The sequence below is a fragment of the Pituophis catenifer genome, unplaced genomic scaffold (genome assembly GCF_029215685.1).
Source record: "Pituophis catenifer annectens isolate HBS135680 unplaced genomic scaffold, rPitCat1.0.hap2 SCAF_1, whole genome shotgun sequence".
Taxonomy (NCBI): Eukaryota; Metazoa; Chordata; class Lepidosauria; order Squamata; family Colubridae; genus Pituophis; species Pituophis catenifer.
The window spans coordinates 105,890,209-105,962,297 of NW_027256881.1; the positions used below are offsets into that span (position 1 = coordinate 105,890,209).

The window sequence follows — 72,089 nt, forward strand, 5'->3', positions numbered from 1 at the left end:
AAAAAAGAAACTAAACCGATTGTGATTTGGAGCATGGTTTGTTAAACATAATATATACTGTAGTTTACTTGGTATGATAGCTACCAAATCTGGGTTGCAACAGTTCAGGTGACCAAGAAATGGAAACAAAGACATGGAATACACAAGCTCTCTGCCAAAAACTGATAAACTACTTTAACCTGAAAATGAATATGACTTGGAAAACAATCCAATACAGGAACTAAAGGCTGACTTCACAAGAGGCCATAATGTGGCTTTTTTGGATTTGTGTGATTCCAGACGTCTTGCAATGCAACCCCCCCACCCCAGGAATTAGTAAAGATCCTTTGTTTTTTGCTAAGTATATTTAAGAAAGCATTCCATGTAATTCGACATACAGTTTTATGGAGAATACTAGCTGATCTAAATAAAGCTCCAAAAATATCAATAGTATTATCTTTAGTATTAGTATTACACTATTATCTAGAGTTTTCTTTTATAAACTGATATGTGATCATAAGCTTTTATGGAAAGGTTTGGATACTACAGAATGACTATTCCTGCTATACCTAGGGAAAATATCACCACATGCATACAATCTGTATTCATAACACTAACAAACCTTAACTAGTCAAATATTTCAAATTTCATGAAGCTTTATAAATATATTAGTAGGTTAAGATTCTGTTAGTACCTCTTGACTGGTTTAAAGAATATTTCAATATTATGGTGCCATATATATACTACTACCAGTGAGATTCCAGGCTGACATTTGGTGCAATAGCATTAATAAGGTTTCTTCTACAAAAATATTTCAAACTGCATTGATCTAGCACAGGGATGTCAAACTTGCAGCCCGTGGGCCAGACGTGTCATGCACTGGCCACTCCCACCCTATTTAGCAAAGGGGGAAAAAGTCACAATATGTCACATGACATGACGACACAAATTTGATACCCCTGCGAAAGATCAATTTTCATAATAAAGTGGGAATTAATTCACATTGCTGTACAGTTTCTTTATCAAGTGATCTTGACCATTTTTAAACAGCACTGTTGCACCCACCTTCCCTCCCTCCCTCCCTGTGTGGATGGATGGACTGATAGATATTCATAATACTATGAAAGTATTTTTACAGCTATCTGGATGCCGTATGTTAACTTTAGATTTCTGTATGCAAAACGTATATTACTGTTTAAACTAGTCATGTCATGTAATAGCTATTTAGTAACAATAAAGCATTTCATAACTCTGCATTTCATAACAGTGCATTTTGTAACAGCACTAGTGAATGAAACAGAACACATCATATTTAAAGCAAACGTAGATAATTAATAATTTTATGCTGTAATTTGCCATTGTTCTTATTCCAAAAGAATATGTTTTCACTGGGAACCAGATATAGTACCAAAATATGACGATGATGTCATTCACCCATTTTGCAAGTGAACATATTGTTATTCTGGGACATTTTGCCTGACTTTCTTATTAAGAAATTGTTTTTGTGGCCAAGTCATCACAATTAGCTTTTGAATGGAATAAGGGAAATAGCTACTACAATGCACCCACTAGGTGTCCACTGAAATCAAAAAGGATTGTTTAAAAGACTGATAACCTGATCCATCAAGTGACTTCTTGCATCTGCCAGATTCTAGTGTCCATATTGCTTTCATATGTGCATGATTTTTCTATGGACATTAAAATTATATGTCTTAGGCAATTATTTCTTTGCCGTCAGGAAAATCCATTTGGTGCTACGATTCCATGAGATTTTACACGCTTTTTATTTATTCATTAATTTGATGTTTAAGCCACTGCAATACTATGACTTTCTTTGATTTACAGAAATATTGTTACAATGAAACATTTGCAACCTGATTTTAACAAAATTGTTTACAGAAATAAAATATCTACAATAGAATCTAAATTGGTGAACCTGTACAAACAAGAAATGCATTTAAAAGAAACATAACACTGATTTTATTTTTTACCTTTGCTTTAAATAAAGCAAAGTCAACCATATTTCTAAACGGAAAGCATGATAAATCTAAGCTGGCATACAAACTGGTTCTCTAGTTGCTGGCTGTCAGCTTGGCCATATGGTATTCTTTTTCTATAGCAGTTTCAAAATGGAAATCTGTTCATTTAAGATATGATTATCAATGGCACCTAGTCATGATGAGGGTTCTTCCAGGGTCAGAGGCAGGACCTGAATGCCAATCACGAATGATGAACTTTGGACTTTTAGGAGCATCTATCTGGCCACTGTATTAAATGACACGATAAATTAAGATAAATTAATTCCTACACTCTCGTTTTGTTAACACTTGAAGAGGGATCCTGGCAGATATCAAAGGGTTCTTTCCCTCTTTATCAGCGGGATGGAGAGGAAAAAGGGGAGACAAAAAGAGAAGAAAAGTTGGTCTCCCCTATTTTCACCTGTCACACTCTCTGCTCTATAAGGGGGGGTGAGGGGACAAGGGGGGAGCTTGCCCTCCCTGAGCCAGAGAGGCAGCATGACCTGCAGATCAGCTTCCTACATTTCTCTTGGGAACTGCCGAGGAGGGGGAGGGAGGGTGAGAAGGCCTGTGGAAAGTTATGAAACAAAATCAAACTTCTGCATTAAAAAAAGCAGTCCGGGGGTGTTTTTTTTTTCCCCCATCTGCAAAACGTGGAGGTGGCTGCGATGCCAAACACAGATCAAAGTCGCCTTTTCTCTTCTCCTTTGGAAGCCCACTTGGCCATGAAAGTTGGGGCGACGCATTGCGCCCGGAGATCGGATTTCTGCTAGAGCCAGCAGCGGAGACCTCGCTCGGAGCCCCCGACCCTTGGGAATTGCACGGCAAATAGCCCCCTGCCCTGACCCTTACGCGCCTGGTAGATGTTTTAAGCACCTTCTCAATCAAGCAGCGAGCTCCAGCCGGACCGCAAGCTCTGAGTGTGCGAAACGGGGACGGGACGGGACAGAACAAAACGGGACATCACCCTGCCGGGCGGCAAGGGAAGGTATCCTGCTGGCAGGAGGTCCGCTTCCTGCTCCTCCTCTTTCGGCTGTCGTTTTAGCCGGCTGCCTCTCTGGGCGAAGCAGAAGCTCAGCGCGGTGAGTTAGGAAAGGAGAATAAGAGGTTGGGGGGGGGGGGAGAAATCCCTTGGAATCTCGCCCGCGGGTAAGGGTCCGTCGCTGCGGGCAGGGGCCTCGGAAGGCTCGCTCGACTTTTCCGGAAGGGGGAAGATTGGCTTCTGGCGGGCCTTCCTACTAGCCGCCTTTTCTGACCTCAAGTAGTAGCAGCAGCACGTCGCCCGGGTCTTCCGCTCCTCCGCCTTCAAAGCTGGGGGCGGAGATGGGCTGCAGAATGACGGAGTCGCCCCCGAGACGAGGTGTCCTTCTTCCTTTGGTTTATGGTTGGGAGGTCCGTGGCTTCCCCCCGTGACGCTGGCTTGAGCTCTCTACTGTCCTTGGTTCTATCGAGGTGCTGCTGCCTTGGAAAAGCCCCGGAGCTGGGAGCTTGCTCAGCCCTTGAGGCCGGCCGTAGCCCCTCCCCCTTTTGCTCGAGGTTTTGTTAAGTGCTTGTGAGGTTTGTGTTGAAAGGCCTGGGTTGTAAGGGTTTGGGGGAGGAAGGAAGCAAGCAAGCAAGCCTCGGTGGGCGAAACGGTGTTTTCTGGGGTTTTGTTTTTTTATATATAAGTGTGCCTCACGGCGTCGTGGGATTGACCTCTCAAGCAGCTCCTATTGTGGTGTGGCCCAGGGGTGAAATCCAGCAGGTCCTGACAGGTTCTGGAGAACCAGTAGCGGGAATTTTGAGCAGTTCTGAGACCCGGCAAATACCGCCTCTGGCTGGCCCCAGAGTGGGGTGGGAATGGAGATTTTGTAATATCCTTCCCCCAAGGAGTGGAGTAGGAATGGAGATTTTGCAATATCCTTCCCTGGAGTGGGGTGGGAATGGGGATTTTGCGGTATCCTTCCCCTGCCACACACACCAAGCCCACCAAGCCATGCCCTCAGAACTGGTAGTAAAAAAATTTGGATTTCACCACTGGTGTGGCCTCTAAAGAATGTGGAAACCAGGAGATGCCTCTGCCTCCCCACACTGTTTATTTAGGCAATATAAGGCCTTGGCAATCTAATGTTCCCCCTTGACAACTTAACTGCATGCTGGCTCTGTATCTTATTCCAGCCACTAATGTGCCACTATTCCAGCCACTATTCCTAAGGTTTTCTTAGGAAATTTGAGACGGAGCCAAAGTGCGCAAACTTTTATTCTGTTCGTCCCTTTCTTTAGGTAATATATGAATTATATGAACAATCTACTGGGAGAGATCTGTACCATAGTCTTTGGGAAGGAAATGCATGCTGTACCATTTATCTGCTAAGCAGTGTCTTCAAAATATTCTCTCACTCTTACTCTCCTAAACCCGCCAGACGCCCACAATATGTTTTGATACACCCACCGATGGCTGCTGCAAGTAGCGGAAAAACAGCCTTCCAGAAAAACACCAATCGGAGGATCTTTGATTTATACTAGAGCTATTACAGATTTAGTAAACTGACTTGCCTGATGATGTGGCCTACTGCTGCTATGTGGTAGGTAAAGTTGTCCCAAAGGTGCTTTTTCAGGAGGCAACTGGACTTTCTGGTTTTTCTTTGAAAATGTTTAGCTTCTCATCCAAGAAGCTTCTTCAGCTCTGGCTGGATGGTGGGAAATGGAAAATACAAGGCAGGCCCTCCTAGGAGTATAAATCCTTCCATTTCCCACCATCCAGCCAGAGCTGAAGAAGCTTCTTGGATGAGAATGAAATGTCTTCAAAGAAAAACTGGAAAGTTCAGTTGCCTCCTGAAAAAGCACCTTTAGGACTAACATAACCCGGATGACTGAGAATCTCCATAGACATGTAGGTAAAGTTAGATGTTGAAAATTATAATACTCTTCTAGGTAGTTCTCAACTTACAATCATTTGTTTAGTGGCCGTTTGAAGTTATAGTGGCATTGAACAAAGTGACTTACAACTGTTCCTCACATGTCTGTCTCAACATCCCCATCATCATGTCCCCAAAATTCTGACAAGCTTCTGACAAGCAAAGTCAATGGAGAAAGCCAGATTGGCTTAATGGCCACATAGTTCACTTAACAATTGCACGGATTCACTTAACCATTGAAAAAAACAAAACAAAACATTGTAAAATTGGGTGTGATTCACTTAATAACTGCCTTGGTCTCAGTTATGGTCATAAGTCAAGAATTACCTGTATTTATTGGATAAGCTGCCAACTGATAAAAAGTTAAAAGAGGATGCATATAAAAACTCAAAACATATCAGGACAAGTAGCTCCAGAATGTGCTTGTTAGCATTTTCCATTTTTTTGAGTCATTGGTTTTAAGAGTATCTGTTTATCCAGCATTTCAGCTCTAATTCTTGTAGTTAATTATTAAATGAGAAGTTTGTTCCTGTGATTCATGGATTCACAATAAAAAGTGTAGTGTATATAGCTAAACATTAGTTTGGGGAACATTTCTGTGTGATAAGACTGTCCTGTCATTTCATATTAAACATGCTTTACCCTCAACTACCCCCCCCCCCGAAATCCAAGCACATTACCATAAAACCAGTTTCCATTTGGAAGAAAATGTAGCAAAAATATTTACAGAACATTCCATACCAAACTAGGTTAGATACTGTTACATAGGACTAAGAAGCAAAGAAACACTCAGTTCATAGGCAAAATACATGCTTCATTCCCTCATATTTCTTATGCTACAGGATGATGGATCACTCTATAGCATGTATTTTTTAATTCTTCCACAGTTAAAAGAATAAGATGGGGGAGGAATGAGAAAGCCTGATAAACTGCAAAAGAGCTCTCTATTTTCGGTGGGAACATATTGAATATTCTAGAGATAAACTGATATGCTACAATGTGGCACCCACTTCCCTTGAAGTAAAATGACACTTCATTACAAGTTAATTATGTGCAGATCTGCAGTGATTCAATGAAATACTTCAAAATCTGGGTGCCAGATACTGAAATCTTTTAAAGATCTCTCTGGTAGCAAAATAGAGGCAAGATTGCAACACAATGGCTTGTGTTTTATAGACTTGAGACATTTCTTTATAATGTGATTGACTTGTAAACATTTTGTCATATTTCTTTAGGAACTAATTCAAAGCTGGTATTCTGTAGTTATGTTTCCCCTTAAGTTCTGTAGCAGCATACCCTCTGCCTCTTGGGGTTAGCTGGTAATGTCCAAAGTAGAGCAATATATCATCATTGAGCATTGAGAGTGATATGTGTCACAAAGAACAAAGTAGGACAGCTTGTTGTATAGAGAAAAATCCCCCGAACTCTAATAACAATATTATACTCTTGGCAATCACAAACTCCCTAGGAAGCAGAATGTTCATTATGTTGACATTCTACTTTCTTGTCAAACACTGCATTCCCTGTCAAGCTGTAGCAACACATATCTGAACTGATTATTTCTAGACACTGTGGCTCTTCTGACATTGATAGCCAGCATGCAAGGTTTTGCCTTTATTAATTCTGTACTTGAATATATAGTAGTGATTATATTAAGTGGTAGTGAATCTGTTAATATTTATTCTAATTCTGAATTAAATGGTTTCACTATAATTGTCAACTTCGAATCGTTTAGTTTACTTTATTGTCATTGCACCTTGTACAACAAAATTAAATGCCATCTTCAGTGTACATTATAAAATAAAACACACACACACATCCTTCACATTCTATACAACTGAATTGAAAACCTGATATTACATTAGCATTGCACTATACAGTAGAATTCAATATAGTTACTGCCCTGGGATAGAAGCTGTTTTTCAGCCTATTGTCCTTGTTTTTATTATCCTATACCGTCTGCCAGATGGTAATAGTTCAAAAAAAGGATGCCCAGGATGGGATGGATCTTTAAGAATGCTTTGAACTTTTTTAAGGCAGCGGGAGCTATAAACCTCTTCCAAAGAGTGGAGAGGGCAACCAAAGATCCTCGGGCAATGACATTAACCCTCTGGAGTGCTGTCCTATCTGCCACTGTGTAATTGGCAAACCATACACAGATGCAGTAAGTTAAGACTCTATAGTGTAGTGGTAGAAGCTCACTAGCAATTTTCAGTTGTTGTTTCCTGAGAAGTCTCAGGTAGTATAATCTCTGCTGGGCCCTTTTGACCAGTGCTGCAATATGAGTGCCCCAGGGGTGGGTTCTACTTACCTTTACTACCGGTTCACAGTGGGGCTGCGCACGCACACTTGCTTCGCTCGCTCGCACTCTTCTGCACATGTGCAGAAGCGTTTTTATGACATCAGGGTCGGTGAGGGGGGCCTCCCACTGGTTTTACTACTGGTTCTATAGAACCGGTGCAAACCAGGGACAACCCACCACTGGAGTGCCCCAGGTCAGGTCCTCTTTTATTATAACACCCAGAAACTTAAAACTGGCCACTTGCTCCACTCAGTCTCCATACATAAGCAAGGGCTGGATGTCTGATCTACTCCTTCTATAGTTCACTATAAGCTCCTTTGACTTATTGGTGTTAAGGACCAAGTTATTGTCTCCACACCACGAAAGCATCCAGTCTACCTCATCTCGATAGGCAGACTCATCCCACCCGGAGATGAGTCCAATCACCGTTGTATCATCTGCAAATTTAGTAATAGTATTACTAGCGTGAGTGGGAATGCAGTCACGCACATAAAGAATATAGAGTAAGGGACTCAACACGCAACCCTGTGGTATACCAGTGTTAAGAATAAAGGCTGAAGAGATATGATTACCTAATCTGACCCTCTGAGAGAAGCCAGACAGGAAATCCATAATCCAATGGCATATTGAATAAGAAAGTCTTAAGATCTATAAGTTTAGACACTAGTCTATGTGGAAGTATTGTGTTAAATGCAGAGCTAAAATCTACAAAAAGCATCCTTACATAGCCGCCCCCCCCCCGTTCCAAATGAGTCAGAGCAGTGTGAAGAGCAGGGGTGATATTCACTTACCTTCGCTACCAATTCGCAAAAGGGAGCGCACGTGCCACCTCCGCACATACGCAGAGCCTTCCGTGCATGAGCAGAGCATCAAAAATGGGATGTGATGACATCTGGGCAGGTGGGTAGAGCCTCCCACAGCTGCCGCTACCAGTTCTCCTGAACTGGATAGAACTGGCTGAATACCACCACTGGTAAAGACTCCAGCCAACTGATCAGCACAGTCTTGAAGCACTTGACTAGAGATACCGTCAGGACTGGCAGCCTTTCTAGGGTCCACAGCCCTCTGAATGCTCCTCACCTCCTGTTCCTCCACAATGAGGCGGGGGCTACAATGGGCTGGTGGCTGTATTTTAGCTGTCTCTTATGTCTCCACTTTAAAGCGAGCAAGGAAGTGATTCAGCTCCTCTGCCAATGAAGCATCCCCCTCTGCAGGGATGACATTAGTTGGTTGATGGTTGGTAATTTGTTGAATCCCTCACCACACCTGCCTCATGTTATTACTATAAAAATTATCCTCAATCTTCCTCAGTCTTGGCCTTCTGAATATCTTTCTTCAGACTAGTTCTGGCAACAGTGTATCTTGCCCCATCACCGGATCTAAAAGCCTTGGTCCTGTCATGCAAGAGGTGCTGGACTTCCTTGGTCATCCAGGGCTTCTGATTGGGATAGATTCTAATACGTTTATCACAATGATAGTATCTGTGCAGTGCTTGATATAGCATCAAACCTGGCAGAAGCCATTTTTCTATTCCTCAGTTGCCACACAGAGAGCGGAAGGGGAAGGAGGATGAAATGCATTGCTAGTCAAAACACAGAATTTTCTCGTGGGAACCAAGGTCTTCTCTACAGATGGTGGATAGAGATGGGGAGGAGTGCCTTCTAATTAACTTAATTGGCCAACGTGACTTGTGACTTTTGGGGAGGGAGTTATTTCCTATTTTAATTATATTGAGACCGCGGGAAACATTTAGAGTTTGTTTTCCATTTGATTGTGCCGATATGATGTACTCAAGAAGTTCTTAGAGGAAGACATTAGCCTCAGAGTTCTGATTTGCTTGGGTTCGTTAGTCAGGATCATGACAATATTGACGGCATCTAGTTAACATGATCCAATTGAGATTTTTTAATTTTATTTATTTATTTGTCAAACATACAAGATAGCAGGTATAGGTATAAACATAAACATAAACAAAGGAAGTAAGTCCAGGTAAATGGGGACAGTAGGACAGGGACAGTAGGCACACTGGTGCGCTTATGCACGCCCCCTTTATGGACCTCTTAGGAATGGGATGAGGTCTACACTAAACAGTTTGAGGTTGAAGCTGTGAGGGTTTGAGGCTGTAACAACGGAGTCGGGTAGAGCATTCCAGGTATTGACCACTCTGTTGCTGAAATCGTATTTTCTGCAATAGAGTTTGGAGCGGTTTACCTTGAGTTTGTATCGATTGTTTGCCCCTGTATTATTGTGATTGAAGCTGAAAAAGTCATGATATATTAAGACTAAAAAAAACATTCTTTGTTAATATTTTTGTTTCTTGAAAGGGATTGAATATTTTGCCTTCATTTCTCAGCGGTTTGTCATGAGTTTAGCAGTGAAGTTTTGGAGGCTGTAGAAGAGAGTTTGGGGATCGGTTCCTGTTTGTCCTGAATCTCATTTCTCTGACTTTTGCATCTTCTGGGTATTCGAATGGATTAGGCATGTGCAACCTGCCAGCACCTCTGCCTTGTGGCAACTTTGAAGCCTCAAAGATGGTCTCAGCCTAGTTTGCTTCAGGGTTGACACCTTGCTGATCTCTCTAGGAATTCTTCACTGATGCTGTTTTTACTGTTTCTATCTTTTAACATACACATAAACTTTAAAAAGTTAGTTGCGTATCTAGCATCTGAGTGATGAGTGAAATCTCTGTAGAACTTGACAAGATAGTTTCAGCGGTGGAAGAGACTATCTTTTTAAAACTTCCCCCAAGATGCCATTTATAAGTGGAGCATGCCTCTAATTTAGACTATCAAGGTTATGGGTTATGAAGAATTTTGCATGACAGTTACAAATGAGAGGACTGCTGCTATCATTACTGGTCTGTAGTTCTGGTTCTTTTATTGCTCCAGGAAGCATTTAGTGCTTGCATGCTTGAAAGGATTTCAGAGCTGTCATTGTGATGAAATTTCTGATCTGCTGATTGATGACATTGTCTACTTGCTAGTTATGATAGCAGCAGTCCTCTCTGTAATTGGATCAGCATCGATCTAGCTCTGGACATATCTAATGCCATAAATATGGAACATTTCTGCATGTAGTTCCATAAACACAGTACTTTATAAACATTTCATTCCTAGCCAAGGGAGGAAGCAACTTTGCTTGCCAGGCTTTTTATCACCTGCAATCTAACCTTGTGCTATAATTACTGTAAATTGCATTTGTCACTACAGATGACAGTTTTAATATAAATATTTTTAATATAATGATTAGAGTCAACATAGCAATGAAGATGGATAGGGATAGGGTGGGTTCTAAATTTTTTTACTACCGGTTCTGTGGGTGTGGCTTATTTTGTGGGCGTGGCTTGATGGTCATGTGACAATTATTTAAGATTTAGCAGAGGTACTTGTCTACCAGGCTTTTAACTGCTTGCAGAGCTGTACCGATCTACCCATTTATTTTTGCAGGCACTGATCTACTCATGTATTTTTGCAGGCACCGGTCTACTTATTTGTTTTCTTTTAACACTGATCAGCTGTAGGGCGGCCCTTTGAAGCCCCGTGGCAAGAGTTTAAACAGTTTTTTTCCCTCTAGCCATCAGCTGGGACTCAGGAGGCAGCAATAGATTGGGGGTGGGGCCAAATAAAAGGTAAGAATAACGCAGGGGGAGGGGGTGGGGCGCAGGGGGAGGGGCCGGGGGGGCAGAACCGGTTTGGTGATGTCATATCGTCACTGCTACCGGCTCGGGAGAACCGGGCCGAACCGGGAGGAACCTATCACTGTAGGGATCCTAGGATAATATTTTTACTCCATTATGATGCATGCTGAATAATTTTGATATTGGCTTTGTTACCATCTTTTTGTGTACTAAAGATTTATATAGGAAGCACATTGGGTACCACACTGAGTTTAAGTCACTATTAAGTAAGATTTCTATATACTAGTTAGCAGGGAAAAAAAGTCAAAGAGTATGTGTGCTAAAATATTAAAGTCTCTTTCAAGACAAGGCTGTTTTCCAGTGACTTTGTAGACACAACCTGTGCAATTTTTTTTGGCAATACTACAAAGGTGGTTTTTGGCTGCTGCCTTCTTAGAGATTATTTCTTTGACTTTGCAAACAAGCTGACAGCTCCAATATTTCTTAGTGATTTCACATCCAAGTTCTAATCAGATCCACTCCTGCTTAGCATTCTGAAATCAGTTGAAGTTAGATGTTTTGCTATTACTGGCCATGATATTAGCAATTGCATATTCTTTTCCTCTCATATACCTATCTTTCAATTCATCCTCCTCCTCCCACCCCTCTGCTGCTTAGTTACAGGGTCCACTTATTTGCACAACATTATGAAGCCTATAATGCATGCTCCTGAGATTAGGACTGAGATCAAGATCACCTAACTGGCTTCAGTGCCCTGCTCCCAGTCCAACTCTTTAATCATTACACTATGATGCTCATTTTCTTTTTTCTTCTCGTATACAACCTATAAGAAATAAATCTTTTTGTTAAATTGGAATCTGTAAAAGCATACTAGAGTTGAAACTGGAGAAGTGTGGGCTAGTAGCCAGATAGTTGTTATAATGATAGGAGCCTCTTTCTTTTCCTTCAGAAGGAAAAGGCATTTTATAGACTTCATACTTGCTTTCCTATGGGAATTTCAGGAAGGAGCATCCTTTTTAGGCATATAATGTTCATTTTGTGTGCATGCAGTCTTCTGATTTTTTAAATTTATATAATTCTTGAAATCAAATTTGTTCAGGAACCCAGTATTTTTTTCCTGACTTCTCTTTGAAACTAGATATTCACACTGCTTATTGATGTTGTTCTTTGTATATAGGAGAAACTCCTTTTCCATAGAATTTCCTTCTATGGAAATTCAAATTTATTTTCTCAGTCTTATGCAAAAGTTAACATCTATAATTACTGGTATTTTAAGACCTGTCTACTTTGGGGGGTTGTTGCTAAAATAAAATAAAGGACAAAAACAATATATCACCTTGAACTCTTTGTAAGAAATATGAAATAAAATGAGTTGAGTTGAATTTCAGGAGTTTTCATTCTGCTGTAAATTCTGCCTGCATGTATTTGCCCTTCAATGCAGGGTATTAAAAGAGCCAGTTTGATGTAATAGTTAAGGCATTGGGCTATATGCTGGAAAACCATGATTTCTAGTCCTGCCTTAGGCACAAAGCCAATTGGATGATCTTGGGCCAGTAACTCTCTCTCAGCCCTAGGCAATGGCAAATCACTGTAGAAAAATCTTGCCAAGAAAACTGCAGGTACTTACCCAGACAGTCACCAGGAATTAACACTGACTTCAAGGCACATACACAAAATAATAGATATTAAATAAGAGTCACTGAATTATGTTTCAAATGTACTTGAGCCTAGGTTAGAATGATTCTATTTTGATTTCATTCCAACTATTTCTGGTTGGAATCACTGTTATTATATTTTACTGTCTGTTCTTGGTGTAGCTTATAAGAAATATTTGAAATTGCTATGGCAAGTCAAAGAGAAGATTTTGCTAAATAATCCGGGTTGATATTTGTGCTGAAATTGGGCTCTTTATGTTACTTTGCATGTTTATAGTTTATGTTGCTTTGTATGCTTATGGTAACCAAAGCGTTTCTCTTTTACCAATGCATATCTCACTTATTTTTGCTCTATTCTTTCCCCCTCTCTTTTTTTCTAGCAAATAACTGATGAGGGTAAAAGATCCATCAAAGGTTACCCATGATAAAAATAAGAGACAAAAAAAGGCAAATCAGCATCAGGATGAAGATTCCTCAGATGATATTACAGGTGAAAAAGCTTTTATTTGGGGAAAGCTAGAAAGAGAAAGAAGTGACAGAATAAAAATGAGTCCACTAAGAAATTTAAAACAACAACAACCAGAAGTAGAATTACACTTTGAGAGAAAGGCAGCAGAAAATTTATTAGCCAATCGAAGAGTTACCCTTCAAACTATATTATTATTGATGACGCTTTATGTGGGACAGATATTGAATTCTGTGAGGAATCTTAAATCTTATGTTCTTACATCTTAAACCATAATAATATAGTTTCTTATGTTGCAATTATAAAAATATATTCTTAATAAATATTTCCTCCAGCAATCAATCATGTCTTAATCATTTGAATCTTTTTTTTTAATCTTCAATGTAGGATTAACATGCCAACATGTGGGCCAGGCAGTTGATGTCCATCATGTGAAGCGAGCAGTGGCTCAAAATGTTTGGTCGATATGCTCAGAGTGCTTAAAGGAAAGGAGAATATATAATGGTGAACCAGTAATGCCTTCTGATATATGGCTCTGTCTCCGATGTGGCATTCAGGTAATTAACTTTATAAAGTAATAGTTTATACATCATTCCTATGGAACAGATACAGCATTTGGGAATTGTAAGCTTTGCAAAAGCATGTTAAGGAGAGACAGAACAGAGGTTTTAAAACACTCATGCCAGGGGTGGTATTTTATTTTTATTTATTTATTTGTCGAGTACATATTAGATAATATATATAAGTATAAGCATGAATTGAATACATAAAATGAATACAATTAAAGAAACATTAGGATAGGGATGGTAGGCACGCTGGTACTCTTATGCACGCCCCTTACAGACCTCTTAGGAATAGGGTGAGGTCAACAGTAGCCAGTCTTATGTTAAAATTTTGGGGGTTTTGGGATGAAACCACAGAGCCAGGTAGTGCATTCCAGGCATTGACCACTCTGTTGCTGAAGTCATATTTTCTACAATCGAGTTTGGAGTGGTTCACTTTATGTTTGTATCTATTGTGTGCTTGTGTATTGTTGTGGTTGAAACTGAAGTAGTCATTGACAGGTAGGACATTGTAGCAGATGATTTTATGAGCTATGCTTAGGTCATACGGAAGGCGGCATGGTTCTAAATTTTCTAAGCCCAGAATTTCAACTCTGTTGGCATAAGGTACTACCGGTTTGCAAATATGAGTGTGCGCGCGAGCGTAACAAGCACATGCGTCCTCCATGCATGCACAGAGGGTCAAAAATGGGACATGATGATGTCCGGGCAGGTGGGTGGAGCCTCCCGCTGCTGGCGCTACCGGATCGTGTGATCCAGATAGAACTGGCTGAATTTCACCACTGACTCATGCCTAGTGTGAAAAAATATATAGAAAGTGTTCATTCTTTCACATTATTAGAACCCAGGGTCACCTATGGAATGGGTGCCTAATGCCTAATTACAAGGAGTTTCTGAACTACTAAAAACACACACATTTTTTTTTAAATACCCAAAGCATTGTTAAACAATGGAATTCACTTCCACCAGATATGGCACGTGCTCCCTGTTGAAGTGAGAGAACAGAGGTCTTTGTGGGAATTTTAACAGGCTTTAAAGGCACATTTTTGATCAGGATTTTATTGTTGATAATTTCATGAAGTATTTATTATTTTAATTTTTAGTATCAATTCTGATTTTTTGTTGACTTTATTTTATGATAGTTGTCTGTAAAATAAATATCTTAGTGTGATTCACTCATGTGGGTCTTAAAGGGGACTAGAAAGAAAATTCTGATAGTCATGTATTTCCTCCAGAAATAAAGGCAAAATACTTAAATATCAGTAGTAAGGGAGGGATATTATTCTTCAGTTCATGCTTCTGAGCTTCACAAAATTATCTGGTTGTCTTTAGCATGATACAGAATGCTGGATTAGATAGGCTTTTGGCCTGCAGTCCTTATCCTATATGAATTGCTCTGTGAGAGATGTGCGGTCTCTTAAATTTGATAAATACCTTAAATAAATTATTATTTATTTATTATTTTATTAAATTTGTATACCGCCCTTCTCCTGCTGGACTCAGGGCGGTGCACAGCCAAAATAAAAAACATCCCAATACAAAATTTAAAATTTGTTAAAAGAATTACACACTTTGGCCCAAAATTTAAAACATCCCAACTAAAACTCATAGACAATTAAAATCCAACATCTCAAAAAGGGGATGGGTGGGTTATGTCAGCCCTGCTTGGTGGAAAAGAAAAGTTTTTAGGGCACGGCGAAAAGCCCGGAGATCTGGTATCATGCATATCTCCGGGGGCAAGTCGTTCCAGAGGGCAGGTGCTGCCACAGAGAAGGCCCTCCCCCTGGGGGTCGCCAGCCGACACTGCCTGGCTGACGGCACCCTGAGGAGTCCCTCTCTGTGGGAGCGTACTGGACGGGGGGGGCTATCGGTGGCAGAAGGCGGTCCCGCAAATACCCAGGCCCTATGCCATGGAGCGCTTTAAAGGTGGTAACCAACACCTTGAAGTGCACCCGGAAGACCACCGGAAGCCAATGCAGCTCACGCAGGAGAGGCGTCACATGGGAGTGCCCCCTTGCTCCCATAATCCCCCGTGCGGCCACATTCTGCACCAGTTGGAGCCTCCGGGTGCTCCTCAAGGGGAGCCCCATGTAGAGAGCATTGCAGTAGTCCAGGCGGGAAGTGACGAGTGCCTGAGTGACTGTGCGTAAGGAGTCCCGATCCAGAAAGGGACGCAACTGGTGAATCAGGCAAACCTGATGAAAAGCCCCCCTGGCCACGGCCATCACATGCTCTTCTAAAGACAGCCGTGCATCCAGGAGGACGCCCAAGTTGCGAGCCCTCTCCCTGGGGGCCAATAACTCTCCCCCAATAGCCAGCGATGGCACCAGCTGGCTATATCGGGACGCCGGAAGCCACAGCCACTCGGTCTTGGAAGGGTTGAGTCGAAGCCTGTTACTCCCCATCCAGATCCGCACGGCCTCCAGGTACTGGGACATTACTTCAAGGGCATCGTTGGGATAGCCTGGAGTGGAGATGTACAACTGAGTATCGTCAGCGTACTGATGGAACTCCACCCCAAAGCCACGGATGATCTCACCCAGCGGCTTCACATAAATGTTGAAAAGAAGGGGTGAGAGGACCGACCCCTGCAGCACCCCACAAACAAGGTGCCTCGGGGTCGGGGTTGGGAGTGGGGGGCACCGTTCTGCGGAGAGATAGGAGGAGAACCACCGCAGAACGGTGCCCCCCACTCCCAACCCCTTCAACCGGCGCAGCATGATACTATGGTCGATGGTATCAAAAGCCGCTGAGAGATCTAACAGGACCAGGATAGAGGAACAACCCCTATCCCGAGCCCTCCAGAGATCATCCACCAGCGCGACCAATGCCGTTTCCGTACTGTGCCCAGGCCTGAAGCCGGACTGGAGCGGGTCCAGATAGACATCTTCATCCAGGTACCCAGGAAGCTGTCACGCCACCACACTCTCAACAACCTTCGCCACGAAGGGAAGGTTGGAGACCGGACGGTAGTTAGCCAAAACAGCCGGATCCAGGGCGGGCTTCTTGAGGAGGGGCCTCACCACCGCCTCTTTCAAGGCAGGTGGCAAGACACCCTCACTCAAGGAAGCGTTGATAATCCCCTGGAGCCAGCCTCGCGTAACCTCCCGGGAGACCAGCACCAACCAGGAGGGACACCGGTCCAATAAACATGTGGTTGCGTTCAGCCGCCCCAGTATCCTGTCCATGTCCTCGGGAGCAACAGGGTTGAACTTCTCCCAAATGACATTCTCAAAACCGGCCTCCATCATCCCGTCTGTACCTACCCAGTCAGAGACCAAGCCTTCCCAAATCTGAGTGATTTTATCGTGCAGATACTGAACAAAATCCTCAGCGCGACCCTGCAAGGGATCCTCCCGCACTCCCAGATGGAGGATGTTTGTTATCTGGGTCATAGAGCATTTCATTGGTTTTGTAGAGTTCTGCTGAAGTATCAAAAGGCAGGAATTGGGACTAAACCTGTGGAATTTTATCTATTATGGGAGCTGAATGTAACACTTTAGTTTTTACTTTGGAATATGCAGCAGCTTCTTCTTTCATAGACCTTTAGGATCTCACTGTTTTGAGAAAATGCTATTATACTTAAAACTTTGCATCATAACCAGGAGGAAATGTAGCTGCTATTATATTTCTTGGGTGGGTCAGAAGAGTCATTTTATCCTGAACAATTACTTCTTTATGATGCTGGTCATTTGTTATGGAAATGGTTGAGTATGAAGAAGACAATATAATGGTTTCCACAATTTCCATATTCCGACAAGCTATGTTTGTTGAAGTATGTTGATGTCCTTTTTTTAAAAAGAAAAAGAAAAACTGATGAGTCCGTAGCTTGATGTAGAGTAAAACATACTTGCTGCTTTCATTGTAGAACATAACTATATCTTAAGATTTTATCAATGGTCTTCAGGGCTGTGGTCAAAATTCAGAAGGCCAGCATTCTCTAAAGCATTTCCAGACTGCACGGGCGGATTCTCATTGTATTGTAATCAATCTTAGCACATGGATCATATGGTAAGTTAATTCGCATTTTGAGAGAGAAAGTTTTGTACGTGTAAAAGTAAAGATAAGCAGTTGTACATTTAGGTGTATATAGGTGAATGTATGCATAAAATGAAATAACTTTATTTTAGTTGTTAAATAGCCTTAAGTGTGTGTGTGTGTGTGTGTGTGTGTGTGTGTGTGTGTGTATTTGACAGTTTGTGCAAGTTACTCTGTTTCCCCCAAAATAAAACATCCCCTGATAATAAGCCCAAACGGGCTTTTGAGTGCATGGCAATAAGGCCAAGTGCTTATTTCAGGGTTCAAAAAAAATATAAGACAGGGTCTTATTTTCGGGGAAACACGGTATTATTACAAGAATTTTAGTTATGAATGATTAAAGATACAAAGTAGCATCATTTGGGTAATTCTATATGAGACTGTACTAGAATTTATATTACTTTATTTAGTCATTCTTCAAGTTGGTTTTGACCAAATGCTTGTTTCTTATTCATTTTTTTTTCAGTAAGTCAAACTAATTTATGTACTACTAAACCGCTCATATCTGTAACCTTTAACTCGGTGAAACAGTGCATCATAGGACAATAGTTTTTTTGAACGAAGATACATCAAATGGCTAGCTTATAGAATGCATCCAAAATCTGGGACCCTTGACTTCTATGGGATTGAACTTTGGCAAATTTGTGGTCACTTCAGTGCTAAAGTGCAACTGCACCACTGCCTAGAGATTTAGTAAATCAATCCTGCCATAGACTTCTGGAGACTGGGTAGCATTGGCTGCCAGAGATAGTCAGCCATGGTCAGACTGGCAGGAAATTGGAAGCTGTTCCTGTTCCCACTGCTTTTTTGACCTTGGCCACACTGTTTCTCTGTTTAGATAAAGAAATACTTTTCAAAACAAGGACATAACAGGTTATGGGTTGTCTAATATGGGTTGTTAAAATATATTATATATTTTATATATATAACTAAAAATATTTAGTTATTTCAATAGTAGTACTTTTTGAAATCTGTTATATTGCCTTTAATAGTAACAGCCAATCCATTTTTGATTATTATATTATTACATACTTTTTTGATGTACTCCCCCCTACCCCATCCATGTTCTCCTGATCTCCAGATTTGTACTATGAGATCTTTGCAGGATGCCAAAGCCAGTTACATATTGTAGCTATAGACAGTGAAGTGGGAAAGAAATGAATACCTTCCATTGTCTCTCTGGTCACTTACAGTTTCTTCTGAACTAGTCAACTGAACTAGTCACTGATATAGTCTTATCAGTGAATGGCATAAGCAATGTGTTTAAGATGAAACTGCTACCTTTTTTAGTCTTTAACGAACGTGAACAAAATGGGAACTACAGTATTTGTTTAGTTCTAAGTTTCAGACTCCTCTAGGGCAAAATCTGAATTATATTAGTGGAGTTGTGACCTATCCAGTGCTCATCATGAGCACTCTAGATTTGAGAATGTCTGCATATGGCTAGTGTCATAAGAATGTCCTTGAGAGATATTGTTACTGCATTTAAATGCTTTATTTCAGGTGTTATGAATGTAATGAGGAACTCTCAACACATTGTAACAAAAAGGCTTTGACACAGATCGTTGACTTCCTCCAAAGGCATGTTACTAGAAATGAATCAAGTAAGTTACCTTGAGATGTTTTATGTTAGTATGATGTTACGTATCTTGTTAGATACATCAGAAGGATGAAGTAGAACAACAACAACAAAAAACTTCTGCATAATGTTACAGCACAATAAGCAAAGTTTAAATACATGACTGAGTTATCCTTTGGCTACTAAGCAAAGATCTTCTTTCAAAAATAGTTTGACCACTCATCCCTTGCTAATGATGCAGTGGTTAATTTCTAAAACAAAGTTTCTAGTCTTCAATGTTTGCCAGATATATGAGTTTTGAGGAACAGTTTATAATGTTTTATAATGATAGAATTTAGCAGTAGAGAACAATATTATAAGGATACATGTTGGATTGGACCAGATTTAATTCTACTTTTAGTAGGAACTTGAATTTATGGGATTTAAAGAAGACATGATCAGATCCCATATTAATATTCTCTGTCTGATTCAACCCTTAGTTCATGTTTTCTCCTATTTATGCTGTAAACAAGAATATGTATTCTCACTCTGTTTTATTTGTTTGTTGAACTTGATATTCTGTCTGATTAGCAAAAATTCTCACTGGTTTAAAATATACTAAAATAATTTTAGAAAGAGAGATTAAATACAGTTAAAATAGGATTAAAATAAATAAAACAAGTGGAATTAATACTTAAAATTAATACTTGAAATCAGCAATTAAATGTTCTAAAATATGGTTTAAAGGACTTGCCTAATAAAATGTTTATTCAAAAGAGCTAGAGAGGCAACAGAAAAGGTTTGATCCTGAGTTGCTGCCAAAGAAACTTGGGACAACTGTAGACATATTCCTTGGATGTATTCATAAGCATGGATGTTCATATAGAAGAAGGCATTCTTTCAAATAGTCTGAAATTACAACAAATAACACTTAATATTTGTTTGCACTGAAATTAATTTGCAGTTTTTATCCAAGATGAGATTAGTATTTATGTATTGAATTTGGATAGGATTTATACTTTCCCTCCTTCTTACTTTTGAGGTGGAAAACTTGAGAGTTAACTGGACAGGGTATTTGGCATTCTAAAGCATTAGAATAAGGCAAAGGGTGGGACTGTGGCCAGGACATCTGTTCACTAAGCCAGAGTGACAATTTTTTAAAGTTCAGTTTCAACTCCCTTCCTCAATCAACTGGAGGACTGTACTAGAAGAGTGGCAACATCACAACAAATGAATAAACAAGCAAACAAACGAATGAACCAATGAATGAATGAATATGATGGTAGTCCAAATCAGAGGAGTATTTTTGCTAAACTACTTTTTGTAAAAGAGAGGAGGAAGGAGTTCAGAAAGGGATATCTTGATGGAAGATGAAAGAGGCAGAGGGGAAAAAAGTTGATTTTTCCACATTTATATTATACTTGGAATATCTGCTAGCACTGCAGTAGCCCATTGCTTAGAAATCCCAGGTTATGATTTCCTGAACATGAAATTATTCCATGGCAGAAAATGAATTAAAATGTGTTTTGTAGAATGCAACTGTTGTGCTAAATAAAAAGTGATAATGTATTTTGCAGAGGTTTAGATATATCAATACTGATTCTGCCATGTAGTGTTATGCAGGAATGAGAAGTATAATTAGTTCCAAACCATCTGGAAAATAATATTTATCTTAATATTTTATTTTTGTATGTAAGGTTTCATGTACTCTATACTTGAGGAATGAAGGATTGTAGTTCTGATAAAATGCTCTAGGGTTGGATAAGTGACAGTATGAATATAATAGAAAATCCATTTGGCAATTGATTGGAATTTTTTTCATAAAATATTTAATTCAGTAAAAAAAATACCTAAGGCCAGATGAATGGATGCTGGTTTCATATTTGGGTTGACTAGATGGAACCTGATTTGTGGGGGGTCGCGATGGGTTGGACACGACCCATTGTTGTTCGCGACTAACAACAATAACAACAAAAATGTTTAAACCCAGATACTAATAAGAAATCCTGGTAGACTAGAAAATCTAATGCACAATCTTATGCTTGTCTCATCAGAAAGAAATTCCAACCACTTTAGTAATAAATATTCATAAGATTGTAGCTTTTCCATGGAATGTTCTACATGTCTGTTTGAAGTAAGTCACATTGAATCTAATAGAATTGACTTTAATAGGCGTCATGTTTGTTGATCAGTTATATGCATATTACACAATAACACAGAAATAAATTAATGCATGACTCATCTCTTTCTAATAGGAATACCTCTTTTCTTCGGCTAAAGCCTCTTTAAATACATAATGTAAAAAGACAGGATATAAATATATTTCATAACATACATAACTTACTCTTTTTTCTATTTTATGTATTATGCTTTTAAAAAATTTGATAGTTTTAAAAGTACCCAGCTGATCTTTTTAAAAATAATATTAAAATACAATTGACTGTCTCTCTATTTGCCTTTTTTTCTGTTTTTGTTAAATATGCATTTAAATTGAACCTTTCTTTTTTCTGTTGAAATTATTGGTCATGTTGATTTTTTTAAAGAGAAGTTTTTTTATTGTATATACTAAAAAAATTAAATATATCATTATTCGAGCATAATCCAAAGAGAGAACAAATAGAGCACTGAGCATGACCAGCAATTCACACACTGCTTTTATGGCAATTTTTAATTGCATATGATTTGTTATTTTATTTTATATCCAGTGGAACATGCAATCTGCCAGTAGCTGTTTTCCTTTAGATGAAAAAGATATTTTAGTGTACCATGTACAGGCGGTTCCTTAAAATAAGTGAAGAAACAAACAATGCTTGTTTTATAACAACATGCATTTGCTAGAAAAGGGTTATGATTATGATTTTTTTTCAAGTACCATAGGCCTGTCAATAATGAGACACACTAAATAAACAGAGCCTAGCTTGCTTGTTCAGCTTCAGACTAATCAATTTGAAGAAAAGGCAGACAGATTATGGAAAAAGCAGCACAGATTTTCTAAGAAATATATTTTGAGAAATAAACCAGAAGCAAAATATTTGTGGTTGCCAAGAGCAAGCACGACACCCTGATCTCTGCTTCCCGCCACCCCACTCAACTTGCTTGCAAAATTGGGCAAATGACATTATTGCTCCATGACTGACCAGAAAATTAAATTAAGTAATTGAGATAAACCCAAGTGTGGAGTTCTCCCCTCAAAAATGCTGGCAGTATGTGGACTTCCCATCGGATCTTATGATTTACCCTGCCCAGAAAGTCTGCATTGTCTCTCTTTTTTCTCTTCTCCCTTTTTTTTTCCTTCCCTTTTTTCTCATAATCATCTGTTTGGTTAACGTCAGGTTTGCCACAGTGTGGAAGAATAAAGCAAGTGTTTTGTAAAGAATAACCAGCCAGCAGAGGCTAGGGTTTTTTGGTGGTTTTTTTTTTTTTTTGCAAAAAAGGAATTGGCCCATTATACAGCTTTTGCCAAGAAAGCAGGTGCAATATTGTCATGACGGCACACTTGTGAGTTTCACATGAACCTAGTGCACATGTAGTACACAGGAACCATGCTGTGCTGTTACAGTTTTGACTGTCTGTTGCCTGGGAAAGAAGATTAGAAATGCAGGTTTGTTTGATCCCTGGAAACAAACAGTCCTCTCCCCACTTAGTTATGCCCCCAGTGCATCTTTCTGTTAATGAGAATAGGGGAAAAAAAGTTAATTACCATTCAAAAATAATTTCTATTTGTTCTGAGATTTATAGAATCCTTTTATTCTAATTTTCAGTACCAATGGATTACTACAAAGGCTGTATTTTATTTTATTTTATTATTTTATTTCTAATTCAATAATTGCCTTTTTGCCAGGCTCTATGTTTGTTTTCTTTAAAAAAAAACACCAAGGAAAAAAGATGTTGCACTATATCTCTGATACCCATAATTACTAAAGTCTTTGTATGAATACCAATTAATCTGTGAATTAAAAGAAATGCTGGTTTGTTTTAACAATATTTTGAAACGCTGGAATATTTTGCAATGTATTTTATCAGGCCCTGAAGAATTATATAATTGGTTTGCCTAATTTTTATATATTTTAAATTAAAATATTTTACAGAATAAAAAAGCAGAATAAAAAGTAAACCATTACATCCCAGCAGTTACTGTCATTTGTTAGGAATTATGAAAAAAAAATTGGCAGGGATGTGTTGTTTTGTGGTAATTAAATGTTCAAAGGAAGACAGTGTCAGCTCATCTGTTAATTTTTTCTAATGATGAAATTAAAATTAAAAATTAATAGTTCCAGTAAAGGTTCTTAAACTTGAAGTACCAGAATAGGCCCTCAGAAGATTTTACAGACAGTAGTTTTAGAATGGATTAAAATATACCGGGTTAAAACATACTGTTAACTTTTAGGACTAATTGCTCCATGATATTTTATCCAAATTTCTGCCAGCCAAATTGTTGCACACTTTCTTTCACACTTTCTGCTCACCCCACAGATCTACCCCACAGTGTTGAGGAATTATCTGAAGCAGTTTTCTGGATACATTAGTGGTTATAGGAAAAGAAGCTCAGGAAAACTCCGCATTGTATAAACTAGTTTTATAATCCATAATAAACCTATGTGCCTTGTGAAGTTCCATGTAGTGCCCAGGAAATTGAAGGGTAAACCCGATTTATTATTTTTCTTTATAAGAGGCAATATGTGAGGAACTCTGTAAGGATTCTGTTCTTTAAGAGTCTCTAAAAACAGAGCATCAGGTTAACATTTGTGTGGTTTTGTTAAACTAGCCCAGGTGTCAGCAACCTGCAGCTCCGGAGCCGCATGCGGCTCTTTGGGCCCTGTGCTGTGGCTCCCTGTCGGGTGATTCCACCACTGGCTGGCCCCACCCCTTGCCCTCCCATCCTCGCCTGGCCTGGGAAGGTAAGGGCAATGGCAGGTGATGGAGAAGTGGCTGGGGCAGATACAGAGAGAGGGGAAAAGAAAGAGACATAGAGAGATACAGAGAGAGAGGTGGGGAGGGAGGGGGGGAGGGAGGGAGAGATGTCAAAAGGATTTTGTGGTTCCTGGTGTTTTATAACAACTGGTTCTCTGCCCTAATGACTGGCTGGGTAGGCATGGCTGGGGGCGGGGGTCATGTGACTGGTGGAAGTGAGTGATGTCAAGTTGGCCACGCCCACCCAGGTTTTGTGGCTCCCGGTGTTTTCTTTTCTATGGGAAACGGGTCCAAATGGCTCTTTGAGTGTTTAAGGTTGCAGACCCCTGAACTAGCCTAACTATGACCACTGAAATCTTTCCCAGATCTCCAAGCCATTGAGAGCCATTTCAAGGGTGCCTATTTTGAATTTCCCAAGCAGCCATTGGTTCATTTATTTAAATGTAGGGGAAATTGTATTGGTAGACCTTGACTTTGCTTAATGACCATTTGAAGTTACAATGGCATTGAAAAAAAAAAAACTTATGGCCATTTTTCACACTTATGACCGTTGCAGTATCCCCATGCTCATGTGATTTACATTCGGATTCTTGGCAGCTGGTTCACATTTATGACGGTTGTGGTGTCCTAGGATCATGTGATCCCCTTCTGCGACCTTCTGACAAGCAGAGTCAATAGGGAAGCCAGATTCACTTAACAACCGTGTTACTAATTTAACAACTGCCATGATTCACTTCACAAATGCAGCAAGAAAAGCCGTAAAATGGGGCAAACTTACTTAACAAATTTCTTACTTAACAGCAGAAATTTTAGGCTCAATTGTGGTCATAAATTGAGGACTACCTTATATAAGGATATTTACAGTGATTTTCATTTTTGTCCTAGAAAAAGTTATGATCTTGCTTGGATTGGAATTATTTCATTCAGTGCCACCACTGGATTCAATCCTACAGCTCTTTTTTTTTTCTTTTCCTTTTTATTATTTTATGATGATTTGAAGTTAATACTGATTCATTAAAATGGTTCATTATTATCATTGGTTTTGCACATAGATTATTACTTTTAAAGATCTTAGCAATGCACTCTAATGCTGCAAGATGTCAATTTTATAACAGACAAGATTGATATAGTTTTGCAACTGAAATATTCAGTGGATAAAAATACTGACTTTTTAATGTTTAAAGATGGAAAATATACAATGATTAAATAAACATAGTGAACAATTGCTTTTTTTTTTACTTTTGGTGCCATCTGTGTGTCCATTTAAATATCTGTTTCAATAAGATGTAAAAAATAAGAGTATAGTCAGAGACATTGCTGTTAGTTAAAATGGATTAGTGTAGGCTTTAAGGATAAATGTTTGGTAAAATGCATGCTAAACTCACAATAACACAAAAATAGAAAAAAGATAGGTGAGAAGTTAAATGAATGTTGTAGATCTGCAATTACATTTTAGACTGAGGAAACTCCAGTTAATGCTTTGAGACTTGTTTTGAAGTAGCATACCATTATCCTTTCTTCAGTGCAAGCGACTGGAGCATGTGATTTTATGAACCTTTATTTGAAAGTATTTTTGGCTTTTGCATTGTTTCAAATCATACATATTTTTGGCTTTAGATCAACATACTGTGATTCTAACTGTTGCGGTTTGTAAACAGTGGTTTATGGCTCAGTAGATATGAAACCAGCCAACTGAGGTTTATTCAACAACCCATGACTATACAAACCACATATTTAGTACAAGTCATAGACTTCAGTAGGATTTACTACCAAATGCTTAGTTGATTTTCATGTACCTGAACTAATTTCATTAAGAAATAGGGCATACTATTTTCAATGCACCTTCTCCCTGGAAAGTATGTTTGGGATTGGGCTTGAGTTAACAGATTGAAAGTTTTGTTTTATTCATTAAATTTCTATGCTGCCCATCTCACTGATATAGCAACTGGGATTCAGATATTGAAAGACGGGATTTTATTAAGGTTGCCATTAAAATAATGTACTTTTAAGATTGCATAATTATGGTTTCTTACATTTATAATTATATGAGCGTTCAGGTCTCGTAATATGGTTTGTTTGCTCTTTGTAGTTTTGTGAGGGGGGGCAGTTTCAGGGGGTCGGTGTGTTTTATTTTTCTCCTGGATGATTCAGGATTGGAGATTCAGTAGACAGAGTCTCGCTACTTGTGTGAAGCTGTCATTTAACCGTGAAATGAAATGCTTTTATTAAGTTTGCCCTGCGGATATGGTCCGCTGTGGCAGGGTTGCCCATATTTGGTGGCTGTGCAAGGAGAGCCAGGTGGTGCTGCAAAGCATCGCACAGTGAAGCGTGGACAGATCCAGATCTGACATTTGTCATCCTGCAGTGCTGAAGGGGAGTTAAAATCTGTTTTTCCATATGCTTCTGTTTTAATTTTTGCCTGCAGTTTGGTCCAGATGGCATACTGAGCATTGTTTACTTTAAGATGTTTTCCCAGATGTTGTTGAATGCCGATGGATAAATGCAACAACTGTGGTGTACCAATATACAAATTAAGCATACAATTTAGGCTTCCGTCAAAAATCAAAATATATTATATGTACTTGAAATGAAAATATCCGTTTCTTGTGTTTTTTTTAAAGATGTGAGTCATGTCGACCTAATAGATCGCTGTCAGGCTTGGTGCAGCAAAACAAAAGTTTAAATTAGCCACAAAAGTCTTAAACTGATACTACCTTTCATATTATCCATATCATAAGGGATTGTTAAAAGACTATGAAATGAATGAGAAAAGGAAAGAAATCCAAAGTAAGGGTGCTTGCTTGAGTTTACATAAAGATGAAACAGAATTATAATTAATCACTAATTTTCAAAGCATCAGTTCTATCTTTCTTGCTTTGAGAATTCTAAAATATTAAATCCAAAATTATGCAATTGGATTTAAAGTTTTATGATAGGAATTACTTTTCAAATCTTCCTTTTTGCATGATTCCAAATATAGCAATAGCACTTACCATTTCACATTGCTTTACAGCCCTCTCTAAATGGTTTACAGAGTCAGCATATTGCCCCCAACAATCTGGGTCATTTTACCGACCTCGGAAGAATGGAAGGCTTGAGCCTGGTGAGATTCGAACTGCCAAACTGCTGGCAGCCGGCAGTCAGCAGAATTAGCCTGCAGTACTGCATTCTAATCACTGCGTCACCGTGGCCCTTGCTCTTTTTTGTCCATCATCACCCTGAATCAAATTTTCAGGAGGCACCTGGGAACTTTCAGGGGCATTATTTTAGTTTTTTTCTTTGTTCTGAGGCATGTTGCAGACCTACATTATGAACAGAGAAATACATATTTTAGGTTGTTGATATTGTTGCTGACTGTTTCTTTAGGGAGCGGTCTACAAGGAATGCACTGCTATTGTATAAAGATAATTTTGAAATAGGGGGAGAATGTAGCCACTGCCTTTGACAGCATTTACCTATGAGTCACAGGGACGGTGGCCTAGAGGTGAAGATGTATGCCTTGCACTTGGAAGGTTGAGAGTTCAATCCTAGGTAACGACAGATGTTTCTCTATCAGGGTGCAAAGAGAAAAATATCTGCTGCTTATTCCATGTAGGTGTCAGGAAGGCATCCATTAAGCCTGTTACTAGTTATCATCGGCATGAATTGTTGGAAAGTACTTGAAATATTATATATGACAGTAGTTTTCATATTTAGTTCAGGACCCATGAGACAATATGAAAGTTGCAAGTTGAAATCTAGGCTGAATAGCATATTTCAGGATTTCTCATTACCTCTGTATTACTCATTAAGAACTTTCTCATTTCACTTCTGGTGGCAAGTATCTAGATCAGGGATTGTCATTGAGGGCTGCATCAGGGTTGTATTTGACCTGGGGAGGGAGAAGTGGGTGTGGCCAGGGTAGGTGTGACCAGCTCAATGTCACTTGTGTTGGGGATGCCTGTGGTGGCCCGAGCACTCTGTCAGAGAAAATGGGCTCCCGAGCTCCATTTTTGGCTGTGACGGCCTCCTGCAACCCTCTGCCAGTGAAAACCGAGATTGGGAGGGCTGTGTGTGGCCCTCCCAAGCTCCGTTTTCTCTGGCAGAGGCACTGTGGGCCAGTCCTTTGCTGTTTCAAGGGTGGCCCCAAAGGCCAGATCTAAGCACCCTGCAGGCTGGATCCGGCCCCTGGCCTTGAGTTTGACACCCCTGATCTAGATTAAGGAGTCACAGAATTATGTCACGGGACAAATGATATCTAGCCAATTGCTTAAAATAATTAATTGTTGGTCACTTACTAGACAAAAATGTGAAGCTGCAGTATTATTTATTTACTTATTTTGGAGTAAGTTTGAGTAAGTTTACTTATCTTGGAGTAAGTTTGATTTCAACTAGGTTGCTTAAGTTTCTGCTTCATAATTCTCATTTCCAGTTAATGTTGACATGCTGTTTTATGTGCCTTAAAAACTGGAGTCTTATACAAAGAATATGATGTAATAGACTCAATTAAAAAGTACAGACTATTCTGTACCTCATCGTGTGGCAGATTTTTCATTTTTTCAAGAACTGCAGGCTCAAAACTTGAAATCTAGAATACCACGGGAAATTGGAAAATGTGTGATTCAAATTAACTTCGTCCACTCCAGCACTTTCTATATCTTAGACTTGAAACCAAAGGGCCAAAGACTATTCATGGTGCTAATATTAATGCAAAAGAGCTCTGGTAGCGCAGCAGACTAAAGCACTGTTATTAACATCAGCTGCCTGCAATTACTGCAAGTTCAAATCTCACCAGGCTCAAGGTTGACTCAGCCTTCCATCCTTTCTAAGGTAGGTAAAATGAGGATCCAGATTGTGGAGGCAATAAGCTGACTTTGTATAAAATATACAAAAGTATGAAGGCTATTGCTTAATGCATTGTAAGCCACCCTGAGTTTTCGGAGAAGGACGGCATATAAATCAAATTAAAAAAAAAGTCTTGTGTTCTTGTTGATCCATCCCATTTTACAACTATTTATGAAAATGGACCTTATCTTTGTTGTTAAAAAAAAACTATATGCCATTCTCTTGATTTTTGAGTCGATTTGATTATGCCTATCATTTCTATATTACAGGTGAGCATAAATATAATCTATACAGCATAAATAGCAACTGCAGTGTCTTCCCAACATAGGAAGAGTTGCCAATCAGAGCCTGAGAACTGATTGACTTAGTTAGTAGCTTGACTTAGTTAGTAGCTGTTTCCAAACTCTTTGAATGAATTTCTTATGAACATAGTATCGTTCCAAACTGGACGTTTATGTTGCTTTTGATATTTTGGGTTTTTTTAAAAGGTCAGTGTGCAGTACCTTGTGTACAATATTTGATTCTTATCTTTTCTCATTAAAGGTTCATCATCAAAAATTATATGGTTACATGAAGAAAACAATGAAGCAAATGACATATCAAGAGGAAGAGGCCTCATTTCCAGCTGGGCATCTGTTCCTGTTAAAGGCATTAATAACTTAGGGAACACATGTTTCTTTAATGCTGTTATGCAGGTAAAACTGCTCAGAAATCTTTAACAATCACACAACAAAGAAGTAAGAGTGACTATGGCAATAAGCAGATCAAGCTATGATATGTTATATGGGTAGTTCATTCCCTTTTCAACATAAGTTGTGCAAAACTGTATAACTGGATATCTAGTTTACATCTAATATTGCTCTTACGTTTTCCAGAAATGTCTAATATTTAAATGTATTTATAGAAATGCCTAGTATATATGTATAAAGTAATCCAAGAAGAAAATTTTCAAGCAGAGACCAGAGACTTTCAGTTAATTGTCATTTTCTTGGTCTTGAGACTGCCTTTGAAAAGATCTATAGTATGAGATAGAGGCAGTTACACATTAATTAAAATATCAAAAGTCTTGTTCAATAGATACACGTACCTATAATCCAGTCAAGCAACTGCCATGGAAGACCATTTACCAGTAGTTCTCAACTTAAGACCACAATTGAGCCCCACATTTTTGTTGCTATTGAGACATTTGTTAAGTGAATTTTGTTCCATTTTATGACTTTTCCTGCCACAGTTGTTAAGTGAATTGCTGCACCTGTGAAATTAGTGACACAGTTATTAAGTGAATCTGGTTTCCTCGTTGACTTTGCTTGTCAGAAGATCACAAAAGGGGATCCCGTGACCCTGGGTCACAGCAACCGTCATAAATATGAGTCAGTTGCCAAGCTTCTGAATTTTGATCACATGACCTTGGGGACGCTGCAATGATCGTAAAATGTGTGAAAAACGTCATAACTTCAGTGTCGTTGTAACTTTGAAAGATCACTTAATGAATTGTTGTTAAGTTGAGGACTACCTGTATACATTCTGTAGCTTGAAGCAACTCGATTAAAAAAATCACTTTTATTAGTCCAGTCGCTCATTATCTAAAGCTTTTTTTTTCCATTTTGTTTTAGAACTTGGCACAGACACACATGTTAAGCGAGCTAATGTGCGAAATGAAAGAAAAGGGGACAAAGCTAAAAATAGCTCAAAGCCCAACATCTCAACTGGTAAGCATTCTCTTGAACCAATCTCTAAGCATTACATTATGTGGACACTAAGAACGATAAGGAACATTCTTTATGTAATCATTTTTCTAGTGCACAATGAGCTGTATCATTTTGTAGTTGGCACTAGAGTTTGAATCAGCAGAATTATGCTCAAGGAGTATTGTAGCTGAGGAAAGATGTTTTTTTTCCATTTTCCCCCTTTGGAGTGTGGGTTTGGGGGGACCATCTGGGAAGGTGTGGCACCAAAGGATTCAGGAGAAATGTGGATGACAAAAACCATTTCCTTCCTTCCCTTTCTCCAAGCAGGAGTGTAGTACATCACCATCTGTTCTACAGAAGTCTTTTTTTAAACGGAGGATGTCACCTCTTATTCTGACTTACCTGGTTGCACTAAATCAGGGGTCTCCAACCTTGGCAACTTTAAGACTTGTGGCTGAGGAATTCTGGGAGTTGAAGTCCACAAATCTTAAAGTTGCCAAGGTTGGAGGCCCCTGCACTAAATCACTGCTCAAGCCCCAGGATTGCTATTTGGACACACTTTGCTCAATGAAGCCTGGTTTAGTTTCTCTTTTTTTCCCCCTAATGAAAATGTCCATCTTTCAATTCCTCTAATGCCATTAGTTTGTGAGTCCATATACTGTAGCTGGAGTTGATATACCAGATTTAGTTTAGAAACTAAAGGCTTAAAAAATTACATTGAAAAACCCTTATGAGACTTGCGTATGGCTAAATGTTTATTTATTTATTTGATATATATACCACCCATGTCATCTAGAGAAAACTAGATATAATTATCTAATATCAGTCTTGATTTTTTTCTGCAAAATGTATTTCTTCGTTTAGATTTGTATTTTGTTTTTGATTTAGATTTGTATTTAGATTTGTATTAGATTTGTATTTTCTCCTGTATATTATGAGTTAAATGTTGCTTCGCCCTAATGTTCCTTCTATCAAAATCGTTGCCCATTACAACAACAACAACAAATCAACCTGTTTTAAAGTTGAAATCATAGGTTTAATCAAAAGAAGTTCTGGAGAAGATTCTTCTTCCGTTTCAGGTTTGGGGGACCCTTTAGAATAGATCCGGAAAACATGCCGGAAGGGGCAGGCTGGAGGAGAGCTAGAGAACTCCTACTATCTGAATAGAAGTATTTTCATACAATATTGAACTGCATGAAATGTTTAGTTTAAACATACATGCGGTGGGTTACAATCATGTATTAAAATATGTTATTTATTTTTAACCCAAAGGATCCATTGGTGGTGAATCTTTCAAATCCTGGATCTCTGACTTCAGCCATGCTCCTGTTTCTTCACAGCATGAAAGATGCTGGGAAAGGTCCTCTTTCTCCTAAAATTTTGTTCAACCAGCTCTGCCAGAAGTAAGGATATTCCTTGTGTCAGTAGTAACTTTCATGTGGAAAGTATTTACCTATATAAATTTAAAGTGATTTATTTAATATATCTTATGGGTAGTCCAATCAGCAGAAATCCATTGTGCTGTTTAAAAATAAAACAGTAAGCATTTGCATTTTTGGTATGAGTATCCCTTCCTAGATATTAATAACCTACAATAAGTCTTAAACAAAAAGAAAGAAATGGATAATTTCTTTTTCCATAGCAACTGCTTAGTGTATGGTACTAATTCATCCACTGTTAATTTTGTTAGTGTTGCAGCTGTCGGACATTTTGCGAAAACAGATTGTGGGCATAACTACAGGCTCCCTTCTGTTTGTTTCCACTATTCTGAATATTAGGGATGCAGACTTTTGACTTATCTAGAGACTTAGCAGTTCATCAAACATTTATATACTTTTAAATAAATTATTCTTTTACTTGTTGATAGAAATCATGAAGTTGGGTACTATGGTGGTCATACTCCTGATTGTATAGATTTCTAAATTATGTGAAATGTTCACAGAAATAGAATGGGCTACTTTTCATCATTGTTATAATTTTACTGCTTTAATATTGCTAAGTAAGAGTTTCCTTAGAAAATGAATAATCATTAGGTGATTATTTAATGATTATTCCAGTATTAAAATATGTTATTTATTTTTAACCCAAAGGATCCATTGGTAGTGAATCTTTCAAGTCCTGGATTTCTGACTTCTTTCTTCATGAACCTGGAACTGAGAATTGACAATATAGTAGTTCCAAAAAAGAGAACACACCAAGTAGAACTTTTCCAGTATTATTCTTTTTAGAACAGGGGTATCAAACTGGTGGCCCGTGGGCCGGATGCATCATGCACAGGCCATGCCCACTCCTGCTCCATGAAGGGAAAAACATCACATGACGGCAATGTGATGCCATGAGTTTGACACCCGTGTTCTAGATCATTAGAGAGGGAGAATAAAAACATTATGATAGGTTTACACTAAATTCTCAATACTGTATCATCAGTCGTGGCACTATCCAGATGTGTGGATTTCAATTCCGAGATTTTCCCAACCATGACCATTGTTATGAATTCTGGGAGTTGAAGTACTCACATTTAAAAGCAACTAATTAGGAAAGACTCCACCAAATGATTTGAAGCCCATGTTTTGCCCAAGAGAGACGTTTATCTCTTATGAGATAAGGCTTAGAGAGTTTCAGTCTTCCATCCTTCCGAGGTTGGTAAAATCAGGACCTGGATTGTTGGGAACAATATGCTGACATTGTAATCTGCTCAGAGAGTGCTGTAAAGCACTATTGCTATCTCAGTTCCATCATTATCAAAAGCATGTTTAGCAACCTTGGTAATTACTTTTAGATCTGTAATTCCCTGCCAATCAAAATCCAGTTAGGACCTCCTTTGATATCTTTCCACTGGCTTAGAAAATGAATTTTAATTGGGTGTTTGTAGCTTTTAACATAAGGGCCAAATTTTATATATTTTAAATTGTTTTTAAATTTTATGGGTATATGTTTGTTTTAATATGGCTGTACCACCCTGAGTCCTTTGGGAGAAGGGCGGTATAAAAATTTAATAATAATAATAATAAAAATACAAAATTATCTTATTAAGATCAATTGCTAAATTAGAACTGCTGAAATAGAAGTGCTAAACTCAGGTTCTGCTTATGTGAAAAATTCAAATGCAGTTATTTTCAAATTATGTTTTCTGGATTGTGCAGAGTTAAATAAATAATGCCTGAGTTACAGCTCTAGATTTTAGGCTAAAGTAGATGAAGTGTTACCATAAAATCAAAAGGTTAAACAGGATTTTTTTTGGGTATCGAGAGATAATTTATAGTTTAATAAAGACCTCATTCTTTTCGGTGTCCTACAATATCACTTTATACTGAATTTTGTTTTGTAATTTGTTTATCTCTTAGCCATACTAAAAATATAGATCTTAATCTTTGTAGTGGAACAAGTAGAATGATTTTTTGCATTTAATTTTATTCATAGTTCATGTTTACACAGCACATACTGCATATTTAAAAAGGAAATTGAATCATGGCATTACTATGCAACAGACAGGTTATCTAATAACCTTGATTTAAAACGAGTAGACATTTCTTTATCAATATACAATAGAATGATCGTATTCAGATAATTATATTTTCCGTGAAGTTGAGTATTAAGATGATAAACATGAATAAGTGTGGCATAGCTGTCCTAACCATCCTTCACTGCTTATGGCCATTAACAGCAATTCAACCTGTTCAGTCATTTATTCTCTAACGCCATACAACAGGTTGTAGCATGTTGGCACTGGCTTCCATATGTCAAGTCGTCTGGGAGTGGTCAGTTCAATCAACCATTCCAGAGTCCTCCATTTTTGCCAGGGATTTTGCCGGAAGCATATTTTCAAGGGGAGAGGAATGCACATCTTTTAGTTGTCAAATCCATGCATATCAATGTGGACTACAGCTTCTGTTCCCCTGCTCCGCATGTTTCCTATCTTATTTTAGTTTTCTCTCAAGGTTTTTTTAAAATCCTTTTCATTTTACCTAAAACTTATTTAAATTGTACTGGAGATTATGATAATAATAGTAATAACGTACAGTAACAGATATCTTCCATGTAACACCCCAGACTTAACAATTGGTGATAATAAAGACAAAAAAGTCTGGATAATGGATGTTGCAGTAGAGGAGACAGCAGAATAGGAGAGAAAGAACTGGAGAAAAATGACGAAATACGAAGACCTTCAAGTAGAAGTAGAATGATAGCAATAACACTATTAATAGCACTTTGATTTATATACCGCTTCACAGTGCTTTACAGCCCTCTCTAAGCAGTTTACAGAGTCAGCCTATTGCCCCCAACAATCTGGGACCTCATTTTAACAACCTCAGACGGATGGAAGGCTGAGTCAACCTTGAGCCTGGTGAGATTCGATCTGTCAAACTGCTGGCAGCCGGTGATCAGCAGAAGTAGCCTGCAGTACTGCACTCTAACCACTGCGCCACCACAGCTCCACTAGGATGATAGGTCTACCACACTAATGATGGTGGCAAAAGAAAGGAAAAGTAAACTTAATAGGCACTTTGAGAGTGTAATCCCAAAACAACTGGAGCTCCACTTGTACACCATCGACATTGACAAATCATTGTCAATCAGTGAGTCCTGAGTATATTGTAGACAGCCAAGAAAATAAACAAATGGATCTTTGAACAAATCAGGGTTCTTACTTGAGGCATATAAATGACCAGGCTCAAAATCCTACTTTGGATACATTATTGGAAGATTTGGCTCTCAGGCTTTAATACCGGGAAAGACGGAAGGGGGAAAAAAAGAAAAGAAAAGGATGACCTGTAGCAAGGTAGATGGGCCTAGAGTGGTGATGTTGGAAGACCTGAAAGACCAGGTTAGAAATAGATTGTTGTGCAGGAAACCTAATTACTGTATGTATTTATTGTGAGTTGAAAATGACTTGATGGTACATAATCAAATTTATTGGGGTAGAATACAGATACAGAAAACTGAAGCCGGTGAGAGAGCCAGAAATAAGAGTCACTTTCCTCTCTCTTCTCCTTTCTTTCTTTTCCTGTTTGCTCAGTTGTTTTTAGAATTGTTTTTCATAGGACAAAAACTGCTGAACAAAGGGCTTGCAAAATATTTTTGAAAATTGGGCCAAAGGCTACATGAAATTTGCACTGAGACTGCAGGTTAATACTCCTGGCCTCAACAGTTCCTAAAAGCAAGGTCTCTAGTTATTGTCAAGGATCCACTAGAACTTTTACAAAACTTGAGGAAATGTGAGAGCTATTTCTTCTGTAGTATAGGACCTTCTTTGATTTCTGAAGTTTTCAAGCCGTGCTTGGAAACTGCCCCATTTTCTTCTCTGGATTCTTTTGTATATATTATTTTCTCTCTTATAGTTATTAATATGTGAAGCTACCTAAGGTCTTCATTGAAAGGGTCCTCTCAGGGCAAATGACAAATGCAATTATTCTGTATAGGACAAGTTGCTGACATACATTAAAACTACTGTTCAGAACATCTTTCCTTAGGCAGCAAATAAAAATTGGCCTCCCTGAAATTTTATTGGAAAGTCCACTAAGCTAGCAATATGTTCTTTCTTCTCATAGTCTGGGTTTTTTTAGAAAGCACCGTAAGCTCTGTTCTGTCAGTTGTAGCCTACACCAAATATAGAAAAGGACAGACAACAGTTATATGCATATGCCATGCTCCACTAGTCAGTGCAAAGAAAGGGCAACTTGGAAATTTGCTGGTGATGGGCAAGAGGAGAAATGGTGGGAGGCAGGGATGGGTCACTCATAGAGAAAGTGGTGTTGATGTGTATGTATTGGTTCCATATTCCTGGCTCCTGGACTCAGCCCCCAAGACCCAGTAGTCTGAGCTTTTAGCTGTTGATGAATTCCACTTCAGACTGTAATGAGATCTCTCTCACCCATGGATTAATAGTGAATGACAGTATAATAGAGTCAGGGATGGGCTTCAAAAATTTTAGCAACGGGTTCTCTGCCCGTTGCTGGGTAGTCATGGCTATGGTGGGAGTGAGAGTGGCCTAGTTGGCGTTTTTGCCCTCCCTGGGCTCTGGCAGCTTTCCTCGAGCCGCTGGGAGGGCAAAAACAGCCTCCTCAGGCTCCGGAGGCCCTTCCCGATGGTTAGGCCCATTTTTCACCTCCGCACGCGCCCTGCACTTACCTGTATCCAAAACAGGCCACGTGAGGACTTCTGGGGGAAGTGAGATGGGCGGGGCCAGCCAGGAGTGGGATTTGGGGGTTCTCTGAACTGCACAGAATCTTAGCTAGGGGTTCTCTTGAACCCCTGCAAACCCCCAGCAGCTCACCCCTGAACAGAGCTGGAAGGGGCCTTGGAGGTCTAGAGCTGACCTGACTTGGGTTAATAGGGAGACTCGGCTTAGTAGGGAGGGAAAAGATCTCTTGGAAATGTGCCCAGTTGGGAGTGTAACCCATGGGACCCAAGGACAGGGGTGGTAGAATGACTATTGTCATCCTTGAGTTTCTGGTGGCTTTTGCATAGTTTCTCCATATAAGCGGACATGAGACCCTGCTGATTAGATGGGAGTGCTGCTACTGCACCGGTCTTTGTGCTGCATGACAGTTTCCTACTTGGCTGCTTGTGGTTTTGGAGAACTTAATCCTGCTCTCTTTAGGTGCAAAGCAGGGGAATGAATTGCCCCCAGACACCAGACCTAGACCTGACCTAGAATTAGATCAGGTTTTTATTTGGGGTAGGCAGTAGCAATGTGCTCTGAAGTCAATGTTGCTATTAATCCTTTATCAGATCATTTTGAGTTCCCTGTACCTGCTCCTCACCACAGGGAATGAAATTTGTTAAAGTGGCCCCTTATAGACATTTTGAAAAGAACAGAAAAAACAAGTTTCTGATTTATGGTTTTGGTGATTATACAGAATAGCTTCTAGAAAACAGACAATTATTTTCTAACCGTAGAGTAAGAGGTAAAGTTATAATTATACTTACAAGTGCTGTAAAGAAGATCAGAAACTATTTCTTTGTATCCTTTTTATATTTTTCTTTTACCTATATTCCTTCCCCCCTCCCCCCTTCGTGTGATCTTGGGATTTCACAGGAAATTTGGGGTGTCGTTGCTTGGAATAAGGGGGTTAGATTAGCTGCATGTGAGAAAACTGTATATGGATCCAAAGAGTTCTTTAGTTTATTGGCAAACTCTGGGAAAATATAAGACAATACGAAAGCAGTCCAGTTTTTCAGGGAGAGTTTAAAAAACTGTTGCATTTAGGATGGTGTTACTGTCATATTAAAATGTGACTGATCTTTTCAGTTTCACAGATAAACTCAAAAGCTTTACTAGCACCTTCCCCCATATATACCTTCATCGATCTCAACTTTCCTGCCTGGTCACCTTGAAGCATTCTTTATGCTTCAAGTGACTAGATGAAATGATAAGTATCATATTTTCACCGTGCAGTTTTGTTTATAGAAGTGCAATGATTCGGCTAGCAGCTTAGCTTAAAACAGTGTATGCTGAATATTCTTCCATATTAATCTCCCAATGGTTATAAAACTTTTAAAAAGCTGTCTCTAAATTAAACAGTTGGGCTCTTTGATGCACTGCTTCCCAGCCATCAGAATGGTTGATGATAACTTGAGTCAATGCCTGTCTTAAAAAATCAGAGTGATTCTGTTGATTCACGAGAACAAAATGAAAATAAAAACCACACATTCATAGCATGGTAGTAATTTTATTAGACTTTATCACCTGACAATATACGTTAAAATACTCTGTAACTTTTAGGCAAGTTGTTTGGGCAATGTAAGAAGTTTTGAGGAGGATGGGAACTTAAATCAAGATAATAAATGGGAAAGAAATTCATTGATAGATGGCAGCTCGAAAGCCCAGAAGATGAGATTCAGAACATGCAGACTCTGCCTTGATGAAATCCTTAGTAAAAGAAAGCTGGAAGTTCCTATTGCAATTTCCAAGATTCTGTACCTTACCTCTAATTCTTGTACAAGTAGTCCTCAACTTACAATCACAATTGAGGCCAAAATTTATGTTGCTCAGTGAATCTGGTTTCCTTATTGACTTTGCTTATCAGAAGGTCGCAAAAGGGGATCACATGATCCTGAACCATTGCAACCATCATAAATGTGAGTCAGTTGTCAAGCAGCCAAATGTAAATCACGTGACCATGTGGATGCTGAAATGGTCGTTAAGTGTGAAAAAATGGTCACAAGTCACTTTTTTCAGTGCTGGTGTAACTTCGAATGGTCACTAAGCGAACTGTTGTAAATCGAGAACTACCTGTATTAAAGCTCCGCAGTTGCGTGGTTTTGCTTTGTGGATTATGCCCTGAAGCATGGGGCTTAACAGATAGCTGGTGGGCCACCCATGTAACCTTTCTGGGAGGAAATTCTCCAAAAATTACCACAATCACATCGCAAATGCTGATGGTTACAACCTGATATGTAATTATGGTATGACAACCCTGAGGTAAACTGGGCTACAAGAGAGCAACTGGGCCAAAGTAACCTTCCATGGTTGAGAATTGATTAGAACCTGGTCTTCCCTATGCCAGTAGAACACCTTATTCTATGTTGCTTACATCCATGATGGTCCAACTGCCAAGAGAATAATCTGCTATTTTTGTCCCAAGATAATGTAGTTAAGGCCTGTCATCTTTCAATCAGGTTTCACATTATAGTCTTTTTGGAAACTAAAGGTACTTTCCATGTTTCTCACCCTCTTTCTGAATGTTGTTTTTTCTCTCTGCCCACCACAGCATCATTGTTCTTGAACATACGTTTGCATGTACATGTTAAATCTCTACTTGTAAGCCTTATAACTCCTTCTCCAGAGACTGTCCATTTTTTCCCTCTGTAGGGCCCCTCGGTTTAAAGGATTTCAACAACAGGACAGCCAGGAGGTACTCCATTACTTGTTGGATGCAATGAGAATAGAAGAAACAAAGGTGACGTGTTTATGTTTTGCAAAAAGAGCCAGTTTGACTCAAATTATTTCTTTTTTTTTAAAAAAAAACGTGCTATTTTATGCTATATATTAAGAAAATTATTTGCTTTGGTCTACATCTTCAAGATGTATTGCAGATCTTCAGTGAAGCACTGATGATGTTGCAGCTTTTGGCGTAATAGTTAATTCTTCCATTTATTAACTTTAAATGGAGCTTATTAATTGGGTACTATCTGATTGCTGTGCGAATTTGTTTTGCAAATCAAACCTAAATTTGCTCTTATATTTTACTGTGTTCAGGGATTCACTCAAAGTAGTTCTTCTGTTTTATATTGCTGTTTTTACATTGTAATATAATACATATTATAATAATGTAATAAAAACATTTACTGATGGTAGATAATTTCTGAACTTTTATGTGCCCAACTTCAGTGTCCTAACAAAAGTATACTTATAAAAGAATTATAAGCAGCCTGATCGATTTCCTGAATGAATGTCCCTGTGCAGTGTATCTGTTTGTCAATCACATTTAAAAATATTTATTTAATATGGGAGTTCATAAAGCAGGACTACAGCAGCTTCGCTAACTAATTAGCAAAATTTCAGAGTACCTATCTGCACTATTTTCCCAGTCCTCCTCCCATCCCATCTTTTAAACTCAAAACTTTAAAGCAGCAACTTCTAAAACAGAAGCATTAATAATTTCAACCCCCCAAAAAATCTTTATCTGCAGTCCAGCTGTGAATTTATTTTGCTTTTTATTTGAAATAATACATTGGATCTAAGCTGTCTGAATATTACAGTATATGATCTATGACAATGCTCAGGCCACATCCAGCCCTTTGGCTGTTCCTGTGTGGCCTGCATGGGTGGCTTTTATTTTGAAGGTGACTGTTATTTATTTTATTTTTTTAGTTTACATATGTGTGTATATGCACCTTACGCACCTTCACAGCTCTATTGATTTGACCTCCATAACAGTCCCAGTTTCTTATGTGGCCCTTTGGGAAAATAATTGCCTACCTCTGATCTATGATATTCTCTTTCCTTACAAACTCTTAAATAGTGTTGCTTTGGTTACTACTCTATAGAGATTTTTTTCCCTCTGGATATGGACAGAAGTATGCCTTATTTGATTGGTGGCTATTGAATCACTGGAGTTTTTTTACTGGTTGAATGGGAGTAGGTTGCTATTAACCCCACCCCTTATGTCCCATCAACATCTCTTCCAAATATTTTGAGGGTGAGAACTTATTAGAATAGTGTTGGAATCTGGAAAGAGAGAGGACAAGATCAAAATGCCTCTTCTGTCCATCGTTGGGAGAATTCTAGCAGAATTTCACTCAGTGGTAGAAAAAACTCTGAATCCCACCCATTGAATATAATTGAACTCCTTAGTTTAGGATATAGTACTGTAGTTATTATCTTTAATTTCATACCGTAATTTTAATTATCATGAGTGTGATAATACATTACATTGGATTGCTTTTGACTCTAGCATCTAAACTCCACAATCAGTAATAAAAATCTGGCCAGAAATGCTGGCCTGACAATCTGAGGAAGTGATACCACTTTTGTGCCAGTTATATTAGATACTGATCAATTTGTAGAATACTATTTAGAATGCCTCCTTTATGCCATTAAAGATCACAGACAGTCCTTAACCCTGCTTGAATAATCTAGATCAGGTGATCTAAATTACCTTTATCAGTTCAATTATATATATCTCATTCTGCTATTATGACATGGTATATTCATAAATTAAAATAGCTGGATTGTCAAATATAAAATGGGCCTTATTTATCAATGTTTCATATCATGTAGTTTAATTATAAACTTTTGAAGCTTCACCAATTAAATATTTAATTTGAGCAGAAAGTTAATACCCCCATTCCACTTTCCACAGCCTCAAATTCTGTATACTTTCCCCATTACACCATTTTAAATACGTTTGGGGCTGATAATTTCATTTGCAAGATCATATATGAAGGTGAGAATTTGGAAAGGGGGAGAAACTATCTTGATTTTAGCCCGTTGTGAAATTATATGGTAGGAAAAATGTTAATTCCCAAAAGAGCACTGTATTAGCAGAGATAAATCGAAACAATTGTATTACCCCCTTTTCTTCATAGCCCAAAATCCCACACTCCCTTCTTCCTTTCCCTTTAGGGAAGGCAAATGTTGAGCCTGCATCAACAATTAAGCCCATATTTTGTAAAGGAGCAATATAGCAAACGGGGGATTTTATTACCTCAGGCTTCACAGCAAGGGGCATTGCTACTAAAAGCTGTTGCGTCCTCCCTCCTTCCCCTTCCCCTTTTCTGGTTCCTATATGATCATGGCAAACGGAGAATGTCAGATCTGAGAATCTGGACCATCTTGTGAGCAGTGACAGTTGTGCCAGCCTGAACAAACCTGAGCAACATTGTCTGTCATGGGAATACCACAGCTGTTAATCGTGCTATTGTTAGAGAGTGTCACTACGGTGACTTTTTTTTTTATTGAAGAAAGCCTCCAGCAGTCTGTCTGCCACCAGAATCCTTTAAAACTGATTAGAACGACTAAGCACCCTGTTCTCGTGTCTCTCTTGAACGTGGTTCCTATAAGGATTCACTCAGCTGGCTCAGCTTTTGTTTACTTTGCGGTTCTATATTATCCCATCTCTCTGAGTTATCTATATTTCTGCACAAGTAATTTAAAGAGGGTATTTTTTGTAAACTTGTGGAGTTGTTTTTTTTTTAAAGAAGAACTGTTTTCAATAATAAACAATCATTAGAAATAATAAGCACTTTGGTAAAATTAATTTTTTTTATTTTAGAGCCACAGCAGGATCTGTGGTCAACTAATCTGTGTTTTAGTGGGACACGGTGGCTCAGTATCTAAGACGCTGAGCTTGTTGATTGAAAGGGCAGTTCAACGCTTTGAATTCCTAGTGCCGTGTAACGGGGTGAGCTCCCATTACTTCTGCCAACCTAGCAGTTCAAAAGCACGTAAAAAATGCAAGTAAAAAAATAGTGGGAAGGTAACAGCGTTCCGTGCGCCTTTGGTGTTTAGTCATGCCAGCCACATGACCACGGAGATGTCTTTGGACAGCGCTGACTCTTCGGCTTTGAAACGGAGATGAGCACCGCCCCCTAGAGTTGGGAACGACTAGCACATATGTGCAAGGGGAACCTTTACCTTTAATCTGTGTTTTGAAGCTGTGAGACAGTTCTCTTAGTGATATGTCCTGTTGATGGACTTGCATTTGTAATTGCTTTTTCCTAAATTATTATAAATGTAGGATTTAGATAAATTAATACTTATCAGTTAATCAATTTTCAAAAAGCCAGTAATTCAGGCAAAGTTGCCTACTGTCCCCTTACCCCCTTACGGGAGTGCTTTACACCAAGGCTGGTTAATTTATTAATGTCTGATGCACTAAACCCCTTAAAAGACTGTCTTTTTGATATAAATCAATGCAGTCATGTCAATAAAAAGAGAGTTTCTTTTGCATGAAAATTGTTTATGACATCTTTTAGATGAGATAATTATTTAGTTTCATGGATGGATTCTTTTTAATACCGTATGTTGTTGGATTTAAGATGAACAGAAAAAGTCTTTGAGGCATTGGGAATTAATAGCTAGGGCAAGTATTTGTGAAGTAGACACTCATTTGGTAGAGCAATTCTAATATATTTCACTATATAGTCATCATTGTACCATTAAACCAGTAATATATAAGCAGGTATCCTTCATCTGTTTCTTAATTATAAATACAATTATATTTTTTCTTTCTTTTCTGATGGTGATAGAGACAGATTTTATTCACATACATGAGAAATCACTTTATAGACGCCTATTTTTAAAATGCAGTCATGTATGATTTAATTACAAGGACAGAGGGCTATGCAATAATCACAGCCCGATTGTAACATACATTTTAATGTTAAAACTTTTTTTATGGATTGTTTAATGATGTCTGCCCTGAATGTTACATTAATATATATTAATACAAAAAATATCCAGGTGTAATTTTTGTACTTGCCTAGTATTTTCCCTGCCCAATATTAGGACTTATTTTAGCTCCAAATATCACATTAATATTAATATTTTAATATTTTTGAAAAATTGTTCAAAAATGCTCAAGTAAAAAGAGTCCAAGATTACATTTTTGTCATAATTTCATTTTTTTTCAAAATTGGAATGACACAGTTCCAGTGCAAGTATACTTAGTTCAATTGATCTTTTGTAAATTATTATGTTTGTTTGTCTTTGTAACATTAACCCCATCTGTTAGCCAATTCATAGTGATATATATTATCCTGCAAAGAAAGGAACCTCTTCCTCCTTTTCTCACTACCGTAGAATTGAATTTAGTTTTCTTCTTCCATGGGGAGATCTTTTCTCTTTCTGCTGATGATTTCAATATTTTTTTGATTCCTTTGTGTATGCTTGATGCAAGCAGCAGTCCTCTTTTAAATCATTCCAGAAATGATGCATTTTATAAAAATACACAAATCCAACATTATTGAAGTAATGGGTTTTCAGACAACAGTAGGCTTTATAATAAAATAGGGAAACGTTCTCCATTTTAGGTCTTTCCAGTTGTTTTCTAATGGCGATAGACTGATGCCAGTTGCAGTCTTATTTGTGAGGAAACTGGGTTGGTCTGAATGGAAGCTTGAGTTGGGTGGATTGGTATTTTTCATGAAGACTGCAGAGGCATAAAGGGTTAAATAAATCCCCATAAATTGCAATCCAGATTGCCTTGTTGCTTCCATAGCTGTTGCTTTAAGGTGAGTGGTGGACTACGATAAACCTGGTTTTCTAATTTCATATTTAGGCTGAATGAGTTTTGAAGTGGACACTTTCTGGTTCTGCTTTAAGCACATCTTAAATTATAAAATACGTCAAAGTAAAATGACTATTGTAAAGATAGTTAATTTTAATTATGTGCAAATTGCTAGTCTTTATGTTAGAAAAGCAGCAACAATGTATTTAAAGACTTGATAAAATCCTGTGTATATTTTCTTGTGACACACATATATTCTTTGTGTAAGAAGGGAAAAGTTCATTATTCTGTTGTTTTCTGATTGAATTATTACTGATAATATACAGTATATTTATTTTATTTATTTTATTTATTTTATATAAATAAAAGTATATTTAATTTGTTTTAGAACGGTATTTTATTATAGCTCTTCTTAATGTTATATATCTCATAGCATTGCACTCATTTTGCAACTCCTTTGACTAGGCTTTAAGGGCAAAGAAGTATAACAATAACTAAGATTAATTAAATAAAAGAATATGGAAACAAGAGTAGAGGTCTTATCGTGAAAGACTGAGACTGTATTTCAAATTATGTCATTAATATGAATTTATGTGTTCGAAAGAAGAGTAATTCCCCAGTCAGATTAATAGGCTGTTTAATATTTTCTTTTAAAAAAAGAGTTAAAACTGCAAACTTTAATTAAAAAATGTGCTAAATATCTGTGTTCCAGCGCATACAAGCTGCAATCTTAACAGCATTTAATAATCCAACAAGTAAAACGGCAGATGAAGAAACCAAAAGAAAAGTCAAAGGTATGGTTTCCTTTGGCACCACTTCCCTGTATTATTTGCACAAGAGTTTCCTTATTGTACAAATAGCTATCTTTATAATTTCTAAAAGGCAATTCTAGTATTTTCACTTGGGGAGGAGGCAGAGCGTTGTATAACAGAGGCAATATATTTAAGCGGCATATCGAAGTACTTGATCAATAATTGAGAAGGAAAGAAGAGTACACACACCGAAGACTGCAGCACCTGTGCACATTTATCTAGGAAAATGTTCCACTGAATTCAGGGAGACTGATTTCTGAGAAGGTACTAGGATTGTACTGTGAGGTGTCAGGCACTACTTTTCTTTTAACTAGAAAAGCTGAAAAGTTGGCAATTTGATGGGTGCATAAAAAAGATTTCAGATACGTAGAATTTAAATAGAAGACTATAGCCCTGAACATATTAACCTGGAAGCATTTGAGCACACGTAGAACTTATAAAATTCATGCTGTGTAAGGAGTTGGGGAGTTTATTTTCTGCTGATAAAACACCAGCTATATCATCATCTCAAGGCAAATAGTTGTGCTTCTTAGCTTGTTGTTGATGAGTAAAGTTCACATAATTAGTTAAAGATACCGAAATTCTTTGATACCATATTCTTTGAATAGTTTTCAAAATTATATTAAGGGGAAAGTAAAATCTACTGGAATTTACTGCTGCATCACATAATATAGCAACATAATAAAATATCTACCACATTCCTTGTGAAGTACAAACGATATATTGAATGTAGTCATAGATAACTCATTTTTATAATCAAACTGTACCTGGATGCAAACATCCAGTGACCTCTTTCCTCTTATTGCCATCTGGTGGCCACCCAAGTATTTGCAGCTTTGGTATGATAAGTTTTTTCCCCTGCTGATGGATGCAAACTATAATTTACTTTGGATGTATATTTTCTGAATTAAATTTTAGAATTAATTCTGCTAAATTTAGAATAGAGATGCACAATTTTTAAAGAAGTTTTTTTTCCCCCAGCATATGGGAGAGAGGGTGTGAAGATGAATTTCATAGACAGGATTTTTGTGGGTGAATTGACCAGCACTATCATGTGTGAGGAATGTGAAAATGTAAGTATTATGGAATTTGATAAGAAGGGTGTTGAATAATCATTTGGATAATGGTAGGCTAATTTCTGATATTGTCATGACAATGTGGACTGGCTTCTTAAATATTATGAAAATCAATTCATTAAGTTCAACTTGGTTTCCACCTCTCCAATTTGTCAAGTATTAGCTTTACTTGGAGAAGAAAGAAATGCTTTTCTTATAATCAGTATAGATCTAAGAATACCAGTTATGAATAATAACTAATATGTAAAGAGAAAGAATGTTTTCTCCTGAAAGATTCATTAGTGCATGCAAACCAACATTTAAGTTGTAGCCTGCAGCTTCAGCAGGGGAAGGAGGCACACCACAGAAGTCAATAGGCTGGTCTCAGGAAGTGGAATGAGACTTGTGATGTCTTCAGGATGGTCCTGCCTGGTTATTCTCCCCACCATTGTTGCTGTTGTCCATTCACTTGCTTCTCCATCCTATCTTCTTTGTTTGACGGGAAGATGAAAAGGCAAATATATATTTGAAAAGAAAATAAATATTTGACCTTTATGGGGAGGAGACATGAGATGAGAGTATGGCTAACTGATGAGGACTAATTAGTCCGAAATAGATCTATCTTAGTCCCCCTTTAGTCTCCCAATAGACAGCAAAATGCTGGTTTGATGTCTGAAAAAGCCTAGAAACTAGTAAATGGGATTTCACTGAGCTATGGCTGTATAAAGATTTTGATTTACGTAGGAAAAAACCCGGCTGAGGGAAAAATACACATAAGGGCCTACGAAGAATATATATATAGAAGAACCTGGCTAAAGAGACATACACATAAAACCTACGAAAAAGAAAGAAAAACAAAGAAAGAAAAACATATATATATATATATATATATATATATATATATATATATATATATATATATATATATATATATATATATAATCTTTTTTTTGTTCACTGCCTACTTCTATTGCTTGGAAAAAGCAAGTGAACAAAAATTATGGTAATAATGAAGAAAAGCAACTTTAGGCAACAGAGTTGGTAGTGTGCCTCCTACCAGGGTATAGACGTTGTCATTCTAGCTTCTAAGATGAGAGACAACTCAGTTGCTTGGTGCCTGATTCTACCAGCCAGTACACTTGGCCTTGTTTCATAGTTTGCTTCTATTTAATTGTGTCTCTGCTGAAGGAAGATTCTGTGATCCAGTTGAAGTTTATGCCTTAAGGAAGGAATGACAATTTTCATTTTTTTCTGCTCTAAGATTTCCACAGTAAAAGAACCCTTCATTGATCTTTCACTTCCTATAATAGAAGAAAGGGTAAGAAAGTTCTTATTCCATAAAGCCTTCATTTTAATTGTCAGAAGTCTTCTTTGTACCATTTGATATAAATAACTCAGCCAATTTAGGATGGAAAAAAGAAGAATATATTGTTACACATAGAAATTATAGCTGGTGTCATATATTGCTTTAAATCTGGTTTGGTTTTGGTTTAGACCAGGGGTGAAATGCTCCCGGTTCGGACCGGATCGCCCGATCCGGTAGCGATGGTGGCGGGTGGTTCGGAGAACTGGTAGCAAAAATCCCTGCGCCCCCCTCCCCCCATGCCCAGCTGAGCCGCACGATCATCAGAGGCTTTTATTTTTTACTTTTAAAAGCATTTTTTCTATAACCTCTTCTGATGAAAAAATGCTTTTAAAGGTAAAAAAAAAAAGCCTCTGATAATCGCGCGGCTCAGCTAGGATCATCAGAGGCTTTTCAAAGCATTTTTTCTGCAACCTCTTGGCCGAAGAGGTGGTAAAAAAAATGCTTTGAAAAGTCTCTGATGATCCCAGCTGAGTTGCTTGATCGGCAGAGAGGTATTTTTAAAAAAGCCTCTCTGACGATCCCAGCCGAGTTGCCTGATCGGCAGAGGCTTTTCAAAGCATTAGAAAAAATGCTTTGAAAAGTTAAAAAAAAAAAAAAAAGTTGGCTACGCCCACCCAGTCACATTACCCTCCCCACCAAGCCACGCCCACAGAACCGGTAGTAACAAATTTTACATTTCACCCCTGGTTTAGACTACTGTGTAAATGCAGCTATTATGATTTTTAATTCATGGTATGTATGAAAGTCAATTCTAATTAAATAATGTCTTAGATGATTTGCTAGTAACCCATGTTGATTTTTCTAGACCTCAAAACCTGTTTGTTTTGGAAGGACAAGCAAAGGTAAACAAATACAAGAAGCAGATACTGATCGATTCAGCTGTTCTTCCATATCTGCTCTGACTAATCAGCAATCAAAATTATCTAGAAAGTGTTCATTAACAAAGGATAAGGTAAGAATAAGACAGTATGGACAATTGTACATGAATTCAGATGTTCTTTTTAAAAACCCGGATTACATAATTTTAACTTGCAATTTTAGGTTGCAAGTGTTTGAATGTACTTTAATCAGTTTTTTCAGAAATCTTAGTACTGCATTGATTAATTGAAAGATTTTAATATAAATGAAAAGATTGTCACTGAAATATATATATAAGATTGTATATAAGTATGAAGAGGCTGAAGATATCTTAAAATGATAGATTTAAAATATAGTAAAGGTAAAAGTTCCCCTCACACATATGTGTTAGTCGTTCCCGACTCTAGGGCGCAGTGCTCATCTCTGTTTCAAAGCCAAAGAGCCAGAGCTGTCCAAAGACATTTCCGTGGTCATGTGGCCGGCATGACTAAACACCAAAGGCGCACGGAATGCTGTTACCTTCCCACCAAAGTCCCTATTTTTCTACTTGCATTTTTTTAATGTGCTTTCGAACTGCTAGAAGCTGGGACAAGTAACGGGAGCTCATCCCATTATGCGGCACTAGGGATTTGAACTGCTGAACTGCCGACCTTTCATTCGACGAGCTCAGCATCTTAGCCACTGAGCCACTGCATCCCTCTTAAAATATAGTACTTGAAGGCAAACATTCACATTTGATTTGGAAACCTTGCTGAAAAATAATTTCTTAAATAATATCATTTAAAATCTTTTGAAAAGAACTTTGAAATTTCAGAAGCAATTTGTCTATTCATTACCAAATTTTAGTTTCCATGTTCAGGAACATTAGTTATAAATGGCATTATCAATTATGAACATAGGAGGTTGACAGGTTCTAATAAGATCAGGAGGCTTTATCAATTTAAAATAATTTATGTATGAATTTAAAATATTTACTCAAAGACTAAAACTAAATAGTTTTTTATATGTGTGTAAATGCCTTGTGTAAAATTCTGTCTTATAATTATGTAGATTTCCTTTCATTTGAATAGTTTTATTCAGGCTTCCCTTCAAACAAACATTTTACAGTTTTATAAATCACAGTAGGCGATAATATGGTTGATATTTGGTTTAACTTGATGAATAAATTTAAAAGATGGTAAAAAGTTTGTGCCAATGAATATGCTTGGTTTTTTTGTAAAATAAAACTTCAGCTGGACATCATTGAATAAAAATTAAGAGAAAAGAAGGTCAATTACTCTTTTATTATGGTTAATGACCAGAATTCCACTTACCAGAAAATAGAAATTAAAACATGTGAAATATAAAAATAAATGAAAACAAAACAATAACTTAAATAATCATTATGATTAGTTACAACAGGTTTTACAAATAATAAAATAAAAATTGGCTGAAGAGACTGAATCATATTGACTTGCTAACAATTATATCTAGTATAAATCTGAATGAGCCAGAAATTTAATTAATGTGCAATATAAAATAGAGCTATGCATTTTTATAAAGTGGACGGGGTTTCAAATTTTCCAAGAACAGAGAGCAAATGCCCAAGCTTTTCTTCCCAACCACTTGGTACCATCCTTAGTTAGAGCCTTGGTGGCGCAGCAGACTAATGTGCTGTTAACTAGCACCAGCTGCCTGCAATTACTGCAAGTTCAAATCTCACCAGGCTCAAGGTTGACTCAGCCTTCCATCCTTTTGAGGTAGGTAAAATGAGGACCCAGATTGTGGGGGCAATAAGCTGACTTTGTATGAATAAAGAACACCGCTGGAGGTGGTCAAAAGCCCTACTAAGCAGGTATATACAAAAGTATGAAGGCTATTGCTTAACGCATTGTGAGCCGCCCTGAGTCTCCGGAGAAAGCTGGCATATAAATTGAATAAATAAATAAATAAATAAATAAACAAACAAACAAACAAACAAACAAACAAACAAACTACCAGGCTGAACTCGAAAATCTAACCATATAGAAAGGCCAGTTTATACATATACATACATGTTTATGCATGTATAAAGAAAGGGATAGGATAGGATAGGATAGGATAGGATAGGATAGGATAGGATAGGATAGAATAGAATAGAATAGAATAGAATAGAATAGAATAGAATAGAATAGAATAGAATAGAATAGAATAGAATAGAATAGAATAGAATTCTTTATTGGCCAAGTGTAATTGGATACACAAGGAATTGGTCTTGGTGCATATGTTCTCAGTGTACATAAAAGAAAAGATAAATTCGTCAAGAATCATAAGGTACAACACTTAATGATAGTCATAGGGTACAAATAAGCAATCAAATCATACTAGGAAACAATATAAATCGTACGGATACAAGCAACAAAGTTACAGTCATACTGTCATAAGTGGGAGGAGATGGGTGATAGGAACAATGAGAAGATTAATAGTAATGCAGACTTAGTGAATAGTTTGCAGTGCTTCTAAGATTGTGTTTGCAGTGCTTCTATGGGATTTGAATAATGTGGTTTTTTTTTTCTTTTTCTTATAACACTTTGATGATGACATGGCAACTGTCAGAACCAGGTAAACCATGAAAGACGACTTGCCAACAAATCTGGTGAAGAAGAAACCCCTTTTATTCTGCCTGGAAAAATCAGAAACTCTAAAATAGAAGACAGAGCCAATACTTCATGCGCAAGAGACAGCGGTGCCGTTTTGGACTCTCCAGGAAATGGAAGTCAGACTGAAGGCAGTGAGAAAGAAGTCAGCCGTTCTGAAAGTAGCATTGATGCTGATAGCGAGGCTTCTGAAAGTGAAAGCGCGTCTAAGCAAATGATGGCCAGTAAAACTTGTCCCTCACCTGATTTATGCACTGATGGACACAGACACTTACCTCCAATTACTAAAATGCAATATAGCAAATCCAGCAATAGCAGTACGGAGGCACTTACTAGTGCCTTGTCAAAATTTCACTTTGGAAGCACAGCCATTGAGAGCGAAGGGCCTCTCAACACTTTTTCGAGCCTGTCGAAGAACACTGCCTTTTCAACAGAGGTGCAAAACCCTCAAAATGCTTTCCAGACTCTTTCTCAGAGCTACGTAACAAGTTCTAAGGAATGTTCGGTTCAATCCTGCCTCTATCAGTTTACCTCCGTGGAGCTGCTAATGGGCAACAATAAGCTGCTTTGTGAAAACTGTACAGATCAGAAGCACAAACACCAGAAAAAAGCAAATTCCACAGGTAGCCAGTAATAAAAATCTTTCTGATTCAAGGACAGGCTCATTCAAGGGTGGTATTTATGTGTTATGGAAAGCAGCGCCCTTCCCATATTCTCTACTGTCTCCTTTAAAAGTGAATTGAGGGATCCATTTCAAAGGCCTTTTGTAAATTCACCAAGAGCAGGGGTCTGTTCTGCCCCAGCTACGGATCCCAAAGAATGTAGCACACACGAACTCCGAACAAAACTCAGTTTACTTCAAAACACAGTCTTTTGCAAATGCAGGCTGTTAATAAAAACGTTCTTAACAACCTGCCAGAAATTCCACAGATTAGATAGAGTTGGCAGAAAGCCCAGAAGCCAGGGTTGCAGAGAAAATTCAAACTCAATGATCAGCGAACGAATGGACGAACACACATTGTTTCCTGCAGCTTTTTACAAGCTGTGTGCAAACTTAAATAGGCTAAGGGAGTAGCCAATTAGTCCCAAGCCTTACTCTGGAGGAGACCTCCTCCTTAGTAACCACTCCTGCCTTTTGGCAGCTCTGTGCTCGTGCATTGAGAAGAGGCTCCTCCACTTCATCCTCTTCACTTAAAGGAGCCTCTGGAGATTCTGAAGGCCCTGGCTGAATCCCTGCCTCTGGCACCACATCTTCTTCAGCCTCCTCACTGTCCGACTCGAGCGCCGGCTGCACAGGCTGCTGACATCACACCAGCCTCCTTGTCGGGATCAGCAACAATCCGCGCAGGCTGCTGGCGGGCCACAACAGGGCCTCCAACCTTGGCAATTTTAAGACTTGTGGATTTCAACTCCCAGAATTGGCAAAGTTGGCTGAGGAACTCTGGGAGTTGATGTCCACAAGTCTTAAAGTTGCCAAGGTTGGAGACCCCTGACCTAGAGGTTAATTGTTCATTGATTCTTTGCAGGTTCATTGATTCTTTGCTCAGGTTCATTGCTGGCTTTGATGTCACTTTGAACCACGGGTGTCTGCTGAACCATCCAGTACCATCCTTTTTGAGACAGCTTTGTAGTTTATCTCCGGAAGAATAAGGGAATATTCTTGAATCTGTTGGAGCCAATTGGATCTCTTCTCAAGTTGGCTTTGAGGGCCCTGTACAAAAACAAACTAGTCTGCCAACAATTAGATTGTTGTTTCCTTCCTTCTTTCAGATAGAAGGAAAGAGGAAAGAGACTGTCACTTAAGGAGGTATAGTTTGGTCAGTTTTAATGACTGTTGGGTGATATCCAGTATTCCACACTCAGCTAAGCTGACGGGGAAATAGTGGTACTACACTTTCAAAGGTTTTTTTAAAAAAACAAAATGAATAACTTGATCATTCTGAGTCTGGGTTTAGCGATGGAGTTGCCCATTGGTTGGCCTGTATATATATAGAACGACAAAGAAAGCCCTTATGAATTCTACTTGGCTCTTTCAGTGGCTTGTGATACTATTGACCAGGATATATTATTGGAACATCTGTTTCTATCTCTATCTCTATCATCTCTATCTCTCCATCTGTCTCTATCTCTTTACTCTGCCTTATATTTTTTCATGTATTTTCAGATCATTTTCCTTATAAATGATGCATTTTTTTTATAGACAAGAAGACAGAAAGCGTCTATACAAATGCTAGGAAGCAGCTGCTGATTTCTTTGGTGCCTGCTGTTCTGATCCTCCATCTGAAAAGATTTCATCAGGTAATGCACTGAAAAAGATGAGGGTTTTTCCTCCCTAAAAGTTAACCGACAGGTATTTTTATTAGAGCTACATTAAATATTTGTTTGGTTCATTTTCAGAAGTTGTCTAAGAGTGGTGGAAGATTTGCAAAAACAAAGTGGACTTTGTTGCACATTGGCATTTTACTGTTTTCACTGAGCAGCTAATATACTAATTTTTTTTTAATCTGTAAAATACCCTTTTCTTATTCTAAGTGTCTGTTGCTTATCTCAGCAAATTTTGAGATTAAGGTACCAGGCTAGAAAGAGGGACACTGTGAGTTGTAGTCATATATGCAGTGTGTGTGTGTTTGTGTGTGTGTGATATACAGAGTTTGTTGTCTTTCCAGTAGTTTTGCAAAGTAATACAATTTATCTATTAAAAGAAAAAAAAAATAGCCAAGTTTTGTTTCAGCACTACTTGATTCCTAGCTTAATAACATGCGTCAAATATAGCATTCAGATTCAGGTTTTCCTCTTGATTCCAAAATATTCTATGTTTAATTTTTCCTGGACTGGAGTAATACAAGGTAATATGATATTTTAGGTTGTATATTGTAACTCTAAAAGATCATTTGTTATGTAAATCGTTCATAGTAGCTACTGATTTATTTATTTCAAAATGTAACATTTCAAATATTTACGCATTAAATTCAAATTCTACAAATACTTTCAATTTCTTTTAAAGGCTGGCATGAGCCTACGAAAAGTAAATCGACATGTAGATTTCCCACTTGTTTTGGATTTGGCTCCATTTTGTTCTGCCTTTTGCAAGGTAAGACATAATAAAAGCATAATGACAGGTTGCGTTTGAAGCATGAAATGTTTCAGTTGAAGATTGACAAGACTTTCTTCTTACAGATGTCAAACATTTTTAGTCATACATTTCAGTCAGATTCTTGTACAACAAAGATCATTCTGTTAAACCAAGCTTTAGCAATAGCTGAAAATACCTTTTGCTACCTGAAATTAGAATAAACTGACTGTTTTCTTTTAATAAAATTGCATTTATTTAACATGTGTCAAACAATTGTCCTAGTTTCTACAATAAAAGCTTGTACACTCTTCTTGCTAGGTTAGACTTAGGACTAATTATTAACAATGCATTTAAAGGAGAAAGAAAATAAGGCAAATTAAAATATAAGGAAAACCATGTTAGGTAGCCAGTGCAACAGCACTACAAAACTCATATTGAAAGTATTACAAAGTCCATACTACGTGGCCCTCACTTCCTTCCTTCCTTTCCTAGAATGTGACTGATGGTGGGAAGGTCCTCTATGCGCTTTATGGAATAGTAGAGCATAATGGCTCCATGCGGGGAGGTCATTATGCAGCTTATGTAAAAATCCGATCATCGTCCAAAAAACATTTGGAGCACAACTCTAGCAATAGAAACGTTCAAGGTAGGTATCTAAACAAAACTCTGTGATCAGATTAAAAAAAAAAAACTTTTGTGTTGTGTTTACAGATAGTCCTCAATTTAGGACCACACTTGAGATCAGAATTTCTATTGCTAAGCAAGGCAGTTTTTAAGTGACTGGCACCCAATTTTACGACCCATTTTGCTCTGGTTAAGTGAATCGTTGCATTTGTTAAGTGAATCGTGTGGTCATTAAGCGAATCTGACTTCCTGCATTGATTTTCCATGTAAGAAGCCAGCTGGGAAAGTTAGAAATGGTGATCACATGACTTCAGGACATGGCAACCGACATAAATGCATGCTGGTTGCCAAGTGCCTGAATTTTGATTATGTGACCAGCGTATGCTGCTACGGTCATAAGTGCAAGGACTGCGTCTACTTATTATTTTCAGTGCCATTTCAGTTGCTAAATGAATGGTTATAAGTCAAGGATTACCTGTATATACATGTATGTATGTATGTATGTATGTATGTATGTATGTATGTATGTAATCTTTATTATATTTTCATTTGCATAGTTTCTCTCCAAAAAATATTGTTACAAATGCTAATAATTACAGAAAACTGTTTCCTTTACATTGCATGGGTCATATCAGTTAATATGATTTTAATTTTGGCATGAGGTGGACATGAATTTAAGCAATCAGGTGTGGCTGGTACTCTCAAGAGGCCCATATATTAGAAAAACATACTTTTTTTATATAGTCTAGATTTGGTATACTATACTGTATCAGTTTTTCCTCAGCCCTGAAGCTATTGCCTCCTTGCTCGAGCAGAGAATGATAAGAAGAATATAAAAAGTATTCTTTATTATTATCTCATTATTACAAGAACCACTTTAATCTTTTTCAAATACTGTTGCTTGTTCCACTCCACAATTTGGGTGTTATACTACCATAAGTGGTTTCCTTGTTTCACAGAGTCTTTCACAAGCAACGTTCACAACTTTCACTAAAGCTTCCAAAAGAACAGAGCTAAGATCCTAAAAACAAATTTGTAAATGTTTTAGAGCAGAGGTGTCAACCTCGCAGTGTCACGGTGGCGTCATGTGACTTATTGCATCTTTTCCCCCCTTCGCTAAACCGGGCGTGGCCAGTGCGTGATGCATTCGGCCTGCCATCTGCGAGTTTGATAGCCCTATTTTAACAGGGAGATACTTGCTTCTGAATCCTAATTGCTTGCTTAGCTTGATTGTACCTGTTGATTACAGCTAATGAACACTGGTTTTGTGTGTCTGTTTGCATTGCAGGTTTAAAAGAAACTCCAGGATCAGCTGTAGGACAGTGGGTTTATGTCAGTGATACCTATGTACAAGCAGTCCCAGAATCAAGAGTATTAAATTCACAAGCCTATTTGCTTTTCTATGAAAGAATTCTGTAGCCATGTTCAGTATGGAAAATGGAAGCAATTAGTGTTCTTTAACTTGCTTAAGTGCACAGAAAATTACAGTATATGTAAATATTGTGCCTTTATCTGTTCTTCTTCAATAGAGAATATACCCTGGTTTCAGACTCTGTAAATCATGGCTTGGATACAGAACAGCCTAATGCATGCATTGTCCCCTCCTCCCTCTTTTTTTCATGCATACAAAAATACAGTAGAGTTGCTAATGTTTTTGTTCAGTTGCTGTTTTTAAGGAACCCATAGCTTCATATGCTTTTATGAAGAGTTGAGGGCACAGACTGCATCGAAATGGAAATTAATAAAAAAAATCATATGTGATTGCAAGGAGGTCGGTATATGTGTGCGTTTCTGAATCCAAGCAGACATTGATTTTGAACTCCTAAGCTGTAATGTGAAATAATACATTCTGAAAAGGAAATAGTAATGTTTGAAAATGGGCTAGTTAAAATCATGTGCTTTTTCAAAAGTGAATTGCAGGAACAATCTTGATAGGACTGGCAACCTGATTTTTCCTCAGTGAAGAAAAAGCTGTTTATGGACACCAAAGCATGTTTTTGTAAAATATTTGGCACTCGATTATTCTTGAAAGGAATAAATTTAGATAAATTTAACATGTTCCACAAATGGAAACAAAATGGTTCATTCTACAAAACTAGGATACTATATTGTGTGTTCTAAGGGAATGTGGGAGTGCAAGCCTGATTTTACTCCGGGATGCTTTTCTTTATTTGAATATGCCTTGAAGTCTGATGATATTACAGGTGAAAACTCTATCAGAAAGCAAGCTAAACAGACATTTTCCTTTGAGGTGCTGGCTTTCAAATTTAGTGAACCCCAAACCACCTCTGAATCCACCTTACTTACACTGTGAAGCTGGAGCAAGCCATACCTTTTCAGAACAATTGGATATTCTCCATAGAAATTTATTGACAAATAAATGCATGTGTTTGAGAGAACATATTACTTTCTCTGAACATTGAAAAAACAATGTCATGCAGCACAAATCTCAGAAGCACAAGTTTGTGTACTGTACATAGGTTTTTACTATTTAATGCATGCTGTTGTGGCCCTGTTTTTATAATAATGTTAAATAGGAAATTAAACTAGGAACTCCAACAAGGAAAAGTTAATTTAACTTTACCTAATCACATTGTGGAAATGTATAAAGACAGGTAGTTGACTTATCTACTTAATACTTGAGAAGAAAAAGACCAAAAGAAAAAGTAAATAAAAAAGCAACCTTCTCAATGACAGAAGTAATTTTTAAGGCTCAAGCACACATAATGTATGTACCAAACACTGTTTAGCTACACCGTTCAAGCCAGCCTGTTCCCTGGGGAAGAGGCTAATGATATAACGATATTTGGTTAAAACTCCTGATGTAATATATATTTCCTGGAGAAAGTATATGGGACACTGTATGCTATAAATGGTTATTTATGACCTGGTTAGGGTAACAGTAACAGAGTTGGAAGGGACCTTGGAGGTCAACTAGTCCAACCCCCTGCTCACGCAGGAGATCTGTACTAGGGGTTTGATTCGCCAAATTGCTGACCTTTCTGATCGACAAGCTCAGTGTTTTAGCCACTGAGCCACCTAGTCAGGCTAATTGTGTGTTGCCAGAAAAAAGTCAAAAATTGTGTGTTGCCAGAAAAAAGTCAGGATGATTGTGTGTTGCCAGAAACTATCATTTGACTGGGTTACAGAATGACTGGGTAAAAGTAGGTAGAAACAGGACTCCTGAATTAAATACTACATATCTTTAAAGAAAACTACATTTTCCTAAAATATTTTATATTTTGTGTTTTTCCTTATGTACATTAATAATATTTGAGTGGTGTTTCTATTAAAAATAGATATTAGGATGTCCAAATGTATGTGATTTAAGGTGACTTAAATAGAATTAGCTCTCAGGTCTTTGTTGTGAATATCAATACATTGTTTTATTTTTATATATTAAATAACTGTACAATTAGCTTCCCATTAAGTGTGGCTTTTAATGTGTAAAATATGCCTGTATGGTGTAGAATTTGGTTATTTATAAGTTTTGTAACTATGCCAGTTGATACAGACATAAGGTTTGAATCCATATTGAAGAGGATTGATAACAGTCACCTGAGTCGTGGTGGCACAGTGGTTAGAATGCAGTACTGCAGGCTAACTCACTGCTCACTGCCAGGAGTTTGATCCTGACCGGCTCAAGATCAACTCAGCCTTCCATCCATCCAAGGTCGGCAAAATGAGGACCCAGATTGTTGGGGGCAATATGCTTAGAGAGGGCTGTAAAGCAGTGTGAAGCAGTATATAAGTCTAAATGCTATGAATCATCCGCCAAAACCTACTTTGAGAGTAGAGGACTCTGTTGAACAGGAAGTATTATTTTACAAAGCGATGAAAAAAGTAAAAATTTAATAGCGGTAACTTCTGCTAGTGGGAGTATGGAATATGTCTCTACTTAGTTTGGGAAAGGAGGTGCTTTCAAATTCCTGTATATTTAATGCAATAGGCTTGTTGAACTTATGGCTGCTAAAATAGAAAAATCTGCATTTATCAGCTCTAGATCCAATGTTATGAATCAGAGATAAATATTATAGAATACTGTTTTATTTTGTGTTTGTTTTTAAGCAGTATGAGGGGGAGAAATGTTATGTGTTTCCCTGTTGAATTTCTCAATGTTCTTCAGTACCATTGACCATGTTCAGTGGTGGGATTCAGCCATTTCGGGCTGGTTCGGGCAAACCAGTAGTTAAATTGCTGGCTGGATCCGCCCTGCCCCTTCCAGGAGTCCTCATGCGTCCCATTTTGCCTCCCAGGTAAGTACAAGGAGGCCTCCTAGGCCCAAAAGTGGCACACCGGGGGGGGGGGGGGCTGCCCGTTTTTGTTCCAAAGAGGGTGCAGGAGACCGAGTGCTGCCTGTCACATCCCCTGGTCATGCCCACCATGGCCACGCCCACCCAGCCAGTCATTAGGGCAGAGAACCAGTTGTTAAATTATTTGGATCCCACCACTGACTGTGTTATACTAAACCTGCTGTAAGGATTGGGAATAGAGGGCATTGTTCCTCAGAGAATCTCCTTCCAGTCAGCGGTGGTTGGGGAAGAGATGGAGCCCTTGCCCATTTCATTATAGAATCTTCCAGAGCTTGTTCCTCTCCCCATTACTATTTAACAGCCATATGAAGTCATTGGGAGAGATCATCGTCAACATGGGATGAAATATCACCAATTTGCTGTATATTAGATACATGCCCCTCCTTAGCTGGTTAGGCCGGGGCTCCCGGTAGGTAATATGTAGCTGGATTCAAGTAGAGGTAAATGTTTCCCTGTAGGTGGTGATTCTATTTGCCTTGAAAACGTCATTGCTGGATCCAGCTGTATGGACAATTTTAATCCAGTATCCAAACTTCTATTTTTAGAAAGGTTATTGAAAAAAACATGGTAGACCTGCAGTTTCAAAAAATTCTGGAGATGCAGATTATCTGGACCTGTTGCGGTTAAGAGTTGTATTCATTAATTCTTTGTCATTTGAAGCTAGAGCACTACAGTGCACTCCACAATGGAACTATTCTTAAAGTCCCTGTCGAAATTTCAGCTGGTGCAGAATGCAGCAACCCACATTGACACACATAGGTTTATTCACGTAACACAACTACCATCCAATAATATCTGGGAAAGGCTTACCAAGGGATCTGTCAGTGAAGGAAACCCTTCTAATGTAAACCTGTTTCGGGGCACAGTGCTATGAACTGGAATTGGGAAATTACATTTATCAATTCATTGTGGTGGTCAGATCATTTAGCTTAGGGTTCCGTTCAAGCACTCCTTGAGGAAGGCCCATTAGATTTGTCTGTCTCAGGCACCTGATAATCTCTACAGATTTAAAAGAAGCTTGGATTTGGTTCATCTGAAGCCTTTGTTGCTATCTGGAATGAAAGGGCAGCCAAGGACATGAATAAAATTGTGCTTGTGTGACCTCTGTAGATCCCACAGAGTCACTGACAGAAAACAAGTGAATCAGATTTAACACAGGTAAGACTACCTCATGGTTATAGAACAAAATGTAATTTTTCTATTCTTATCGCATCTAGAGATAGACATCAGGGTAACCAAATCCCTCTTGAAGGGAATGGAGGAAGATCTACAGGGCTGCCATAAAAACTAATCTAGGTGTTTGTTGGATAAAATAACTCAGATTCATTCTGTACCAGCTGTGGAAATCTCTTGGGAGGTGACTGGCATAGCTATCTGGGATGAGTTTAAAACTGTTAGTCCCAAGAAAGTGGAAGTTTGGGGGAAAGCAATTGGCTTGTAGTTACAGAGGGCTATGGATGAAGTGGATTATCTGAATAGCATTGATTGTACTTATAAAAGGCCTGTGGTAGAATTGGAATGAGGAGGTACAAGCCATCCTGGCCTTCCTTGATTTCTTACCCGTCTTTGATACAATCAGTCACTATATACTTCTGGACTACTTCTCCTAGATTAGGAATGGGAGGCATTTCATTCTTCTGGGGCATTTCCAATTAGTGCTGGTAGATAAAGGAGAAATTGTGTCCCAAGTATCCAGTCTGTGGGGTTTCTCAGGCCTCTACACTTTCCAAGGCCTCTACATGTTCTCAACTACTATTGAATATCTACATGAAATCTCCAGGTGAAGTCATCCATCTTCATTGCCTAGTCAACCCCTGGCAGGATACCAAAGTACCATATATTAGATTAACCTTGAAAAACCATGCAGAAGCTGCAATTGATCTGAAATACACTAGTGAGTAGTTATGGAAGCACTTTGGTGCATCCCTGGAGCAGCACTTTACTAGTACCTTATAAGCTTCCTTTGAATGTAATTCAAAGTGCTGGTTACTGTTTAAAAAGCCTCTTGTAGTACAATGCCAAATTATTGCTGGACAACTCCTCTCCCAATTATTTCTGTTCGTCCTGGCAGAAGGGGCATGCTGTGGGTCCATTCCATGAAACAGTGTCACCCAGTGGCATCCAGGGGATGTGTATAGTCTAGTGAATCCATGGGCATCTAATACTTTATATCTCAAACAATTGGGGGGGGGTTACATTTATTGTTTCAGGAGTTCTGATATATGCAGGTACCTTTGTATGCATGACAATAAGATAGATGAATAGATTGATTTGTACCAGAGGTTACCATGTACACTTAATTACATTAACCTCTGCCATTTCTAGCCTGCATACCCATTGGTGATTCTGTCTTTGTGTCTGTAAAACATCTCAAAAATTGATAAAATGATTGCCAGCTGAAGTAGCACCATCTTCTGGTTTGATCTTGGAAATGTACATCATATTTTACTGAAAACATGCTCTATATCTTAATTGGGCTTTCAAAACAATAATATTGACAACTATGACTCAGTTTCTAAAACAGTAACATAGGAACACATTCATACTGAAGTGTTTTGGTGCTCTTAGGTTCAAGAACATACAAGCAGTTTATTAGATATCTGTATGTTGACAGGTAAAATCCCATAGATAAATGGGATAGGTGAAGCAGGATGCTAAAAGGCTTTTAAATACGTTAACAAAAATGATGGCATTTCAACAGTAGTATTCTTGGATTATATTTGAAATAATGGTATATAGGCAGACAATAAATGTTACATAATAGCAAAGACAAATGCAAGCTGAATTTACTTTGTATATGCATTAAAAACTATCACTATTTTTACACGTAATGTATAGAAAGTTTTAATAAACTGAGGCAAAATAAGAAAATGACTTTTAAATATATTCCATTTTGGATGCAAATAGAAAATAAACTTTATTTTTCAAGCTCAAATATCAGGTGTTTAGGAAAGTATGTTTACATTTATGTGATTGGGTAAAATAAAATACATACTTTGTGGAAATTCAGTGTTAAGTTATGGTTTATTATTGTTCAGACCAACTTCGTCTTATAAATGAAGTTAATGAAGGCATTTATGCTTAATATGACATTTATTTTCGCCAGTGTGTACTGTATATTTAGTATACTGTAAATTGTTCAAAATCCTAAAAAGGAAGATTTACAAAACATTCGTGAAATGTCTGGGTTTTTTTACTAATAAGAAAGGGAAAAAAGTATTGCATTTCCTCATGTACCAGAATATTTTAAAATAAACAATAAGAATCTAGTTTTCCCATAATCTTTTCTAGATGTATAACATCGGCTGTCTGCATCAGCTATGACATAGCTTCTTTTTATCAGATATCTTACAATTTTAACTATCTCGGTTATTGCTTCATCTGAAGTAACTTGCAGATTACTTCAGTCTGCTATTGCAGACTGATGAAATTTGCATCTCTACTGTATTCTGAGTCAAAGTCCCTCCTGTTTGTCTTCCACATATCATAATGAAGTTTATCCTGGAGATTAAGAAAACCTTGGAATGATATGGGTTTAAGTGCTATTTGAGAGATGGACATTCATGAGATCGGAGTTTTTGTGTTATCTCATTTGCCATTGTGCCTTCTCTAACCTCCTAAGACACAGCAATATTTTAACAATTGAGGATGTAGCCCAGAATCCATGAATAATACATGGAAATTAAATTTTAAAACAAAATACCAAAATTCTCCCTGTACTCTGTAGAATTCCTAGTCCCACTTCTTGTTGTATCATGCCCCACACTTTTTTTTCATAATTGCCCCACCCATAAACATCCTTGGCCATCATATTAAATGTATCTCTTGGCCACAAAAAGTTGCCTTCATATACATTGCGGTTATCAGTATGCCTTTTCAACAAAGTTGTTATATTTTGCTGTCTGTATGTGATGCTAGCCCAATGTGCCCAACCAGAAATGTTCTTGATATCCTGTCAAGATGATCCAGCTCAACAGATCATCATATTCAGAAGTCTTTCCCCTGGAATCAGCCATAATATAATAAAGCTGGCATTTTTGGCACAGAATGCAACCACTTGTTCAGTGCAGGAATTCAGAGTAAGCCACCCCACCTCCAAGAATCTAGCACCTGCCCTCTAGATAATTATTTATGGATTTATTTAGTGTATGGCATCTACAGAGGTCATGCAATTACTGATGAAGTATGAAGTATAGACTACCTGCATGATGGTATATCCTGGGCAATGTTCTGTCTTGAAGTCTATACTGTCTAGAAGTCTATACAGTACAGTGTGTATACTATACAGTACATAGTATACAGTGATCAAACTGGATACAGTACAGAGGCAACAGACTCTGGATGGTTATAGCGTATGTTTTTTTGGACTAATGTATTTCATTAAATACAAATATTGGACAGTTCTAAACCTTTAGAAAAGTTTGCTTTAGAAAGTGGACACTAGCTTTTCTCTTTGCCTTAAAATAGGTGGGAGCTGTCCGAAACATGGTAATGTCAGCTCATGAGAAGCATTTGAGTTTGATAATTCTGTTGTTCACAAAATTATTCCATTGTCGTATCTTTACTCTTTTAAATGCTAAAGCATCCTAAAATGTTACTGCAAATAGACCAAAATGTCAGATAGAAAGATTATTTGGATGGTAAGACTGTTGTTTCTCTGTCATATATGTGGGTATGTGGGTATATTTGTCATGTTTATGTAGTGTATATTGGAGGTGGTGACCCTTCTGAGAGCTGTATGCAATGAAATTTCATTTTGATGTATACTGATTAGTGTACATTTAAAGAAGTGGTTCCCAACTTTTTTTTGGCCATGCCCCACCTAAGCATCTCTAAAATCCTGATGCCCCCCACCCCACATATATGTCTTACTATTCAAAAAGTGAACTCCTACTCAAGCCTAAAAGGCCATTAACTTGGTTTAAATAAGGTTTCAATTGCCCCCATTAAAAATAAAATGGCCCCACCTTGGGAACCACTGATTTAAAGTGACAATAAAGTTATTCTAAGTAAGTTTCAAGTATACAGCTCGTTTCTCAAGGAGAGAAAATGTATTAATTAAAGGTAAACTAAAATAGATATATTTTTCACGCGATGCCCGTTTTTTTGGAAGTTAAGCCTCGCTGTGTCTTTAAAAAAACCTCATCTAGTCTCTAATATTTACACAACTCTTAAGTGCTTAGAGCTACTAAAATTCGGACGATCAGAAGATGGCAACAAAAACCAGTCTCTTTGCTTGCTAAATAGAGGATGTGCAGATTTTTGCAGCCGTTATTTAACTCGTTTTAAAAGCGAGGAAAACCATAGCCCAGGTCAAAATCAAACAAGCAACCGCAATTTCGACGGTGCTGACTGAAACGCTAAAGGAAGTGTTGCGCATGCGTCAATAAGCAGCTCCACGTCCTTAGTAAAAATGGCGCGCAGAGAACACTTTCACCCAGGCGCTTGCGCGATAGTTTCACTTGTTGGCAAACAAAAAAAAAATAGTGACCATAAAACTGACAGTTGAAAAAGATTCCTCGGAGATTCTAATGCCATGGCTGAGTAAGTTTCCCAGACGTTTGTAGTATCACTCCCATCAGCTGCTGCCAACGTTAGAGGAGCAGTTGGAACCCTTCCCCTCCAGATGTCCCTCCGCCCTGACTTAAGATGGCGGATAGACTCAAAGGGCAGGCTTTTCTCCGCCGGGTTGCAGTGACGTAAACTTGCTGTTCCGGGTGAGTGACAGCGGGCGCCATTTTGTGTGGTTAACGCAAAGCTAACCGGAGAGACGGGGCAGCCGAAGCGCTGCGAGTGTTACCGGTCAGCGCAGAAGGCGCGGGCGGGGTGAGTAACTGCCTGCGTAGCGGCTGCGTTTGAGAACAGGCGGAAGCCGGCCGGAGAGTTGATTATCCTTCCACCACTATTTGGATTCGGCGCTGAATTCCGAACAGGCGGAGCTCGCTGCGGCGAGGCAAAGGGGGTGGGGAAGAAGATGCAAGGCTGGTGCTCTGGGTTCGGATTAAGAACCCGAGGGGGGGGGGCGCTAGTCTACTTCGCTTCTCCGGGATGGCCGATCGTTTCCTAACAGGCGCATTCGCGGTAGTCGTAACCGGGCGGCGGGGGGGAGGGGGGAGGGGCGGGGAAGGCGGGGAGAGAAGGGGGGAAAAAAAACCCGACCCCGTTGTGCGCATGCGCCCTGATCTTGCTGGACTATCCAGGCGGCGGGCTGAGGTTGGGCTCGTTACGAGCTTTATGTGCGCGTGCGTTGAGGCCCCCTAATCTCAACGGGATAAATAGCCTGGATTGACACTTGGGGCGACGTTTTAGTTCTGTTGCCATGGTTGCCACGTGAGAAGGCCAGGAGCCAGGCGCGCGCTCACATTGTGTTGTAAACATGCTGGGCCGACCTTGTGCGCGATAGCTGATAGCTAGGAGATGAGTGAAAGGTGTGTGTGTGTGTGTGTGTCTCACAATGGAAAAAAGAACTTGTACTTAATATATATATTCTGATGTGGTTAGTCTCACCCTATGGGTGTTTATTCAGAAGGCGGCTTTTTCCAGTTTTAATAGGATCCCCCTGTCCACAAATGATTAAAATAGTACCCGAAATCCAGGTTGACAACTATTGGAAGTAGTTTGCCCAACTTCATGGGACATTGATATGAAACGCTAGAACTGCTCTGGGTCTGGATTTTGGTTTCAAAATGTAGAGTGGAACTTTGTCTGCCCCAGTTCAGGGAATCCAACCCATGACGGCTGAAAAAAATGATAACCTCACTTCGGTTGTAGGAAAGGGAACAAAAGCAACTCTGATGAGAAGCGCAAGCTAAGTTGTAAACAACCATTCCTTTGCTTGTCTCTAGATTAGGTCCCCCTGTTTTTCCTTGTGGGCTGCAGGTGACTAACAGAGATTTGTCATTTTAGTGGAATAAATAACCCTGGTCAATTTACTTTCAGAAATGGTGGTGGTGGTGTAAACAAAAGCAGCATAATTAGATGTATTGGTGCAGACATGTCATATTCCTAACTTAGTAATGTAATGCCATTTTCATATCACATTTCAGACTGTACATTTCTCAGAATATGTTCTTAAAATAGGAATACTCATCTGTGGCGGAGGGCACTATTTTTTAACTTTCAATTTCTAAACGAAATCAGAAATTACCATATTTGAACTCAAAATTTCTGTTGCCAAACAAGACATTTGTTAAGTGAATTTTGCCCCATTTTATGACCTTTCTTGCCACAGTTAAGTGAATCCCTGCAGTTGTTAAGTTAGTAACACAGTTAGTTAAGTGAATCTGGCTTCCCCATTGACTTTGCTTGTCAGAAGGTTGCAAAAGATGTGCACCGACCACGGGATGCTGCAACTGTCATAAATATGAACCAGTTGCCAAGCATTCAAATTTTGATCACATGACCATGGGGATGCTTGCAACAGTTTCTAAGTGTGAAAAATGGTCATATCACTTTTTTTCATAGCTGTTGTAACTTCAAACGGTCACTAAATGAACTGTTGTAATTCAAGGACTACCTATATTTGTTTTAGATTCATTGATGGTTTTGCATGAATCTGTCATTATTTTTCAAGTTTTCTGATTGTACTATGTTAGGAAAATATGTATGTGGTGCTTAAGAAGTTTTTGAGCTTACAAACTTTATTTACCATACTTCAACTCAATGTTCAGTAAACTGAAGGTGTTTTATATTAAGTTGTTATTTTTTTGTAAAGAAACATTGTGATATGTTGAATCAGTGGCTAAGAGAAATATCATAAATGAAAATAGCATGAACTAAGGGATTCTTTCTTGCATGCTTATTATATACTCAGTATTATTTTGTCAGTGGTTTACTCTCCCAAACTTGTTTCAATTTAGTTTCTGAACGTTTCATTATCAGACTAGGTAACATCATCAGCATGATTTTTTGTCCTATTCTTAGCTTATAATGTCTTGTGTGCCAGTGTGATCAGTTGGACCAATAAAGAAAAGTAATTTCTTTATAGACAAAAAACAGCTAGAACTGGCTATATTTCATGGAATGTGTGTTCTTGCTTAAATGTTTGAAGATTTTCTCTTCATCTGAAGAATTTTGTACTTCAGCTACTTCAATTTTCCCAGCACTTTCTGCTGTTACTGATTTTCCCATTAACCTGCCCATTTCTGAACTTTCCTGAAGCATAAAATCTTGATTTAACATATTTTCTCGCATTATTTCAGGGAGGTGTGCAGGCCCAAATGTTGTCTATTGCATCCAAATTTGATCTTATCTTCCATAAAAATGGAAAGTGGAAGCAGGAAGTTACACATTTTAAAGTTGTAGGCATCTAGTAATGTGCATGTTGTGGCTATTAAGTTATAATATTTTTTTTTTGCATATTTTAGGTGAGTCCTAGGTTTGCTGCAAAAATACATAGAGAAAGTGCATGCCACCAATAGGGAGAGGACAAAATCATTAATACTGGCATTGTGACATTGCAACTATGTTTTGTCTTTTAGGAGTTGTAGGATTGTTCTTGATTCTTCTGGATGTTGAAACACTATCCACCAAAGCTTTATTCACAGATTTGAGCAAATTCTGGCATAAAGTAGTATTTTGATAATTAGACGTGCTCAACAAATATGCCTTACAATCAAATAGAGTCTGAATTCCATGATAAAATTACTGTGATGGAACCAAGAAAATTAGGCAATTTGAATATGATTTTAAAAGATAATGGGGAATATGTGAAATTATAAAATAAATATGATGTTGCAAATTTCAGAGAAATCCTATATAGTTTCTGTGGAATGTTTTGATCACAAGAATATCATTTTAAAAATCCTTTGGAACAAGGTTCAGATAGCTTTGAATGGGTAGTTTGGAAAAGGTTGGATATCACTGTACACAGTTGAATGGCTTAAAGTGAAGCTTGTACTCAAATTTGAAATGTTATTTTTGCTCCAATAGAGAACATATAAATAATTAAAGATGTGGGATCAAGGTGGGCAGCCTTGGCAACAGTGGCCTTTGAATCAGCAACAATGGATGCAGTCATTTCAGCATCAGCAAGATCCAAGTAAGTAAATAGCTGTGATTGTGGCTTCAGCATTAAAGTTAAGATATTAATCCACAATTTATAAACTGGGTTAGAATGTTACTCTCTCATTCACATAGAAAAGATTGCTAGTGATGAGTTCACACAGACAAATATAACCTGTTAGATCAAAACCCAACAAACTATTCTTTAGTGTTTACAATCTTTTGAAAGTTGTTACAGGTTGCTTCTATATTGCTTGTAAGAACTCCTTCAGACTCTTAAGTGATTAGGAGAAAATGCTGGTAAGCAGCAATATGTGCTGAGCTAATGATTTATTCTCTATTCCAGTATGCCTTTATTGAAATTCTTAAACAACATCTTCTTCCAGTGAGCATTTTGCAACTCGCTAATATACAATGAAGGTGTTTTGAACTATTATAATATCTAAGTCAGCTATATATATGTAACAATACTGACAAATACAGAAAGACTATTTGAGACTATAAATCTTTTGAATCTTATGCATATTGGAAGTTCTGGTGGTTCTCAAAAACCATATTTTCAAAATACATTGTATTGTAGACTTTCTAAACACTTTTCTCTTTCAAATTTGAGGTATTCTTCATTTTATAGTGCAGCCCTCAAACAAATTTTAAATTGTTCAGTATTTTGCCCAAATGCATGCTTATCCTTCAACAGTAATATGTAAAATAATACAGGGATAAGCTGGTTAAAAGAGTTTCTTGCTCTTTGATCCTTACCCCTTTAAGACAGGGTTGTTCAAAAAGTGAGGTGTACCTCCCTCAGGGAGGTGCAGACTGAACCCAGAGGAGGTTTTTAGTTACACTGTTGGAACAAATCCACCTTTCTCAAAGATTCATTTTTTGTTTTCATAGTTCATTATGTTCATTTTGATGTTTGGATTTTTAGTGGAGGTGTGTACGTTAAGATTACATTAAGAGAAGTTTGATGGCGAAAAGTAAATGAGCTTCTCCTTTAAGATGAGGTGGGCAACTTTCTTGTGGCAGGAGCTTTACTAACTTGACTTCTGAGACTTGGAAAGAATATATTCAATAATGTTATGTCACATCACTGGAATTGGAGGTTCCTCTTTTTTGCCCTTTTATTTATTGGTGATAGGGTTAAGGGGCAAAAAGGTGCACCTCGAGAAGCTTAAGTCACCCATTTTGCTATTTAAAATCCCCATACTCATAAGAAATGTTGGGCCCATCCACTTGCAAGTGGTGGGATCTCTACTTTTTTCTTTATAATATGCTTTATTTTATCCAAACAAGCTACATGCATGCCTTTTCCTTTGTATGTTCATGCTATTTTTCTGTTAGGTTGTTAATAGCTTTTTATTCTTTTATAAAACAAGAAAGTAGAAAAGAACAAATTGTCTATATATTCATCATATCCGGCAGATCTGGATGTTCTAACTTGAGGCCAGTGTTCCAGTTCTGTTAATTGTTACATTGTTGCAACAAACCAATACTCTGCCTGAATATTACAATTATTTCTTTCAGAAGTAGTGTTTTGTAGAAGAGTAAGAAGAAAAGGCACATCTATTTCAGTGATCTCTCTTGATCTCTCTCATTCATTCACTCTCATGGGATATCAGTTTATATCAATGTTCAGATAGGTACTTAAATTTTTAAAACGCACTGAAACTGGCCCATGTTCAGGATTGAGTTGTAAAGCTTTGCATATTTTTTCAGTAATAAGTTCTTAATTCAGGAAAGCTCAAATTTCTCAGTAGGTCAGTGGAGAATTGCTGTATGGGGTGTGGTATCAATGTTTAGAGGCCTCCGAAATATAGTCATAAATGATGCAGATTTTTTAAATGGAGGATTGGAGTATGAATAAAATTCAATTCTTGATTGTGTTGTGGAAATCTATATATTGAAAATCTAATTCTGTTTCTAGGCCAAATTGACTGGGCTGCATTAGCTCAGGCATGGATTGCTCAGCGGGAAGCATCGGGACAGCAGGGTGTGGTAGAACAGCAAGGAATGATGCCAAATGGCCAGGAGATGACAGGAATGGAACCTGGTCCAAACAACCATGGTAATTTTCAGAATGATCCAAATTTCAACAGGATGTGGCAGCCAGGTATGTTGTTGGTCCTCCTCCCCCCCCACTCTTCCTAGTTGTGGATACAATTCTTACAAGAGCACTACTACAAATTAAATCTGATTTAGTTTGCAAAATTCTTATCAATACTGGCCAGAATTGAGTTAGGACAAAATTTCTTTTCTGGTAAGGACAAGAAGCATTGATTCTTCCAAATAATTGTTGCTTATGGAGATATATGATATCTTATGGATTTCTCTGCCTCAGACTTCATATATTGATTCAGATTGTGATCAAAAAATAATCTGCAGATACTTTGAAAATCAAGCTTTGTAATGTGATTATACTTTAAATTATTAGAAAGATTACATAAATTCAGAGTTGCTTAGACAGGCATAAACATTGAAAAGGGCTAACAATAAACTAACAGGACAGAGTTATTCCCATAGTTCCCCAACAATTTTATTCGGTTCAATGCTAGCTCCCCAAAGCATTTTAGAATAGTTTTTATTGAAACAGTTTCTGCTGCTTGAATAAAAAAACAAAAAACAAATTAACTTGCTGAGTGAAAGTAAAGAATATTCATTGGTTTTTGAATTTAACAGAAATTTATAGCAGAAATTACCATTGATAAAGGAATATATGTACTGTAAAAAGGTTGCAATAAGCAATTGAATCAATTTTTAAAAATACATTTTTAGACAATAGTATTTTAAAGAACAGTTCATCTTCAATTGAGGGGTAATATCAATTTATGTTGGACACAGATGTGAGGAAATTTTTCATTGGGTCAGCCATAGTTCTTGTTTCAGACAAGTTACACATTGTCATGTTTATCTTATACAAATACCTGCATGCCTTTTAACGAATTTGCAAAAACTGGGCTTGTTCTCTTTGGGCTGTTTGTGTGTGTATGTGTGTTGACATCTTGGCATTCAATATTATTCTTCCTGACTTTTTGCCATTTTGGGATTAATTGTACTAATTATAGAACAGGTTTTTCAAAGTGTTCACTAGAAGAAGACAAAATATTTATTTTAAATATTGTGATGTTGTTGCAGCTGGTCTTACTACTTTAAAATTTTAAATATGTCCATATTCTGTAACATAGATGAAAGAATTGTGGCTTCACAAATATAATTGAACTTCAATTTCTGATATCCATTATTTTACTATACTTGCTAGGACTCTTGTGAGTTGGACTTCAGAAACATGGAGTACCATACATAAAGTCATCAATTTCTGCTGTGTGAGATAACCAATTTCTACAAAAATGACATTCTTTTGGGCCTCTTTTTTCAACTAAAGTTGATCCCTAGAAAGTGCTCTCCAGATTCATTGAACTACTTCTTTGTCAGCCATATCCAGAATTGCCATTGGTTATATGCACTGAGGATGCTGAAAGTGATAATTCACCATAGCTGGAGATGCTGACATAAATTATTATTCTCCAGAGGAATACTGTGTTAGTTTAGCCAACATAAACAAGAGTTTTGTGGCAACTTAAACACTAATATTATTATTATGTATTATTACATAGCTTTTGTAGTTCACATCCATTTTATTTGACATCAATATTTTCTTTGATGATGGAGATTATTCTTATCTCTATCCTTAGAAATTGCATTTCAGATCTGAAAGGCCAGATTGAGTTGGAAAAATTAGCTGATATAATATAGACTTTCCCTGTAATAGATGTTGTGATTTGCTTAAATACTGTTCATACAAAGGACTACTAAACATAGTTTGGATTCATGCAAAAATGGAAACCGAAAATGTTTAATGATACACCCTTCATTATAAAAATCAATACAGCCTGATTAAACACTGATTAAAATTATTATTAACATTTTTTGTTATGACATCAAAACAGAATGGAACATACCCCACCAGCCGCCTCATCCGCCTCCAGAACAGCCATGGATTCCTCCAGCCCCCGGATCAATGGATATTGTTCCTCCATCTGAAGACAGTAACAGTCAGGACAGTGGGGAATTTGCCCCTGACAACAGGCATATATTTAATCAAAATAATCACAACTTTGGGGGACCACCACCTGATAACTTTGCAATGGGGCCAGTGAACCA

The 72,089-nt window shown here is 37.9% G+C and overlaps 2 protein-coding genes across 3 annotated transcripts in view; both read left to right on the forward strand.

Annotated features, from left to right (window-relative positions):
- Nucleotides 1-3,035: 3,035 nt before the first annotated feature.
- USP45 (ubiquitin specific peptidase 45) lies at nt 3,036-56,669 on the forward strand. The gene is made up of 18 exons (XM_070932829.1): nt 3,036-3,079; nt 12,869-12,978; nt 13,342-13,511; nt 17,425-17,528; nt 19,059-19,159; nt 29,392-29,543; nt 30,462-30,557; nt 31,809-31,939; nt 39,352-39,439; nt 44,925-45,006; nt 46,006-46,097; nt 47,341-47,397; nt 48,251-48,397; nt 50,878-51,541; nt 53,119-53,216; nt 53,923-54,009; nt 54,484-54,637; nt 55,904-56,669. Exons 2-18 carry the CDS (start codon nt 12,879-12,881, stop codon nt 56,032-56,034), a joined length of 2,454 nt encoding a protein of 817 aa, XP_070788930.1. The 5' UTR covers nt 3,036-3,079; nt 12,869-12,878; the 3' UTR covers nt 56,035-56,669.
- Nucleotides 56,670-64,663: 7,994 nt separating this feature from the next.
- Nucleotides 64,664-72,089, forward strand: part of PNISR (PNN interacting serine and arginine rich protein) — a 16,939-nt gene continuing 9,513 nt past the window's right edge. For both annotated transcript variants that reach the window (XR_011599767.1, XM_070932833.1), the window contains exons 1-4: nt 64,664-64,754; nt 67,860-67,968; nt 69,856-70,041; nt 71,876-72,089. The exon at nt 71,876-72,089 is cut by the window's right edge and continues 13 nt beyond it. Coding sequence is in view for 1 of the 2 variants with exons in the window: in XM_070932833.1 (XP_070788934.1) it covers nt 67,881-67,968; nt 69,856-70,041; nt 71,876-72,089 (488 nt within the window). In the remaining variant the exon portion in view is untranslated. The remainder of the gene's footprint in view (nt 64,755-67,859; nt 67,969-69,855; nt 70,042-71,875) is intronic.

Coding starts and splice junctions, on each gene's coding strand:
- USP45 (XM_070932829.1), top strand. CDS start 12,879: ATGAGGGTAAAAGATCCATCAAAGGTTACCCATGATAAAAATAAGAGA. Junction 47,398..48,250: donor TTCCTATAATAGAAGAAAGG/GTAAGAAAGTTC, acceptor TGATTTTTCTAG/ACCTCAAAACCTGTTTGTTT. Junction 54,638..55,903: donor TAGCAATAGAAACGTTCAAG/GTAGGTATCTAA, acceptor TTTGCATTGCAG/GTTTAAAAGAAACTCCAGGA.